Raw genomic sequence first — 61,885 nt, forward strand, 5'->3', positions numbered from 1 at the left:
TGATAAGTGCCAACCTAGTTTTCCTTATGAACTTGGTACTGTATTTGTGGGATCTTGAGGGCATAATATATTGCTTGCTGTGTATTTACTAACAAAATGGTGACTACATTTGAAAATGATTTGATGTGAAGTACTTCAGAAAACCCCGAGTGCATGTAATGTGCTTGATTAATTCATGCTCTACTTTTCTTTCATCCTTCCTAGTAGAGAAAGAAAAGTGATAACGCAGGAGGGGAAAAGATACATTTTAACAAATCACAATCAAATCACCAAGAGTGAAAATCACTGTTCTTGTGATTCACAAGGGAGTATAACAGGGAAATGGTTTGCCAAAATGACAAGCTAAAATGAAAAATGAAAGACTTGAAATGATAAACCACTTTTTATAACCCCAGGCCATGCCACATAGCATTTTACAGTCAATGGAGTATTTTGAAACGTAGTTACTGTTGTGAAGTGGGAAAATCAGCAGCCAATTTATGCACAGCAAGGTTCCAGCAATGGCAGCGAGATAAAGACTAGACCATCTGTTTTAATAATGTTGATTGACAAATAGATATTGACCAAGACATTAGTTCTGGTCTTCTTTGAAATAGTTTCATTTAATCTTTTAAGAGAAGGCAGAACATTTTGGTTTGGCATTTCATCTACAGGATAACAGCCCACAGCCCCGCTCCTTCAGTACACTCTTATCAAATGATCAGCATGCATTTTGTGTCCAAGTCACTAAAATGGCCTTGTAGTGGAAGTATTTAAAGGCATTGAAAAGATTTAACAAAAAAAAAGAAAATGTTTTCACTTGAGCAAACCAAAACTAAATGATAGTAAATAGTCTCTCGCAATTCTATTTCAGTACAACTTCCTTACTCAGAGAGGACAGGATGTAGAACTGAGTATCAGAAAAATTCCAAAATAGCATTAGTGCATTCTGACTGGCTGCATCACCATTTGGAATGGGGGCAGGGGGGACAGGGGCTACTGCGCAGGATCGAAGTAAGTTGCAGAGGGTTGTAAACTTAGTCAGCTCCATCATGGGCACTAGCCTTGGTATTATCCAGGATGTCTTCAAGGAGTGGTGCCTCAAACAGGCAGCGAGCATTATTAAGGATACCCATTACCCAGGACATGCCCGCTTCTCATCGCTACCATCAGGAAGAAGGTACAGAAGCCCGAAGGCAAACAAACACACAGCTATTCAAGAGCAGCTTCTTCCCTTCTGCCATCTGATTTCTGAATGGACATTGAACCCATGAAAACTTCCTCACTACTTTTTAGAATTTCTATTTTTTTTGTTCTACTTATTTAATTTAATATATATATATATATTCACTGCAATTCAGTTTTGTTTCTCTCTATTATTGTACTGCTGCCGCAAAGTTAATAAATTTCACAACCTACGCCAGTAATATTAAGTCTGATTCTGATTTAAGGAGAAGATACATATGGATACGGGGAGAAGACAGGAGATTAGGGCTGAGCTATGCTGAAATGGGGTAGCAGTTTTGATGGGCCAAATATCCTAATTCTACTCCTGTATCTTATTGTCACATGGTAACACTTTACAATGCTGGCAATCAGTTCAATGCCTGCCGCTGTCTGTAAGGAGTTTGCACGTTCTTCTTGTGACCATGTGGGTTTCTCAGGGTGCTCCAGTTTCCTCCTGCTTTCTAAAGACCAACAGATTAGTAGCTCAATTGGTCACATGGGTATCCTGGGGTGGCCAGTGAAGGGCCTGTTACTATGCTGTAACTCCGACGAAAACAAAATAAATACACTAAGTACAAGAGGAAGAAAAAGAATAGCAGAGGGGACTGGATGAAGGTGGGTGGGGATGCTCATGTAGCTGAGGTGGCATGGTAGCATTGGGGTTAGCACAACATTTTACAGTACAAGCCACCTGGGTTCAATTCCCGTTGCTGCCTGAAAGGAGTTTGGGTACATTCTCCCTGTGGTCTTGTGGGTTTCCTCCAGGTGCTCCGGTTTCCTCCCACATTCCAAGGACAAACCGGTTGATAGGTTAATTGGTCATTGTAAATTGTCCCATGATTAGGCTCGGATGAAATTGGGGAATTGCTGTGCAGTGTGGCTTGAAGGACCGGTTAGACCTATTCCCCGCTGCATCTCAGTAAATAAATAGAGTGTAACCACCACCATAGACTCATTGGGCTGAAAGGCATTTCTGCATAAAATAGTCTGTACAATCCCTGACCAGAGAGGAGAGTGCTTCCAAATAAAACTCGATATAAAACTTCTACCACAGGGAATAATTCGGTCAAGTGGGTTATTAGTTCCCTAAGCCACAGCTTTGCAGAATTTTTCATTCACCGAACATGAACACTGGAGAAAGGCCGTCATTTGGTGTCTATTTATAGTTGGCCCATTTAGAAGCCACCTCAGAGGGCAACGGTAATACATTGCTGAGTCTGAACTCACGTCCGGGCTAGACTGGGTACAAATGATAGATTTGCCTCTCTGAATGTAATTGGAGTGCTACGCAGACTTTTATTCCAATTTGGTAGCCTCATGTTTGCTTTTTAATTCTAGATACATTTAATTATTGAATTTAAATTCCCCTGCTGACCTGCTGGGATTTGAACTTGCATCCTTAGATCAATAGTTCAGGACTCTGCCTGCTAGTCAAATAATTTAATCACCTTGCTACAGTACCCAATGGATCACAGATCATTAAAAGCTATTGGGAATGCAGAGCGAGTCTGGGAACTTTAGAAACAAGCACTTTGATAACCTTTATTACCACCAGAGCGACTGTTCCACTAACTTGGGCAGATAAACGCAACACTGAAAGGGCTGACAATTTAATTTCCTATCTTTTTTTTTCGCACTAACATTAACAGCAATTACCAGCCCAGTCTGTCCTTCTGTACCACAACCTGACATCTTTAATGCCAATAACCATTGTTCCAATTGTCTTGTCTTCAGTAAGCCTGTCAAAACTGCTTGCAATGAGATTTCTAACCTTGCTCACCTTCACTGAGTGAGTGCTCAGAGGAAGAATGGGGGATTTTAAAAAAATCAATGCATGAGGAGGCAGGGTGCTGTTGAAGACTGACAAAGGCAAGAAAGCAATTTCTGATGTTCCAAATGCACACGCTCATCTTATAACATGGGGGTCCACGGCACAGAATAAAGACCACTTGGCCAAAATATCTCCACTGGTGCTTAAGCTCATTACGAACCACTTCCCACCAGCAACCCCCACAAATCCCCCATGCAGTTTGCCATCCATTCCTTTAACAAGTGCCTCTCCTGCTTCCCTGTCAACATAACTACTACTCTCCCTTACTCCCTGAGCTAACAAGTTCCACATTATATCTGTCCTCTGGATAGACAGATTCCTCCACAATTCCACTTAGACTCTATATATTTATAATTATACACCACTGCGCAGACAATTGCTCATTTTTAAAAAATTTAATGAGAACATAAGATTCAAGATTGTTTTTGTTCATTTGTCAGCATACATGTAAATAGGAACAAAATGATTGTTACTCCAGATTGATGTAACATTTTAAAAAACAATAAATACACACTTATTTGACACTTCGTTTGGTACAGAATGTACCTAATAAAGTTGTCACTCAGAGTACTGTATGTCTGTGGTCTTCTGCTGCTTTAGTCCAACCACTTCAAGGTTCAACGTGTTGTCCATTCAGATACTGTCAGTGTGACTGTTCTGCCCATTCTCCTTTGACCTCTTACATTGAAAAGGTGTTTTTGCCCACAGAACTATCACTCACTGGACGTTTTTCTGTTTTCCCCATCATTCTCTGTAAACTCTAGACTGCTGTTCATGAAAATCCCAGGAGATCAGCAGTTTCTGAGATACTCAAACCACCCCGTCTGGCACCAACAACCATTCCATGGTCAAAGTCATTTACATCTTATTTCTTCCCCATTCTGATTTGGTCTGACCGACAAATGAATCTCTTACCTTTGAGGAATTGAGTTGCTGCACGTAGTTGGCAGATTATATATTAATGAGGTGCACAAGTGTACCTAAAATAGCCACCCAGAGTGTAAATACCTAAGAATAGTTGATATACATAGACTGATTTATGTACAAAGGCTGGAAGCATTTAACATATTTAGGGCACGAAACAGTTAAATCTGAAAAAATAATTATAATGATGTATTAAACATCTTCTCTGATGTTCCAGATATTTTACTTACATATTGCATAGGTTGCAGAATGCCATTCTGCTGACCCAGAGCTGCAGGCATACAAGGATCAGGGGAAGTCTGAGCAGAATAAATATAGCAGGTAGCAATTTAAAGGGTTAGAATGGGTTTTGCACTGTCTTTTATTATCATATTTTGTCTAATGTATGTATATTTATGCTCTGTTGGTTATCTGAATCTACATGTATGTGTTGTAACTGAAAGTAAGTTGTTCATTTTACCTGGACCTCACTGGACTTGTGCATTTGACAATAAACTCAACTTGACTTACTTAAGTAACCTTGAATAGAAGCAATGAAAGCTCAGATATACCAGCAGAATTTCCTCAAGGACTGGGTTCTCCATTTTCTTCCCACATCCCAAAGATATGTTACTGCATAGATTAATTAGACAAGATAAAGATTAACTTCATGGGTCTCAGGGATCTCTGAGGACCTAACCCGGTCCCAACATATTGATGCAGCTATAAAGAAGGCACGACAGCGGCTATATTTCATTAGGAGTTTGAGGAAATTCGGTTTGTCACCTAAAACACTCCCAAATTTCTACTGATGTACCATGGAGAGCATTCTGGCCGGTTGCATCACTGCCTGGTATTGGGGCGGGCGGGGGGGGGGGGGGGGTTACTGCACAGGATCAAAATAAGCTGCAAAGAGTTGGAAAGTTAGTCAGCTCCATCGTGGGTACTAGCCTCTGTAGTATCCAAGACATCTTCAAGGAGCAGTGCCTCAGAAAAGCAGTGTCCATCATTAAAGACCCCCACCACCCAGGATATGTCCACTTCTCATTGTTACCATCAAGAAGGAGGTACAGAAGCCCAAAGGCACACATTCAGTGATCCAGGAAAAGGTTCTTCCCCTCTGCCATCAGATTTAAGACTGGACATTGAACCCATGAACATGACTTCACTACTTCTTAATTTCTATTTTTGCACAAGTTATTTTATATATATATAAATAATGTCCTTTTTTTATATCTCCTCCTCAACCCCAGTTCTCAGCCTTCTCCCCATAACCTTTGATGTCATATCCAATCAAGAACCTATCAATCTCTGCCTTAAATACACCCAACGACCTGGCCTCCACAGCTGTAAATTCCACAAATTCACCACCCTTTGGCTAAAGAAATGTCTCTGCATCTCTGTTTTGAACGGGTGCCCTCTATGCTGAGGCTGTGCCCTCTTGTCCTAGACTCACCCACCATGGGAAATATCCTTTCCACATCTACTTTGTCTAAGCCTTTCAACATCCAAAAGGTTTCAATGATATCCCCCCCTCATTGGACCAGCAAGCCAATTATCCAGAAGCAGCAAATAAGAATGTTGCAGAATAAATGAGCACTATAGTTAGAAAGATTGACATTGTTCTTGCAGAAGAGTCCAGAGGCTCTGTTGCTGCTGTGTATAAGGATACAGGATATCTGTCCTGGGTTGAACTGGGACAAATTTATAGTATGGATCCAGTCATGGCAGCACATGTAGTAAACCAATACCAAACAGGAACGATTCCACCTAATCAATTATGACTACTGGTTACCAAATTATCAAGTTAAGCCTTAAAGGTAATTACTTCTAGATTGTTATCTGAGCATTGTACAAATTGGCAAAGCATAAATAAGGTTTGATTAATGACTATACGTGGGTGGCAGGGTGGAGATACGTCCCTACCAAAGCACTCCATCCCTCCACTAGTATGCAGGTCACCCTTGGGCAAGGCGTAGCACCTGCTTAGTACCCCCCTCCCCACCCCCTGATCAGGGTCATGTGAAGCCATGGGAGCAGGTGGTGGATGGTTGTATGAGCAGCTGGTGCATATTAAAAGTCCTTGTGAAGACACTGCCAAGAAGAAGGCAATGTCTGCTGTAGAAAAAAAATTGCCAAGACTAATCATGGTCGTGATAAGAACATGATCACCTATGTTACATGTCATGGCACATAAACGAACAAATGACTAACTGAGTGACAGACTGAGCAGAAATTGGTTCTGATTCTTGGTACTAAAACCAGGGAAAGGAAGAGATGTATCATTAAGATGACCGACTCCCAAAACAATGCTGGAAATAGTGTTCTATTTTGCTGCAAAACTGGGGAAATAGATTAGACTTTATATTAAATTAGTTAGGGCAAAAGATTAAAGATGCAAAGATATCATAAATCAGAAAAAGTGTAAGAGAGAAAGCTATGAATATGAGAAATGACAGTGTGAGAATAAGGGGTATAAATTTCTACAAGCAAATCTGTAGATAAGCCTAGAGGTTACAAATATAATTAAAGGACATGCATGAATGTACACAGCATTCCAATGAAAAAAGACTGAACAGTGTACAAATTGATATACAATCAGATAGGAATTCCCAATACATGGCTACAGGGTAATATTGGTCAAGCCTGAATATTGAAGGGAACACAACTTTTAGAAAAGATGTGTTATCTGGGAAAGGATGGATTGGCTCTCCCAATCTTAGTGCAGGTCGAGTACCCCTTATCCAAAATTCCAAAATCCAAAAACCACCAAGATCCAAATTTGTTTTGAGCACTGACATGATGTCGCAAATGCAATTCCACAAGGTGCTGGGAAGGTTCCCAGGTGATGCTCAAGTCTCTGTGCAACATAGACAGTTCTGAGAAGAGACCTCACACACTGTATGTAATGAAAAGAAGCTAATGAAAAACAGAAATACATATCATACATGAAAAACGGTCTCGATCATGTATTGAAAGCATGGATTTGTCAGGGTCAGAGTAAACATATTCCGCTTAATCGGTATGCCAATCATGAAACACGGAAAGATCTGTCATGACAAGATGAAAACTGAAGGAATTTTGTTTTATGCACAAAATTATTAAAAATATTATATGAGACTACCTCCAATACCATTGTAGTTGCTGTGGAATGGGCAGCTGTTTGAAATGCATGGTGGAAATGAAGCCAACCACAGCACTGGAACCAGTAATAGTCACAAGTCAGGGGTGGTCATTCAACTCTGACAGTTTGTGACGGACTCAGCTCAATCATGTCATGGTGTTCTGATTGCGGACTGTTCTCCTGTGAGCTTCACACCAGCTCAACTTAAGCTACATATTTTGAATTTTGTGTTTAGGCTTGGGTCCCATCTCCAAGGTATCTCATTATATCAATGCAAATACTCCAAAATCCAAATAAAATCTGAAATCTGAAACACTGCCAGCCCCATGCATTTCAGATAAGGGATGCTCAACCCGTAGAGAAGAATGGCATGACCTCCGAAAGCTAAGATGAAGAAGTGGTTTCAGCAGAGATAAATAATATAGTCCCTTGTGGAGCAGTGTACACTTCAATCCCAAATAGTAGAATCAATGGGACAGAGTACTAAGGGGGCTTGTGAAAAAGGTACGGCGATAATTGTAGCTGCTCGAATAAATGACTTGTATGAAGGCAACTATACTTGCAAAATTTGTTACCGCACAGGAGTAGGGAACGTTGCCAAATAAAGTTTACTGTGGAAACAGCAAATAAGACTGCATCAATGGAGGAGAATGAACAGTCGACTTTTCGGGCTGAGGTTCCTAACGAAAGGCTTCAACCAGAAATGTCAACTGTTTACTTCCCTCCATAGATGGTGTCTGATTTTCCAACTCCCTCACCACTTTGGTTAAGTTAGGCTTATAGGCACTGAAGTTTAGAAAAATGAGAGATGATCTTCTGATGTATAAGAATGTGAGGAGGCTTGATATGATGGAATTGAAGTACATATTTCCTTGTAGGAAAATCTAATAATCCAGATTTCTTCTTAAAAATAAGGCACTGTTCCTTTAAGATAATTATTTTTTATGTCAGCAGGCCTTTAGAAAATTCTGCTGCAGTCTTTGCATAGCTTAAGGCAGAAGGACATGAGATTCTCAAAGAGCAGAAGGATAAATGGGGATATAGATATGAAGAGTTCAGTTAAAATCAGATCACCTATGATTTTACTAAATGATTTGATTAAGTATCTTATACAGACTTGAGAATGCCATTCCTGTTCTTAACTCAATGACTTTTGTATTTGATACTAAATCAGATCCCTTATAAAACAGACTGCCCTAGCTGCTGTGGTCCGTGGCCGCTAATATGATGAACTGATAAACGAAGCTTTGTGCTTACCCCGGGGTTCGGATCAGAGGACTCAATTTTGGTTCAGAATCCTGTTGTTGTTCGCTTCAATTGCTTGCATGAATTTTATTTATTTACTTTCTCTTTTACAGTGAGTGTTGGTCTTTTACTTTTCTCATTAATTGGATTCTTTCGAGTTTCTTGCTTTGGGGCAACCTATGAAAACCATCAAATCAAAATATTTTGGGTATTCATAGCAAAAGTGATGCAGACTTTGAGACAGTGTTAAGACAGCAGTAAAAATATTACATCACATAAAACAATTCAATTGGTAAATTCAACCAGATCTACAAAATACTTGCATTTTAACATGATATTGTTAAAACACAAAGGAAACTAACAGAAAAAACTACCGGTAGTCTTCTGGAACAAGTTAATCAAAGGTTCCCTCATTTTTATTTGTTCCAATCATGCCCAGGTTATTTAGACTTTGCAACTGTTTAACATTGAACCAAGTAACATAAATTGACAGGGAAAGATTTTGAGACTTGAAACAGAATGCATGATGTGTGCAATTATTTAATACATAATTAATGTCACTATATATGGTAATACAAATGACTTATGGAGTGAATCCTCAAACAAAGCAGATTTAAGTGGAATAAGGCCATGAACGAAAGTAGCTTGCAATAAAATGCTATGATGTTATGAGGTAAAGTTATTAAGATTTTGGCACACAGTGGCATGCATTGAAATTAGGCTAGATCCAGAAAAATATATATAATTTGCATCTTCCAAGAGAAAAGAAATTTAAATGCAAAATTCACCGTCACTGATAAATATTAAACAAATACAACAGTTAGATAATATGCGGTTTAAAATCGGCATCGATTTGTCTAAAGGTTCTGACTTTGCTGCCTAGTGTCAGACAATGACTGATAATGGAACAGTGTTCTCTGACAGTGTGAGATGGAATCAAACTGATGAAATCAAGCAACAGCATCTCCAAAAGTTTATATCTTCATTCCCAAGACTGTCAATCCTTACCTTGACATAGTTGGGACAGTCAGCACCAAACTTTCAAATGGCTAAGCAACAGGATTGATATATTTTTGAGTTCAAGGATACTATAGTCACACTCATTTCCACATGTGCAAATCAACAAAGGGTACAGATATCAGGTTAAATTATCAGATCAACAATACAAAGAGTAAATTTTAATTCCTACAACATCTGTGAAATTTGAATTATTAATCATCTGGAACAGTCATTAATATCTACTAAACCACTGGATTACAATTAAAAATCCATCTGCCTCACTAATGCCACTGCTATCTTTACTTGGTCTGGACTTGGCACTTGGCAATGCTGTTGACCTCAAAATGGTTTAGACACAGGCATCATTGGGTCTGGATAGTAAATCTGGTTTTGTCTGCTTTCCAAAAAAATATACAAGTTAATAAAATGGACCTAATGTTTGAAAACAGGACATTCCAAGTCAGATTTTTGAAACTGAAGTGAAGAACCAAGAGCACAACAAAGTACAATAAAAAGTGGCACACAAGATTTGATTTATAATTTAATATTCAGAAGGATTCAATTTTAACAAAATAATATTTCTACATATTTATTGCTGAGCTATCAAAGATAAAGCGTTGAACTTGTTTCAAGTAATTTGGTTTGAGGTAGTCCTTCAGCTCACTCTTGGTTACCCACACATGGTCTTCTTTCTTTTTCATCTTAAGATCTCCATTTATCAGCAAGGCTTTAAAGAAAAATACTTTGGCTCCAACATTACTAGGAGTTTGTACAGCCTTTGGATATTTGTATTTGTAGAAACCAGACGGAGCATTACCCAGAAAAACAGCTTGCAATTGATTTCCTACAAAATTTGATGGCAGGAGGGATGGATTGGAAAGGGAGAGAGAGAGAGAGAGAAGGAAACAATAAGTGAAATCCTAAAATTAGCAAGAATCTTAATTGAGAGGAAGCAAACTTAAATATGACAGGGAACAATATTTTTTTGGTCAAATTAGAGAAGATACAAGAAGTTTTATTTCCCACTAAAAATTGGTATGATATGAAATGCATCATCTGTAAGGACTATGAAAACAAATTCAATAATGTTCAAAAATATCAAGAGAAATATTATTACTGGTTTACTGGGAAATAACAGGCATAGGCACAATGGATTAATTGGCTTTTTTCTTACAAGACCATAAGATATGGAGGCAGAATTAGGCCATATGGCCCATCGAGCCTGTGCTGCCATTTCATCATGGCTGATCCATTTTCATCTTATGCTTCATCATGCTACTATTCAAACAAGAATATAAAGCCACCCAAAAGAGCTGTTACCAGACACAGTCGACAAGGTGCGTTCTGCAGTCTGCCTCATGGTTTCCCCTGGTTTCCAGTAACTCTGTGGTAGCAACCAGATCTCTTCATCCTCCACTTTTTCTTTTATTAACAACAGCAGCTTTTCATCCAATCGCCTGTTCAACGTTGATCTATCATTCTTCTTGTCAGCTTCTAAGATACGGAGAAATACACATTTTGAAAAATTATTTGATTACCGACACCGTTCAAGAAATGGTTCAGCAATATATATTGGATATTTCACAATCAAAGAATTATTTGCAATAAATAATCACAAACAAATAATTAATAATTCTGGGAACTGAGATTCTCAGAGTCACAGTCATACAGTATGAAAACAGACCCCTCTGCCCAGATCTCTCATTCTATATTATTCTCCCTACACTCCCAGGTTCCTTACAGTTTTCATAGTGAGGGAGGGCGTGGTAGTGGGGATGAGATCCCACTAATTATTAATTGTTCCCAATGGTGTTCGTCTCAAATAGTCTCTGACAACCAAGTCCAGCTCCTTCCTGGCCTTCACATGTGGCTTACCTACTAAGCTCAGCATAATAAGAACATAAGAAATAGGAAGAGGAGGAAGAGGCCATTTGGCCCATCAAACCAGCCCCGCTATTCAATAAGATCATGGCTGATCTGTCCTTAAACTCAGCTCCATCTACCTGCCTTTTCCCCTAACCCTTAATTCCCTTACTATGTAAAAACCTATCTGTTTCTTAAATATATTTAGTGAGGAAGCCTCAACTGTTTCCCTGGGCAAAGAATTCCACAGATTCACCACTCTCTGGGAAAAACAGTTTCTCCTTATCTCCATCCTAAATCTTCTCCCCTGAATCTTGAGACAATGTCCCCTAGTTCTAGTCTCACCTACCAACAGAAACAACTTTCCTACTTCTATCTTATCTATCCCTTTCAAAATTTTGTATGTTTCTATAAGATCCCTTGCAAGTTGGTTGTAGCTGCAAACCAACCTTTTGCAATTCATGAACAAGCACTCCCAAGTCCCTCTGCACAAAAGCATACTGCAATCTTTCACCATTTATAATAACCTGCTCTTCTATTATTCCTTCCAAAGTGGATGATCTCACATTTACCAACATTGTATTCCATCTGCCAGACCTTGGCCCACTCACTTAACCTATCTATATCCCTCTGCAGACTCTCCACATCCTCTGTACAATTTGCTTTTCCACTCAGTTTAGTGTCATCAGCAAATTTTGCTATGCTACACTGAGTCCCCTCTTCCAAATCATCAATGTAAATGGTAAACAGCTGCGGGCACAGCACTGACCCCTGCGGCACCCCACTCACCACTGACTGCCAACTGGAAAAACAACCATTTATACCAACTCTCTGCCTTCTATTGATTAACCAATCCACTATCCATGCCAATACACTTCCTTCGACTCCATGCATCTGTATCTTATTTATAAGTTTCTTGGGCGGCATCTTTTCAAAAACCTTTCTAGAAATCCACCCGTTGCCCTCTATCCACTGGACTCATTATGTCCTCAAAGAACTCCAGTAAGTTTGACAAACAGGACCTGCTCTTTCTGAAACCATGCTGCGTCTGGCTAATGGAACCACTCCTTTCTAAATGCTTCGCTATTTCTTCCTTAATGACAACTTCAAGCATTTATTTCTACTGACAGAAGGGACAGAGGTGGGTTTAAAAATATATAATTCTTCGCCATTTTCCCCCCATTCTCTAACATCTAACCGCTTTGCAGTAATTTTGTAAATTACTCTGCTACTCTCCTCAAGTGGTCATTCAATGCAAATACTTGGAATGGTGTCAACTCAGCTGTTGAGCACAATTGCGAAAGTTGTCTGAATTTGCAGTCTACTTACATTTTCTGGTATAGTTAGGAGCAGGAGCCTACTACCTTTTTGCTTCTTAAAACACTCAGTTATTTACTGGCTCTATTTTTCCACTCAAAAAAAGTTAACACTGCATCCAACCCTTCCTTCCCAACCAGTAAGAGCCATTAGGGCAAGCAGGGCCCTGTGACCAAGCAGTTTTCAAAATGTCCTGAAGGTTTTTGCCTCTCCCAGCATGTTCAGATTCTCACTGTCCACTCAGTAAGGGAATCTTTAACAGTTCCATCATCATTTCAACTATTTTTTTTTCTAACGACTACCTTCAATCAATGCTCTATCTTTGTGACCTCTCTGCTACAGGAAAGAGAATCATCTTTGCTCACCTGCAACATAGCCCTCAAACCAGACCCCTGCCCCAACGAAAACCCCAGTCTCATCCATTTTCCATCAAAATTACACTTTGAATTCTGCCAACATTCTGTCAAGTTTCGTTTCTTCTCTCATATCCAAATTTCTTGTGTACTGGGGTAATCAGCCTGCTTTCACAGTACCGACTGTTGATTACCTGCCATCTTATTTGATTTTGAGCATCACTTTAGCACTCTTACATTTTATGTTTTATATTTTATGTTCCACATTCTTTATCACTTTATCTACCTGTCCTGTTATTCAGATGCTGAAACTATTATAAAAAAGGTCTTTATTGAAATTACACAAAACATTGGAATCCTTTCTCTCTTCCTGCATGGGTACTCTGTAATATTGACATTCTTTTTTCACTTCCATTCAATCATTCAGAACATAAAATTTAAAACATTCTAAGAACGTCAGAGGAATTCTTAAAAACCAAACAGTGATTGTAAATTTTCCTCTGAGCACCATACATTACAAACATAGAATAATTGAGAGTCATTTCTGAAAGAGTCCATAGTAAACAGTATGCGGTCAGTAGAGTCTAGCTGTAAGTGAACATCTCAGTTTTTTCAAGAGCTTTAGGGCAGAACTTTTAACAAGGATATCCAGTCCCTTTACATCTTCATCTCATAGAAACATAGAAAATAGGTGCAGGAGTAGGCCATTCAGCCCTTCGACCCTGCACCGTCATTCAGTATGATCATGGCTGATCATCCAACTCAGAACCCTGTACCTGCTTTCTCTCCAAACCCCCTGATCCCTTTCGTCACAAGGGCCATATCTAACTTCCTCTTAAATATAGCCAATGAACTGGCCTCAACTGTTTACTGTGGCAGAGAATTCCACAGATTCACCACTCTCTGTGTGAAGAAGTTTTTCCTCATCTCAGTCCTAAAAGGCTTCCCCTTTATCCTTAAACTGTGACCCCTCGTTCTGGACTTCCCCAACATCGGAAACAATCTTCCTGCATCTAGCCTGTCCAATCCCTTTAGAATTTTATACGTTTCAATAAGATCCCCCCTCAATCTTCTAAATTCCAGCAAGTATACGCCTAGTCGATCCAGTCTTTCTTCATATGAAAGCCCTGCCATCCCAGGAATCAATCTGGTGAACCTTCTTTGTACTCCCTCTATGGTAAGAATGTCTTTCCTCAGATTAGGGGACCAAAACTGCACACAATAATCTAGGTGCAGTCTCACCAAGGCCTTGTACAACTGCAGTAGAACCTCCCTGCTCCTGTACTTGAATCCTTTTGCTATGAATGCCAACATACTATTTGCCTTTTTCACTGCCTACTGTATCTGCATGCCCACCTTCAATGACTGGTGTACAATGATCCCCAGGTCTCATTGCACCTTCCCCCATCTCACACCAGGAAGGACTGTGGGCCTTTCATTTCATCCTTGAGCATGAAATAAACCTGTCTACTTCCACCACCTTTCTGACTGAACTTGTTTCTGTATTGTACATTTCTCCTTTAGCTCCACTTACTTCCTCCAAATTAACAGTTAAGCCATGGGAACCCACATGGATCAAAACATTACATCTCTTTGTGAAATACATGGAGCAGTCCTTGTTTCTGTCCAACTTGGGCCCTTTCATGACAGAGATAGTGCTACATTCCTGCTCTGATACACAACTCAAATATTTCATCATTTTTAGCTGTCAATTCCTAGCTTGTTCTCAATTTCACATGGTACTTCTTTGAATTTTCTTTCTCAACTTTTCTACCTCCATCTCAGAGAATAGCGACCAATATCCAATACAAGCCTATGAAGTCCCACAGCCATATTAACAACACCTTCTCCCTTCCTGCAAAAAAATGTTTCATTCTCGTTTTTCTGACACTAACCCAATTTGTTCTAATAACCACACCTCCACCTGTGTTTTCAAGATGCCTTCTATTCTCCTTAACCACAGTCTGTCTTCCACAACAGTTGATAGAACTTTCAACCAACCACACTGCAATTTCATACAATTCTCTTGCTACCTCCACTTCCTTCAAGAAAAACTTGGGTTCCCCTTGTTCTCACCTTAGAACCATAGAACACTGCAGCACAGAAACAGGCCTTCTGACCCTTTTTGGCTGTGCCAAACCATTTTTCTGCCTAGTCCCACTGTCTTGCACCTAGACCATATCCCTCCATACACCTCTCATCTATGTACCTGTCCAAGTTTTTCTTAAATGTTAAAAGTGAGCCCACATTTACCACTTCATCTGGCAGCTCATTCCACACTCACACCACTCTGTGTGAAGAAACCCCCCCGAATGTTCCCTTTAAACTTTTCCCCCTTCACCATGTCCTCTGGTTATTTTCTCCCCTGGCCTCAGTGGAAAAAGCCTGCTTGCATTCACTCTATCTATACCCATCATAATTTTATATACCTCTATCAAATCTCCTCTCATTCTTCTACACTCCCTTCTACCCCATCTGCCTCCATGTTCAATGGATCAACCTCTACCACCTTCACTTTCTCTCCTTTACCCTTCACTAGCCTGCAGGTCACGCCTGGGCAAGGTGTAGCACCCCATTCAGGATCACATGAAGTCATGGGAACAGATGCTGGATGGTCATATGAGTAGCTAGTGCACATCCTGGTTATGCAACCACTGACACCAGGCAGACAATTTCTGAAGAGCATTGATAATGGCTGGGGTCAACCTTCTTGTAAAGACACTGCCCAGAAGGCAATAGCAAACCACTTCTGTAGACTTTGCCAAGAAGAAATCATGATTACAGACCATAATCATCCACATCAAGATGACACAGCACATAATGATATCGGTGATAACTCCTAAGGGAATTCCTCCTCTCAAAATAGATTCTGGTTCACTCTTTCATTTCCAATCACGTCTTTCTATTCAGCTATAAGAGATGACATGTTCTGCATAGACATCCACAAAAGGATCTCAACACTGGGGAAAACAAAAAGATAACTGCTTTATTGAACATCTATATCCAGTCCACAAAGGTGATTCTGAACTTCAAATTACCTGGCACACTAATTCTCCTTCCTTTTGATCTGCCCCTGACTTCTTGTATTAGCCCAACACAACTCAAGCACCTCTGATTGATCACAGAACAGCACTCAGGACTTAACACTGTTTAACTATTTTAGATAATCACTTTGAATTTTGTTCTAACTAGCCCTTTCTGATGAAAGGCCAACCCAAAATGTGTTAATTCTCTTTTCCTTTCCCCATAGACGTTACCCGACTTGATACGTGCTTTCAGAATTCTCTACGCTCATTTCAGATTTCGGCAGCTTCGAATCCCAGTTTCAGTACAGTTTTATTCCACTTTGCCTCTCCTCCTCCATTTACATTCATAGCTTTCTAATTTAATCAGCTTCAGATTGAACAGTTATTATTAACAAGTTCTTCTTTTTATTATCATCTCAGCCAGCATCTCTATCCTTTCTCCTAGTCTCTATTCTATCACAGACATTGCTTTAGTTCTCTCCATCCAGAATCACCCCACCTTTTCTCCGCAGATTCTGCCTCATCTGCTGAGCATTTCGAGCCTTTTGTTTTTATGCATGTCATTTAATATGTGTAATATTACCTGAAACTGAGTTCCCAGATCCACAAAATTACCTTTAGTTGCTCCAGCTAAAACTACATACCAATAAAAACTTTATGAAATTTTAGAACACTGTAATCCTTTCCCCCAAACTGATTAATGTAAAAGATCAGTGAGGCAGCAGTTTAAAATATACCAATCTCAACAAGATGCAACTCCTTTGTGAATGCAAGGAGTCACATTGTGCTGAATCCCAGTTAGACTGCTATTGTACATAAGTGCAATTGTGAAGAAAGCATAGCAGTGCCCCCTTTTCCTTAGGAGTCTGTGGAGATTCAGCATGTCATCAAAAACCTTAACAAACTTCTGCAGATGTGTAGTGGAGAGTGTATTGACTGGCTGCATCACAGCCTGGTATGGAAACAATGCCTTTAAACTGAAAATCCTACAAAAGGTAGTGGGTCTGACCCAGTAAATCACAGGGCAAGCCCTCCCCACCATTGAGCTACATGAAATGCTGTCATAGGAAAGCAGCAACCATCAGCAAAGATCGCCACCACCCAGGTCACGCTCTCCTCTCGCTGCTACTATCAAGTATAAGGTAAAAGAGCTTCAGGACTCACATGACCAGGTTCAAGCACAGTTACTACCCTCAACCATCAGATTCTTGAATAAAAGGAGATAACTCTGTACACTCAAACACACAAAATCATTGAAATGTTGCTATAACCAATCATCTCACTTTAAGGACTCTATCTCACACTCTCATTATTTATTGCAATTTATTTATATTTGCATTTGCAGTTTGACATCTTCTGCACTCTGATCTTTCAATGATCCGGTTATAATGACTATCCTATAGATTTGCCGAGTATGCCTGCAAGGGTTGTACATGGTGACATATATGTATTTTGATAATAAAATTTACTTTGAACTTTGAAAATTCAGACTGCCAAAACAAGTAGAGTGCCGGTCTGCCATCTTTTTAAGTACAGAAATAGTGAGGTATGGGTTCAAAGCCAAATACTAAACCGTGCAGAAAAATAATGCCCTGAATCTTTCTACTTTATTCTGAGATATCCTGAAAAGGCTACAACCAGAACTAAAGGGGAACTATATTCTCTCTGCAAAGAGGAGATAAAAGTAATCCACATGGGTCTAAGGGTACAATTGTAAAAAATCTGTCAGAACAGCAGCTCTTTGAGGAAAGATTAATTTGTGCTGTGAAACAAATCTGAATATACAAATAAGCTTTAAAAGAGATTCCAGTCAGGATAATGACATTCTAAACCATATTTAATGAATTGAAAATGTTAAGAGAGCCAAAACATATTAAAGACATAAAAATGAAACACAAAAAAATTCCAAGAATAGATTCCCATGTGCTGGATGTTCTACTCACCTATTATAAAAAAGGTAAAAGCAGGTAATGAAACCAGTGTCAAGAGAAGTAGTCACCTTAACACTACCTATAATTAAACTAATGGAATATTCACAGTAAGTTTATTATCCAAGTACATACATGTCACCATGTACAACCTGAGATTTGTTTTCTTGTGGGCATACTCAGTAAATCCAAGAAACATAATAGAATCAAAGTGCAAAAGACAACAAACTTGTGCAAATACAAAATAATAAATAAATAAATAAATACATACATAGATAGATAGATAAGCAAGCAAGCAATAAATATCGAGAACATGAGATGAAGAGTGCTTGAAAGTTAGAGTCCACAGGGTGTGGGAACAGTTCAGAGACAGGACAAGTGAAGTTAAGTGAAGTTATCACCACTGGTTCAAGAGCCTGATGGTTGAGAGGTAATAACTGCTCCTAAACCCGGTGGCGTGGGTCCTGAGATTCTTGTACCTTCCTCCTGATGGTAGCAGCAAGAGGAGAGCATGGTCTGAGTGGTGGAGGTCCTTGATAATATATGCTTCTTTCCTGCGACAGCACTCCATGCAGTTGTGTTCAATGGTGGGGAGGGCTTTACTCATGATGGTCTGGACCCAATTCACTACTTTCTGTAGAATTTTCCTTTCAACACACTGGTGTTTTCATACCAGGACATCATGCAGCCAGTCAATATACTCTCCAACACACATCTATAGAAATGTGTCAAAGTTTTAGATCTCATGCCAATTCTACACAAATCTCTAAGGAACTGAAGGGGCTGCCATACTTTCTTCATAATAGCCCAGGACAGATCCTCTGAAATGATAATACCGAGGAATTTAAAGTTGCTGAACCTCCCCACCTCTGATTCCAAAATAAGGACTGGCTCATGAATCTCTGGTTTCTCCCTCCTGAAGTTAATAATTAGTTCCTTGGTCTTGCTGACACTGAGTGAGAAGTTGTTGTTGTAGCACCACTCAACCACATTTTCTATTTTCTATAGTGATTCATCACCACCTTAGATTCTGTCAATGGCAGTGGTGTCTTCAGCAGACTTAAATATGGCATTGGAGCTGGTTCAGCCTCACAGTCGTAAGTATAAAGTGAGTACAGCAGGAAGCTAAGCACACAACCTTCTGGTGTACCTCTGCTGATGGAGATGTTGTTGCCAATCTGAATGACTGGGGTCTGCAAGTGAGGAAATCTAGAAATTTCATGTATTCAATTATTAATGAATACCATGAAACGTTTTAATTATTACTAGCCTGAAAAAAATCTTTAAAGAAGTTTAGGAGAATTTAGATTCTCCAAATTTGGTTGCACTTCCATAAAGTCAACTCATTTGTAACCCAGGAGCCCCTGAATTAAGGAAATCAAGGGTTGGTGTAAGAAAGCTATATAAAAATAATATAGTCATGATCTTATTAAATGGCAGAGAAGGCAGATTGGGTCAAATAGCTTACTTCTGCATCCATTTCTTATGGTTTATGAAAAGCTTTGAATCATATTGGTGTTAGGAACCACAGTATCTGAGCAGCCCATCATAACACTAATGGTACGAAGCAGTGAAAGACAAAGACCTTGTACTCTATCAGCAGGTTTGAACTGTCTGAACTTCTGCTCCCACATATCCTCCAGATCCTGGCCAGTCACAATGTCATGGCCAACATCATCCTCTTCATCTGAATCATAATCATATGCCTGCCTTCTTTGAATCCTTTCTTCATCTTCAAAGAGTCGAAGCTCATGATCAGAATAGAGGCTTTTCTCCAGCTCCATCTATAAAATATAAATAAGATCATTTGCATTTTGAGAAAGCAGAAATAAACTAAATGCACCATCGTATCAGAGTCATACAACACAGAAACAAGCTTTTCTGACCACCATATCCACTGCAACCATCAAGCACCCATTTTTACTAAACCTATATTACTTATTTACTGTCCATTAGGCCACAGGCATTTAAGACAGCAATGAAGGACCTCCATCCCTCTTTGTCTTATATCGTCACACACAGACATAGAAAGATTCTTCATTGCTGTTTCCATTACAATTTTTGCTGACAAGTCAGGGTTGTTAGCCCTGAGGTGAACCCCCAAACCTGGAGGACCAGTGAGCCACTCTTGATCTGGCCTCTACCATTTGACCTGTTTTGCATGGGTGACCCTACCAACAGCCAAAGTACAAGGCCCTGACTCCAGCTAGCATAGCTCTCTGGGTCATTGAGGGATGCAAGCCTCAAACCCTACGACAAGGTTGGGGTCCTCTTGGAGGTAAACCTATACTAATCGCATATTATTCAAATAGTTTGTAAAGCTGCTTTTATTTTAAAAATTAGTTTTGGAAAAAACCTTTAAATGTCTTTTGAATAACATGGGATTAGTATAGGTTTAGTAAAAATGAGTGCTTGATGGTAGATGCAGATAATCCCATGTTATTCTTTTCACATCTCCATCAACTCCCCGAAGATTCTACCAGTCACCTGCAGCAGGCATAGGAAACAAAGCCTCTAAATCTACTGCCACAAATAAAAGATTAGACTAGGACTCTTGCCATTTCAATCTCAAAGTTCAAAATCCAGAGTCTGCACATTTCCAGCTACTGCAATCACTTATCATAAGAAATAATTATTTTAGGCTTTGACACGATGAATTATGTTACATGTACTAGCTGCTCTCCCACATTGATGTTCTTCAGATATGCAGCTAAATACATATATCATTTGTAAGCTAGATATACAAGTGACTACAGATACAGAAACTGGAGCTACTAACAAAATCTGGAGGAACTTCATGGGTCAGGCAATCTCTGTTGAGGACAATATAACAGTCAATGGCTCAGGTCAAGACTCTTCACTGGACTTAATAACCCTTCAGGGAGCATAATTGGGGTTACAGTCAGATCCACCATAATTTTTATGGAGAGAGTGCAACAATAAGACTTTATAGAGCACTGTCAGGCCACAATTGGAGTACTGTGAGCAGTTTAGGGTCTCGTATCTCAAACAAATGTTCTGACACTGGAAAGGGTCCAGAGGTTTATGATAATGATCCCAAGAATGAAGGGATGAACAAATGGGAAACACTTGAAGGCTCTGGGCCTGTACTTGATGGAAGTATGGGGGGGGGGGGGGGGAAGGTTTGAGATTCTCATTGAAATCTACTGAATATTGAAAGGCCTAGATAGACTGGATGTGGAGAGAATAATGGCAGAATCTAGGACCAAAGGGCACAGCCTCAGAATACAAGTATGTCCTTTAGAACAGAGATGAGGAAGAATTTCTTTAACAAGTGGGTGGTGAACCAGTGGAATTCATTGGCACAGGTGACTGTGGAGATCAATTCATTAGGTACATTTAAAGCAAAGGTTGATAGACTCTTGATTAGTTAGGGTGTCAAAGATTACAGGGAGAAGGCAGAAGAATAGGGTTGAGACACATAACAACTGAATGAGTTGAATGGCCTTATTCAGCTCCTATGTATTATAGCCTTATTAAGTGGCAGACCAGGATCAAGGAACTGAGTGACCTTTCCCCAATTCATAATACCTGGTGGAAAAGAACATACGGATGAAGGGCCTTAACAAATCATTATCTGTCCATTCCCTTCCACGGATGCCACCTGACCTGTTGAGCTCCTTCAGCATTTTGCTAGCTGCTCATTGTCAAGACGCACCATTGCAACCTATCTCAGTTAATGTGATGTCCACATACACAAGCCAGAGATTACAGGACCACAAACATTACCAATTACTTTTCACTCCTTGCTCATCCAAGATACAGTTGTCAATAAGAGTATCCAGATTTCTACTCCGCATGAGATCAATAGAGATAGGGATGATGCAGCACGGTCTTATAACGTGCTTAGAACAATTTCTTTGTAAACATTTTGTCTTGACTGATCACTACACACTATGTTGGTGATGCTCAGATCACTTTGTCACTTGCTAGTGACTAAGCATTATGAATGAATATTTTTCCACCACAGGATACACTATACTATATATACCCAGTGCCCACTTTATTAGGTACACCAGTACATTCATGTAAATATCTAATCAATTAATCATATGACAGCAACTCAACGCATAAAAGCACGCAGACATGGTCAAGAGGTTCAGTTTTTGCTCAGACCAAACATCAGAATGAGGGAAGAAATGGGATCAAAGTGACTCAGACTGTGTTAAGATTGTTGGTGCCCAACAAGGTGGTTTGAGTTTCTCAGAAACTGCTGATCTCCTGAGATTTTCACACACAGTCTCTAGAGTTTACAGAGAATGGTGGGAAAAATAAAAAAACATCTAGTGAGTGGCAGTTCTGTGAGAGAAAACACCTTGTTAATGTAATAGGTCAGAGGTGAATGGCTAGACTGGTTCCTGCTGACAGGAAGGCGACAGTAACTCAAATGACCACACATAACAACAGCGATGTGCCGAACAGCATCTCTGCATACACAACACACTGAATTTTGAAGAGGGCTACAGCAACACTAGACCACAAACATACATTCAGTGGCCCCTTTATTAGGTACTAGGGGTACCTAATAAAGTGGCAACTGAGTGTAAGTACATTAATGATTATGTGAAGTGCATATACAGTATCCACTGGAATTTTTACTCTTTGTAAATTTTTTTTGCTATTGTGATAACAATCTTACATTATTTATAGATTACTGGAAAGAAAGTAGGAACGTTGATCTCACAATAAAATAGTATCCTGCAGCAACATTCGTATCAAATATTGAACACAAAATTAATCCCACAACCAAGATCATTAAGAGAGACCATCTGGTTAAGCTTCATATTGTCTCTTCTATCACTTAACTTCACCTGCCTTCTAAACTAAAGACCTATTGCAATGTGTTGAATGGGGGGGGGGGGGGGGAAAGAGATCTTACATCTATATTATTTCTTTCTTGACCTCAGGACAATCTGAAGAGTAATTTACAGCCAAGTAACTTCTGCAATGCTGTAGAAATTGGGGTGGCGGGGTGGAGATACATCCCTACCAAAGGATGTGTAAGGCAATCCTTCCCTCCATTAGCCTGCAGGTCACCTTAGGCAATGTGTAGCACCTGCACCTGCCTACCCCCTAATCAGGGTCACATGAAGCCACGGGAACAGGTAGTGGTGTAAACTTAAATTCGCTGGACCTATAACCACACTACAAACAGTTCTTTACTTTACCCTTTACACCAGTTTATTTGTTCGAACTCAGCCAGCGAGAGGCGCTGAGCCAAACACCCGAAGGACAGAGTTGCTCTCCCCCAGGGGCTCATATCGGACCTCTATTAGCAGGTTACGTACAGCGACATTTATACAGTTCAAAGGGACCATCATTATCCATATATGGAGTTGTTTTCCGGTTCTTAATACAAAGCTTGTGCAACTGCAAGGTACAGAGTGTCAAGGAAAGGAGTAATCAGCCTGAGTTTTTATCAGATGCACACACATCTGTTACTTTACGGTAGTGGTCTCCAACCTTTTTAAGCCCAAGATTCCGTACCTCGGCCTTAGTGAAAGATAAGATCTACCTACTAAATCATTTAGAGAAACAACACCTCAGATTGTACTTCCAACTGGAGGCCTTTTATTTGGGCTAATTGTACTTGAGTTACATAAAAATGCTTTTGTCAAACTTTCAAATTAATTTAACCAAGAAAACACTGCAACTAGCATATCAAACAGGCCATAGCTGTCTTTCTTTAAGAATATTACAATACTTTATACCTTTAATTATAAGTTTCATTATTTAATTTTATTTCAACATGAAAAATTAATGAATAAAAATTGACTGTTGCACTCAGTGTGATGACTGGGGCTGAATACTTTCTGGTAGTTCCCTGAAATTTGGCTCATAACTACAGACAGCCAGTCTGAGGCAGTCTGTGAGTTGTCTGTCAGTAAGACAGCTCCTGTACTTAGATTTAATAATTTTCATCTGTGAAAATGCAATTTCACACAGATAAGTTGACCCGGAGTAGGCACTGACTTTTAGTACATGTGTGGTGAGATGAGGAAGCTTCTCCCTGCTGACAAGCCCTCAAAGGTCACCACCCCTTGATCTTGCTTTAAGCTCGATGTCATTTTGCAAATCAATTACCATTTCAGTATCACTTGACACACCAAATACTTGCTGGAATTTGGCTGCTATCTGTTCTATATCGATCGGCAGAAATGGGTTTGAAGTAAATGCAGCAATATCTTTCATGACGTTTAACTCCCCAAAATGCCAAACAAACTCTATTGCCAGTTTGTCTAGGTAAGCACAGTACTGCTTAGGGTGAAAAGCATTTTTTTTCCTTGATGGCCTGTAACATTTTCTCCAAGTTGGGAAAGTGGGTCACCTCCCGTTCTTTGAATTTGAAATCCAAATACCGAGCTTGGCCTTAAATGCATTTACTGCACTTATCATGTGGGGCAGGTGTTGGTCTTTTCCCATGAACTCGTTGTTCAGTGCATTTAATTTAGCCATTAGGTCTGTCAGAAACCCTAACTCCAATAGCCACACATCATCTGACAGTTCCTCGTGCTCCTCGTTTCTTGTCGACAGAAAAGTCTTTATCTCAGGCAGCAAGTCAACAAATCGTTGCAGCTCTTTGCAACACCAAACATCAGCATGAAGAATTATGTCTCCATAAGTGGCATTGAGCTCATCCAATAACGCCATGAATAAGCGGTGCTGAAGCGCTTTTGCTTGAATCAAGTTTTATCAGTTTGACCACCAGTGTCATTACATGAGGAAAGCCCACGACCTTCCCAGCCAAGGCCTGCTGATGAATCACACAGTGATAATCCAGGAAGTCGGGAAAATTAGGATAATTAAGGCATAGTGCTATAAAACCAATGCGCAAACGGCGCATTGCTGGGGCCCCATCAGTAGTAATTGCCACCAGTTTATGAATGGGGATATCATGTTCACGGACATATTTTTTAAATTCCTTGTGAATATCCTCACCTCTCGTTCTCTCCTTTAAGTGCAGAAGAGTGAGGAAGTCCTCCTTTGTTGTAAAATCCTGTAAAGCCATTCCGACAAATACAACAAGCTGAGCTGTTTGCATTGCATCCTGGAATTCATCAAACTGTAGTGAAAAATATTCACAGAGTGACAAGTCCTTTAATACTTGTCGATCCACGTCCTCTGACAGTGACTCTACCCTCCTTGTCACTGTAGCAGGGCCAAGCGGTATATTACGTATTGCGGTTTGGATGTCCTTTTTGTTTTTAAAGTCATTAAAAACAGTCTCTGCAGTAATGGCCATTGCTTCCTTGAATAAATCGCCATCTGTAAAAGGCTTCTTGTGTTTAACCAAAAGATGACTTACACGAAATGATGCTTCAACAGCAGGCAACACGAGTGAATCTGCAGATGCTGGAAATAAATAAAAACACAAAATGCTGGCAGAACTCAGCAGGCCAGACAGCGTCTACCTCCTCCCATAGATGCTGTCTGGCCTGCTGAGTTCTGCCAGCATTTTGTGTTTTTCTTCAACAGCAGCCTTATTTTGAGCAGCATGTTTTGTGAAAAATGATTGCTGGGCCTTCAACCTGGAACGGAAGTAAAACCCTGCAACCCCAGAAACAACCTCTCTTTACAAACAGCTTTCCATAGCGGGAGTATTGCTATATTAGCATTATCCTAATTAGTATTACTTATTTTTATAATGCTCACATTACAACAGTATTTATGTATTTATTTTTCTTCTTTTTCAGAATCCACTGGGACAGTCTCAAAGATCAATCAGTCGATCGTGATCAACTGGTTGGTGACCACTACTTTACAGAATCAGACAGTTCCGTCCTTGATTAAAACAGAGAAGTGTTTAGCAATTTCACAACCTCACAGCTGCAGAAGTACAATTAATCGCACGAAGCAAGAACAAAGGATGCAACTTACCGTGATAGAGTACAAAGTCCTTGAAGGACATTAACCCCTGCATCCCCAATATCCTCAAAAACTTCATCAGTGGATGATCACATACACAGCTGGTGCATATCACAAGCCTTGGTTATGTGAGCACTGACGCCAGGGAGACAATCTCTGAAGAGTACTGATAATGGCTGGGGTCAGCCATCTTGTAAAGACACTGTTGCCCAGAAGGCAGCAATGGCAAACCACTTCAATTGAACAATTTCCCAAGAACAATCATGGTCATGAGACCAGGATTGCCCACGTCATATGACACGGCACATAATGAAGATGATGATGAAGATGGTGAAGATAATGAAGATGGTAGGAAATCCACAAACTTGTACAGAGCAAAACTCCTTCAACATTAGTGACTATGACAAGATAATCAGTTATACCATTGAATACTGGTTCAACTGATAAATGTACCATGTAAAAATAAGAAAAACTGAAATAGAATTAGATATAATAATCACAATATTTTTGTTTGATATTCTCACTACCTTCATCTTTCACTTCTAGATACAAACACCCTTTCTAAAACTGCCAACTCATCTTCCCAATACGTACTCCTTCTGCATTCACAAAGGCAGTGTCCATCAAAAATTCCCACTATTATGGACTGCCATTGGGCAGAAGATACAAAATCCTGAAGCTACGTGCCACTTAGTTCAAGAATAAGGATGTCCCTTCAACTATTCAGTTTTGAATCAACCGCTAATATCACAACCACCACACTTTAGCAATGCAATGACTACTTTGCACTAAAATATTATTTATTCTAATTGCATTCTTTGTAAAAATTGTGTAAAAATTTATGTTTCTCTTGTGAATGTTCTTTATATAACGTTCAAATAAGTTTTTCATTGGACCTATACAAATATGCATTTGACACTAAACTAAGCAATGATATCATTCATCTGCCCTCTACAGCCCTATTGTTATTTCCTCTCTTCTTTATTTCTGCCTGCACTTTCTTAAACACGAAGCATGGAGCAGCCAGAGCAGGCCACCACCTCAACCTCAGTAGAACGGAGTAAACGTCACAGAAGCTGCAAACACCAAGCCACAGCCTCTGCACAGCGCAATAAAAGTCGCCGAGCAGCAAGCAGAACTGGCCCGACCCTCTCCTCCGGTCCCAACACCCTGCCTCTGCAATCTTGCAGTCTTACTATCTCTTTCATCTAAATGGTTCTGAAATCCTACTTTGATAGATCGTAGATCTTATCAACTTCCAGAGTTTTTTGCCATTCAGTGATGTGATACTCAATTTGAAATCTGATGTCAACAGTACTTTCTTCCCTGATCCCCATGGGAAAATTATGCACCCCTAAAAAAGTTAAAAGTATATGCTCAAAGATTAATGATTCACCCTCCATAGCTCTCTGGTTGAAAATTCTAAAGATTTACAACCTTCTAAGAAATCCCCCCCCCCCACATATTATTCTTACATTACTGACCCCTTATCCTGAGACTGTGCCCCAATTCAACTCCTCCACCCATGGGAAACATCTACATAGTATCTATCCAGCAAAATCCTTTCCGAATCTTTCTCCCCAATGAAATTACCTCCCCTTCTGAACTCCAGAGAGTTTGTATCCATTCTGCTCAATTGTTTTACTCACAGAACAACCCATTCATCCCACAGTTTCTAACCATTTCTAAAGTGTATCATGCTTTAAAGGGTCTGTAGTTGTTGAGTGCCATCGAGTCATCATCGACTCATGGCGACTCTACAGTTGTCCTTAGGGTTCTTGTAGCCAGATAGAAGAGTAGATTGCCAGGCCTTTCTTCCACACTGACATTGCTGCTGTCCAGTTTGGGACCCAGATGGATTTGAAATAAGGACTATACGCCTCCAGAGCTGATGCCACGACACCACTGAGTGGCCCAATAAAGGGTATCTACAAGGCAGGAATGCTCTATGCTCACTTGTGCAAATACAGCTCCAAAAACTCTTGAGCAGCTCAACTTAAGAATATTTGTACCACCAAGGCATGGAAGGCTTGGGATCATTTTAATGGAAACGGGATTAATATAGATGGATGAGCTCCAGGGCCTGTATCTGTGCTACATGACTCTGTAATCATTCAGAACAAAGCAGCCAACTACCCATAATCCCATCAGACACCCTAAATCTCCGTGACAGCTCATAGTACCTGTGTACCATCAGCAAAAAACACTCCAAATACTTGATCGTACTACTCTGACAGTGTGTTATACCATCATGGACAAGAGCAACAGCATTGCTCCAGGCAGGTGGGGAATGTGCCAATGTGCCAGATCACACACCATCCTGACATGAAATTTATCGCCATCCCATTGACTTTGGTTCTAAATGCTGCAAGTCTGTCCCAATGAATATGGGAATGCTGATGGGAGTAAGAAAGGAGTTGCACAGTCTCTTTTGAACTACAGGTGTCCCCCGTTCTTTGAACGTTTGCTTTACAACACCTTGTTGTTACAAAAGACCTACATTAGTTACCTGTTTTCGCTAACAGGTGTTTTCACTGTTATGAAAAAAGGCAGCGCGCGCGCCGAGCTCCTCCCCCGGAACTGCATTCTAGCTGGCATTGCTTAAAACACGTGCCTGTGAGCATCTGTGCTTTATGTCGACTTATTTTGTGCATCCGTTAGCAAGATGAGTTCTAAACTATTGGAAAAGCCTAAAAGAACGTGCAAGGGTGTTACACTTAGCGTAAAATTAGACATAGTTAAGTGTTTCGATCGTGGTGAACAAAGTAAGGACATAGTAAGGAGTGAAGGTAGGACCGATTAGAGATAAAAGTGGGAAGATGTGCTTGGAGGCTGTGGAAGTGAGCGAGGTCCTCAATGAATACTTCTCTTTGGTATTCACGGGAATGGTATCGGAGGATTGGAGGGAGGCGAATGTTGTCCCCTTGTTCAAAAAAGGTAGTAGGGATAGTCCAGGTAATTATAGACCAGTGAGCCTTACGTTTGTGGTGGGAAAGCTGATGGAAAAGATTCTTAGAGATAGGATCTATGGGCATTTAGAGAATCATGGTCTGATCAGGGACAGTCAGCGTGGCTTTGTGAAGGGAAGATTATGTCTAACAAGCCTAATAGAGTTCTTTGAGGAGGTGACCAGGCATATAGATGAGGGTAGTGCAGTGGATGTGATCTACATGGATTTTAGTAAGGCATTTGACAAGGTTCCACATCATAGGCTTATTCAGAAAATCAGAAGGCATGGGATCCAGGGAAGTTTGGCCAGGTGGATTCAGAATTGGCTTGCCTGCAGAAGGCAGAGGGTAGTGGTGGAGGGAGTACATTCAGATTGGAGGGTTGTGACTAGTGGTGTCCCACAAGGATCTGTTCTGGGACCTCTACTTTTTGTGATTTTTATTAACGACCTGGATGTGGGGGTAGAATGATGGGTTGGCAAGTTTGCAGACTACACAAAGGATGGTGGTGTTGTAGATAGTGTAGAGGATTGTCGAAGATTGCAGAGAGACATTGATAGGATGCAGAGGTGGGCTGAGAAATGGCAGATGGAGTTCAACCTGGAGAAGTGTGAGGTGGTACACTTTGGAAGGACAAACTCCAAGGCAGAGTACAAAGTAAATGGCAGGATACTTGGTAGTGTGGAGGAGCAGAGGGATCTGGGGGTACACGTCCACAGATCCCTGAAAGTTGCCTCACAGGTAGATAGGGTAGTTAAGAAAGGTTATGGGGTGTTAGCTTTCATAAGTCGAGGGATAGAGTTTAAGAGACGTGATGTAATGATGCAGCTCTATAAAACTCTAGTTAGGCCACACTTGGAGTACTGTGTCCAGTTCTGGTCGCCTCACTATAGGAAGGATATGGAAGCATTGGAAAGGGTACAGAGGAGATTTACCAGGATGCTGCCTGGTTTAGAGAGTATGGATTATGATCAGAGATTAAGGGAGCTAGGGCTTTACTCTTTGGAGAGGAGGATGAGAGGAGACATGATAGAGGTGTACAAGATATTAAGAGGAATAGACAGAGTGGACAGCCAGTGCCCCTTCCCTAGGGCACCACTGTTCAGTACAAGAGGACATGGCTTTAAGGTAAGGGGAGGGAAGTTCAAGGGGGATATTAGAGGAAGGTTTTTCACTCAGAGAGTGGTTGGTGCGTGGAATGCACTGCCTGAGTCAGTGGTGGAGGCAGATACACTAGTGAAGTTTAAGAGACTACTTTAAGAGACTACTAGACAGGTATATGGAGGAATTTAAGGTGGGGGGTTATATGGGAGGCAGTGTTTGAGGGTCGGCACAACATTGTGGGCCGAAGGGCCTGTAATGTGCTGTACTGTTCTATGTTATATAACGAGTTTGGCTAAAGAGGCTGGGTTTGTGAAAGTTGACAAAGATAACGTTGAAGAGGTTCTGACATCCCATAACCAAGAACTGACAGATGAAGAACTGATGAAGAGGAAAGGATAACAATTGAAACTGAACGCAGTAGCCAACGGCCCAAAAGTGAAGTCGTCCAGGAACTGAACGTGAAGCAATTGCGTGAGATTTTTGCTGCGATTGACAACACTGCAATGATTGCAGAAGAATATGACTTCAATTTTGAAAGGGTACATAGGTTTAGGGCATATTTGCAGGATGATTTGAGTGTTTACAAAGAACTGTATGATAGAAAAATGCGCGAGGCTAAGCAGTCAAGCATACTGTCAATTTTTCAAGCCTTCCACATCAGCCGACAAACCTCAACCTTTGACATCAAGGCAGGCAGACATAGAAGAAGATAACCTGCCAGCCTTGATGGAAACAGACGACGATGAGATGACACCCCAGTCTCCCACCATCCCAACCTCCGACTACTCAGCCTAACATACCATCATCAGTGTGCGCAGCCTTCCCGATTCCGGTAAGTGAAACAACACTGGGCATACATTATTTCTACCTTATATAGGTTGTGTATTTTTATGTGTTATTTGGTACGGTTTGGCAGCTTCACAGCTGAAAGGTTACTGGAAAGAGTGCTTCTTGCAAGAGCGCTTGTGCCGAGTGTTTCTGCCGAGAGCGCTTGCGTGAGATTTTTGCTACGGTGGACAGTGCTGCAATGATTGCAGATAAGTATTCCTACTTCATATAGACTGTGTGTTCATCAGATCATTCCTGCTTTTACTATATATTACTATTATTTTAGGTTTTATGTGTTATTTGGCATGATTTAGTAGGTTATATTTTGGGTCTGCAAATGTTCACAAATTTTCCCCATATAAATAAATGGTAATTGCTTCTTCACTTTACAACATTCCGGCTTACAAACCATTTCATAGGAATGCTCTGCCTTTGAATAGCCGGGGGAAACCTGTATTTATTTATATATAGAGTCATTGACCAATATGGCACATAAACAGGCCTTTCAGCTTATCCAGTCCATGCCAACTGTTATTCCCATGTTCCAGATGCAGCCCTCCGATTCTTCAACCATGTACTCACCCATGAGATTCCTTCTTCTCCAGCCTTAATCATCACTTGGCTTCACTTATCACTTTCCAGCTAGCCTCCTACCCCTGCCCCCACCTTTTTATTCTGGCATTTTTCCCCTTCCTTCTCAGTCCTGAAGAAGGGATTCAGCCCGAAACATGGACTGTTTATTCATTTTCCATAGATGCTGCCTGACCTGCTGAGTTCCTCCTGCATTATGTTTGTGTTGCACAAGTTTCTCTGCCCACTCTGTAAATCACCCCGTACAATTTTATAAGTCCCAATCAGATCAACTTGCAAACTTCTCATTTCTTGTTTTTAACTGACATGTGGCTGTTGTGTTTTACTATTTATTGTTATGTTTATTATTTAGTGTTGCGTTTGTTATGTTATGATTGCACTGCTCCTGGGAAACGCTGTCTCATTCTGCCCTGCAGAGCTGATGTATGGTTAAAATGACAATAAAGTTTTTGAATCTTGAAATAACCAAGAGTAGTTATGTAATGAAGTCAGCCTGAAATTGTTTTCATAATTTTCATCTGGACTTTTACTAAAGAAAGCCTTTACACCTTTCTATAAGTGGAACCTCCAAATGGTAATATGGATTACTTAACTGAAATATTAACTATTTCTGTTCACACAGATACCGAGTGATCTGATACAGTATTTTAACTTGAATATTTTACGTCAACAAATTTCATGATATACCTCAGCGATACTAAATCTAATTCTGAAGGTAAGCAGCAGTTCAAGAATGCCATTCACCACCAACTTCTCAAGTGTAATTAGGAATGGGCTGCAATTGCTAGTCTCTACATCCTCACGCAGATCCCCCAAAAGTTTTGTTTTAATATACAACTTTTGGGATAAACTTGTGGAAAACAGTGCCCAGAGAGTTTCCTCAATCCAACGGAAAAGCGCCGAGTCTATACCCGTACCTTCACCTGTGCGCACCATTGCCAAAAGCCGCGCGTTCCCGCGCACAGGATTGCCAAAGGTCGCGCGTTCCCGCGCCCGCGCCCACCTGCTCCAGCAGCCGCGCGAACGCGCTTTCCATCTGGTTCCTCTCCCGCGACACCACGGCCGGCCGCTGCAGACACACGGCGCCGCAGAGTTGCCAGCCGTTGGCCCCCGGCTGCAGAGCGCGGCTGCCCTCGGGGGAACGCGCCGCCAATCCCCGCACCGCGGGGCCAAGCCGGGGGCCGGCGAGGCTTCCGAGCACGGGGAGCCGGCGAAGCGCAGCCATCTCGGCTCTCCGATTGCGAGACGTGTGGTAGTGGGAGGGGGGGGGGAGGGAATGGAAGCAGCATATAAACGCTTATCGTTCCTCCGCCCTTCTCTCATTGTATCGCATTGCGGCACTTACTAATCCAAACTCAAACACTTTAATGATGTCTGACAAACACCAAACGAGAACGATTCTGCTTCATTTCTGAAACTATTATTAACTCTTCCCCCCCCCCCCCCCATGAACGTTGGAATAGTCTGTACTGAGCGGGACCAACAGAGGCGGGGGCGTCATTTTTTAGCAAATACTTTTAACACAGCTACCTCAGAAAGGAAGAATCGTATTAAAATCTTACTATTGAAATTATCAATGTATTTACAACTGAGGTGTTACTGTTGAGAATAAAAGGTGTATCTTTATAAGGACATTGTCGTGCTACATCCTTTCCCCACCCACTTCGATCGGGGTCATGAGGGGGTCATTGGGCCTGGCGATGGGAGAAGCCTTCGTCTGAGGCACGGGCGGCAGGTTTGAAAATGTGGGGGACGCGGAGCCTGGTCTGGGGTCTGGGCCGTGGCTTGCTGCCGAGGACAGGTGGCTGGTAAGTACTTCTCTGGCAGTTCGGTGAACTAGAAGCAAGGTGCTGTTGGGGGAGGGGGAGGAAGAGGAGCAACCACCCGAGCACCTTGGCCCAACATACATCCTGCATGTAACATCATCTATTCAAGTTCAGGTTTATTATCACAGGTGTCCAGACCCCCGGGTATCAGTGCCCTGAAAATCAGAGCAATGCATTACAAGCACGACAAACTTAAGTTAATGTAGTACTGCATATCACAATAACACTAAGTTTGTAAAAACAAGATGCTGGAAATCCAGAGCACCAAGCACAAAATACTGAAGGAACTCAGCAAGTCAGCATCATATACGGATAGGAATAAACAGTCAATCCTCTTCAGGACTCAGATTGTGAAATCTTGCTGTGCAACTCAAGTCTTTTCTTCCTGAGACCAGACTTCAAAAGTTCTTTGGAGACACATAAGACCACAGATGTGGGAAATCTGGAGCAATGCTCAAGGTACTAGTGAAATTCATCAGTGAATCATGGAGTGAAAGGGACAGTCGACAATTGGGGTCGAGACACTTCGTCTGCACCGGAAAGAAAGGGGAAGATAACTCGTATTAAAATGTTGGAGTAGGAAGGGCTGGAGCAGGAACTGGCTGAGATTCTAGGTGAACCAGGAGGTTTGACGTGAAGTGTGGGAGACTGGGAATGATATCAAAAGGTGGCTAGCCCTTTGTCACTTCCAGCAAACACCTCCCAGCTTCCAACATCATTCCCACTCTCCCCCTTCCCTCATCTACCTAACACATCCTTCCCCCCTCAACTGAATCCACCTATCCTGCCAATTCTTGCACTAACTCTTCCACGTCATCATCTTATACTGGTTACCTTCCCGTATTTCCAGATGAAGGATCTCGACCCGAAACGTTGAATGTCCATGACCCTCCATAGATGCTGCCTGACTTACTGAGTTCCTCCAGTATTTCTGTGTGTCTCTTCAAATGTTCTTTATAAATTGTGTATTTTTATTTGGGATGCCGTACAGATGCTGTGTGACCTGAGGCAATGGAAGGTGATATTGAAGTATATATCTTTCTTTTCTCCCAAATTTACCAGCTAAGTTTATTTGGCCTGTTGTTCACTGATTGTTCATTATGATTAAATTCATGATGAAAATGCACTGTAGCTCACACTATATCTGTGGAGGGAGAAACAGAATTAATGTTTGAGGTTGTGTCAGATTTAAATTCCACCTGTCAACCCTCCGCCCATCTTCGATATGGGCTGTTTTCCTCTCTCCGTTAGCACAGTCAAATCTGTCTGTCATATATAAAAGCACTGCTATTGAAATTAATTATGCTTCTTTGTATTATAACCCCTTAGCTTCCTGCATTAACTACTTTGTCTGGACTTGATGCTCACTGCTGTTTGTAAGGAGTTTGTAAATTCTCGCCGTGACCGTATGAGTTAGGGTTAGTAAGTAGTGGGCATGCTGTGTTAGCACCAGAAATATGGCAACACAGATGCTGTGGGAATATGGAGTGACAAACAATCTGGTTGAGCAGCATCTATGGAGGAGAGGAAAGGAATTGTCAGCAACCTTTAAATTATAGAGAAGCAGAGGAGAGGATAAGAGGAAGACAGTTTACAAAGATGTTGACAGGACTTGACCTGAGTTACAGGGAAAGGTTGAATAGGTCAGGACTTTATTCCCTAGGATGTTGGAAAATGAGGAGAGATTTGATAAAGGGATACAATATTACAAGGGGTATAGATAGGGTTTGGGTGGCGGAGTAGAGATGTGCTACTCCCCTCCACTGGCCTGCAGATCACCCGTGGTTTTAGCTCCTGCTTAGCCACCCACTCCCCCCACCCCGATCAGTGCCATGGGAGCAGGTGGTGGATGGTCTTATAAGCAGCTGGTGCATATCACAAGCCCTGATAATGCGACCACTAACGCCAGGCAGACAATCTCTGAAGAATATTGTTATAGACGATGAGATAAAGAAATCTTTATTTGCAAAAAGAACTTTAATTCAAAATAGGCTTATTCCTTTTACAATGGATAATAAACTTTTACATAATTGGTTCCAAAAGGGGATTAAATATATAGGTGATTGTTTTGAAAGAGGTATATTGATGTCATTTGATTAATTAAAAATAAATATAAAATATCAAACAACACTCTTTTCTGTTATTTTCAATTAAAGGCTTATTTACGAGAAAAGCTGGGTCAAACAATGTTGATGCCAAAACCTAGTGAAATAGAAATATTAATTCAAAAAGGAAAAATTAAAAAATTTACATCCTGTATGTACAATTTGATTCAAAAACAGACAATTAAATCAGGAATTCATAAATCAAGACAAAAATGGGAATCTGATTTGAATATTAAAATTGATGGAAAAAGCTGGTCAAGATTATGTTCTGATAGTATGATAAATACAATAAATGTTCGACTTAGATTAGTACAATATAATTTTTTACATCAATTATATATAACACCACAGAAAATAGATAGATTGAATTCAAATATGTCTGACCAATGTTTTCGATGTAATCAAGAAATTGGTACTTTTTTACATTCTACTTGGTCTTGTTTTAAAATTCAATCATTTTGGATAAATCTAAGACTTTTATTGGAACAAATTACTGGAGTACAACTCCCACATAGTCCAATATTATTTTTATTAGGAGACATTGAAGGGACAATACCAAAACTTAAATTGAATAAGTATCAGAAAAAATTTATAAAAATTGCATTGGCAGTAGCCAAAAAAGTTATCGCAGTTACTTGGAAATCTGATTTATATTTAACTATGGATCGTTGGAATAATGAAATACATAGTTGTATTCCACTTGAAAAAATTACATACAATCTAAGAAATTAATATGATATATTTTTGAAAATTTGGCTCCCATACCTACAAAAGATAGGATTAAATACATAGGTCCTTTGAAGATAAAATTATAAAGTAATTGGGGAAAGTAAAAATTAAAATTAAAATTATTTTGAACTCCATGGAGCATGTGGGGATCCTCTGATATGCAGGCAATCTTTCTCTTTCTTTTTTTTTCTTTCTTTAGACAAGGGTTAAGGGGGGGAGGGTTAATATTATTTTTTCTCTCTCTTACTATTTTATCATTACATTTATTCTTTGTAATTTTCTAAAAATTTAATAAATAAATAAAAAGAATATTGTTAATGGCTGGGGTCACCCATCTTGTAAAGACACTGCCCAGAAGGCAATGGCAAACCACTTCTGTAGAATTTGCGCAGAACAGTCATGATCATCGTAATGACGATGGATAGGGTAAATACAAGCAAGCTCTTTTCACTGAGGCTGGGTGAAATTAGAAGTAGAGGTCATGGGTTAAGGGTGAAACGTGAAATGTTTGAGGGGATCATGAGGGGGAACTTCTTCACTCAGAGGGTGGTGAGAGTATAGAATGAGCTGCCAGTGGAAGCGGTGGATTTGATTTCAACTTAAAAAGAAATTTGAATATGTACATGAATGAAACAGGTTTGAAGGGCTATGTTCCAGATGCTAGTGGATGGGACTTGGCAGAATAATAGTTTGATGCGTACCAGATGGGCAGAAGGACCTGTTTCTGTGCTGTAGCACTCTATAACTCTAACAAAGGGAATATCTGTGATAGAATGGGACCAGAGTTTAATTGGGGATAGGTTATAGAAATTAAAGATTAAAGGTAAGCTTTATTTGTCACGTGTACATTGAAACATTGAAAAACATACAGTGAAAACAAGTCAGCGAGGATTGTGCTGTGGGCACCCCACAAGTGTCACCATGTTTCTGGTGCCAACATAGCATGCCCACTAGTTACTAACCCTAACCGGTATGGTCCTGAGGAGAATTTACAAACTCCTTACAGGCAGCAGTGAGAATCAAGTCCAGGCAAAAAGGCTAATGGGGGAAGTTAAGGGGTAATAATGCAAAGAAGCATAATGAATTTCAATAGCAGTGCTTTTATATACGTCAGGCAGATTTGACTGCTAATGGAGAGAGAAAAATAACCCATATCAAAAATGGGTGGAGGGTTCACAGGTAGAATTTAAACCTGATAAGTATGAGGTAATGCATTTTAGGAAGTCCTGTTAGGAGTAGGGCATAGAGCACTACAGAATATTGATGACCAAAGGGACCATGTCCGTAGTTTCTTGGAAGTTTCAAGAGAGGGTGGCGATTATGGTCTATGGCATGCTCAACTCTCATAGAACTGTTCATAGAGCATGGAAACAGGCCTTTTAATCCATCTCATCCATGTGTTACCCAGTGAGCTAATTCCATTTACCTGTGTTTGACCCACTTCCCTCTAAACTTCTAGCTATCTAAATCAGGTTACCCCTTAATCTCCCACATCTCGGGAAATAAAGTCCTAGTCTACACAATATCTCCATTTCCCCCCACCCAAAAGTACAAGCAACATCATGATAAATCTTTTCTGTGATATTTCCAGTTTATTAAATGCTTTTTTTATAACAAGGTGACCAAAACTGTATATAGTGTTCCAAGTACTGCTTCGCCAATGTCTACAACGTACCTTCAACACTCTTATGCTCAATCACTACTCAAAGTTGTAGCAAAACTTTAAATTGGCTCCCTGGTACTACTAACAGGAACAGCATCCTTCTCTCTATCCAATCACCTGTTGCAACTTTACTAAAAATCCTGTTTAGACTTGGAATACTGTGTGTGGTTCTGGTCACCTCACTTTTTGGAAGGATATGCTTGCACTGGACACTACAGAGGAGCTTCAGCACGATATTGTCTGGACTTCCATCATGGGGAGAGATTACACGGGTTGGGTTTGTTTTCTGGGGACTGAACGAGTCTGATTGATGTAGCTAAGGGGGAGTGATAAGGTAGATAATCAGATTTTTTTTGCCATGGTACATTAATTGATTTGATAACCTGGTACATAGTTCTTTCTTACTCTTTGCAGTAAATTTCATTTTGTTCATAAAAGAAAAACTTAGATCTTACTGGCCTGTGTTTTCTTTTGCTCTGTCAAATAACATTTCCAACCATGAATGTTTCCAACTCTATACCTTAGATTTAGTCTGCTACAAATACCTACAAAATTGTCTTTCTGTGACTGAAGTCGTCTTTGCATCCCCTAGTGTTTTCTTCAATTGTCTGAAGAAGTACTGAAAGCCATAAAAATCAAAAGTCTTAGAATTTGTTGTACAAAGTTCTGCATCTCCTTTATGCAGAGTTTCTGTCCTGGATTCATTTCAGTCAATTACTTCTAAACAAGATAATGTTGAATGACCAGTTAATCTGTTTTTAGTTAGCAGCTGAAGAAGAATGGTTGCCGGAGCATGGAGACCTCTAGTAATTGAACCATGAGATTTTTATCAGCAGCCTAAATCTACTTATGAGGTACATTGCATAAAATGCCTTATTCATAAAGCAGTATCTCTGAAAAAAACTGCAATTTTCAGTTCTGCTTTATATATAGTAAGCATAAGCAGATGGTCTTCATTTACTTAATCCAATGTAGTGCCAGTGATATCAGAAATTCATCACTGTGGGAAGGTGATCACAACTTTCAAATATTAAAGTAAATTCAGTTCATGTTCTATGTCTCCTGTGTGGAGTTTTATTTGTGTTTGTGCTAAACTGGTCATGTTTTCTTCTCCTAGTTCTCACGTTTGTTCATTGGAGGCCCAGTGCCGATATTTACAAACAAGTTTACAGAGGCAGCAAGAAGCAACAGAAAAGGGGAAAGCCTCTACAGAACTAACACAATCTAGACAGTCAGCAGCAGACTACAGGTATTCCATCTCTTTCCCAGCTGCATTATTTTAAGTTAGTGTTTTCTTGAAGGTAGCCAAGTGCCTATTTTTGATCTAAATGGTATAATTTTACTAGTCACCATCAAGAAATAGTAACTTTTTAAAAATTAACAATTCATTTCCTCTGCTTTCAAACAGAATTTTAATAAGGGCCATTGCAAAATAATCTGGTCTTGCAAGTGGAGCAAGGCAGTTGGTTTATATAGTTTAGAGGGATTTTTATTTTGCTTGCCAAATCTGGCTTTGAATTGGGCATAAGGTACCTTGTTTATTTCTGTCTACTAACAGTACAAAGCTTTACCAAGTATCCTACTATGTTAACGCTAATGTGATCTATCTAACGTGTATTGTAGTAAAAGGTTAAAGAAAATTTATTCTTCAAGTATATTATGTCAACATATTAAGTTGGTGCTGGATCCCAGGAGAGAGTATTTGTGGAATGCCTATTAGATAGTTTTTTTAGAGCAGCTTGTGGCTGAGCCAACTAGGGGAAAGGCTATTCTGGATTGGAAATTTTGTAATGAACTGGATTTGTTTGGGGAACTTAAGGTAAAGGAACCCTTAGGGGACATGTGATCACAATATGATAGTTAAAGTTGGCTGTGGAGTGTTACAGAGGCTTGATAAAGGAGCTGGCCAAAGTTGAATGGAAGAGGACACTAGCAGGGATAATGGATAATCAGCAATGGCTGGAGTTTCCAGGAGAAATTTGGAAGGTGCAGGATAGATACATCCCAAAGATGAAGTACTCCAAAGGCAGGATCACGCAACCGTCAGAGATATAAAGAATAAAAGAGAGGCGAGAGTAGATATCAGACCACTGGAAAATGAAACTGCAGAGGTACTAATGGTGGGCAAACTAAATAAATAGTTTGCATCAGTCTTCAATGTGGAAGACTCTAGCAGTATGCCGGAAGTTCAATAGTGTCGGGGCAGAAGTGGGTGCACTTGCTATAATTAGGGAGAAAGAACTTGGGAAGCTGAAAGTTCTGAAGGTAGGTTAGTCTCCTGAACCAAATGGACTACGTCACAGGATTCTGAAAAAGGTAGCTGAAGAGTTTGTGGAGGCATTAGTAATGATCTTTCAAGAATCATTAGATTCTGGCATGGTTCTGGAGGACTGGAAAATTACAAATATCATTCTGCTGTTCAAGAAGGAAGGGAAGCAGAAGAAAGGAAATTAAATGACAGTTCACCTGACCTCAGTATTTGGGAAGATATTGGGAGTCAATTGTTAAGGGTGAGGTCTCAGGATACTTGGAGGCACATGATAAAATAGGTTAAAATCAGCATGTTTTCCTTAATGGAAAATCTTTCCTGACAAATCTGTTGAAATTCTTTGAAGAATTAACAAGCAGGATAGATGAAGAATTGGATGTTGTGTACTTGGATTTTCAGAAGGCCTCTGACAAGGTGCTGCATATGAGGCTGCTTAACAAGATAAGAGCCCTTGGTAAATTACAAGAAAGATACTAGTTTATATAGAGGATTGGCTGATAAGCAGGAAGCAAAGAGTGGGAATAAAAGAAGCTTTTATTGGTTGGCTGCCGCTTACTAGTGGTGTTCTGTAAGGGTCGGTTTTGGGCAAAGAAGATGCCTTTGGATTACAGTCTACCAAAGTGTTTGGTCATACACTTTGATAGAAGGAACTAAAGTGAAGACTATTTTCTAAACAGGCAGAAAATTCAAAAGTCTGATTTGCAAAGGGACCGGGGAGTTCTTGTGCAGGATTCCCTAAAGGTTAACTTGCAGGATGAGTCGGTGGTGAAGAAGGCAAATGCAATATTAGCGTTGATTTTGGGAGGATGAGAATATAAAAGCAAGGATGTAATGCTGAGGCTTTATAAGGCACTGGTGAGACCTTATTTGGAGTATTGTGAGCAGCTTTGGGCCACATCTAAGAACGTGCTGACATTGGAGAGGATTCAGAGGAGATTTACAGGAGTGATTCTGGGAAGGAAAAGATTATCATATGAGTAGTGTTTGATGGCTCTGGGCCTATACTTGCTGGAATTTAGCAGAATGAGGAGATCTCAATAAAACCTATTGAATGTTGAAAGGCCTAGATAGAGTGGATATGGAGAAGATATTTTCTACAGTGGGGGGAGTCTAGACCAGAGGGCATAGCCTCAAAATAGAGGGACATCCATTTAGAATAGAGATGAGAAATTTCTTTAGCCAGAGGGTGTAGAATCTGTGGAATTCTTTGCCACAGGCGGCTGTGGAGGCTAGCTGATTGGGTGTATTTAAGTCGGAGGTTGAGAGGTTCTTTATTAATCATGGTGTGAAAAGTTACAGGGAGAAGGCAGGAGAATGGGGTTGAGAGGGGAAATGAATCAGCCATGGTAAAATGCCAGAGTAAACTCGATGGGCTAGATGTCCTAATTCTGCTCCTATCACTTATGTCTTATGGTCATATACGGGTGCTACAGTAGTGTAGTGGTTAGCATGACACTATTACAGCTCAGGATGTGGGACTTTAATCCCGGTGGCCTCTGTAAGGAACCTCTACATCCTCCCCATGGAATGCGTGGGTTTTCTCTGGCTGCTCCTGTTTCCTCCCACAATCCAAAGACATACTGGTTAGAAGGTCAATTGGAGACTATACATTGTCTCGTGATTAGATTAGGGTTAAATTGAGGGATGTTGGGGGTTGCTGGGCGGTGCGACTCATAGGGGCCTATTCTGCGCTGTATCTCTAAATAAAATAAATATAATATACCACCCTGGGATTCATTTTCTTGTGAGCATACTCAGTAAATCCCAGAAACATAATAGAATCAATGAAAGACCGCACCCAATAGGACAGACAAAAAACTGATGTGCAAAAGACAACAAAGAGAAAAAGAAATAATGATAGATAAATATCATGAGATGAAGAGTCGTTGAAAGTAGGTTGTGGAAGCAGTTCAGTGATCAGGTGAGTGAAGTTATCCCCATTGGTTCAGAGCCTGATGGTTGAAGGGTAATGAGTGTACTTCATCCTGTGGTGTGAGTTCTGAGGTTCCTGTACCTTCTTCCTCATGGCAGCTGCAAGAAGAGGACATGGCCTGGGTGGTGCCACCACAGTTGACTTCAGTTTTCAATTGACACAATTGAAATTTGGTGGGGGGGGGGGGGGGGGGTTGAGTCGTCACCACAATTGACTTCAGTATGCTTAGAGAGCATAAAAATTAACCAAGTTCATCACTACTGACCCTTGCTTGGAAGTGACCACTTGATTTTTTTCACAGCATCGTGGTCAACTGGGATAGGGTAGCCTTCTATGTCTGCCTGGATAGAGCTGGTTTTAAATCTCTTCCAAGAAACTTTGTAGGGGGAATTCTTTCCACTTGCCTTTCCATGTTATTGATCACTCTGTGCTTGTAATTACTTATGACAAATCATAAATACAGGAGTTCAGTATAGTTGTGCAATATTAATTAATCAATTAATAATATTGGGCAGGAATATAATGAACCAAATGACTTTTGTTTATTTACAGGTAATTTATGGGGTTGGGGAGGAAGATTTGAGTTAATGTTTTGCTTGTTTATCAATTATTTATGTTGTGAAATGAATACTATTTCTGTTATGTATAGTATCCTACCTCCAATGCCAGGACAGGAGAGCTCTTTGCATTGGGAAGGCAAAAAATATGAAGATTTGCACATAGTGCATGTCAAGGCAACATTTAATAAGTAAGTGGTGATAATTTATCCATAAAGCAAGATTTTCTAAGCTAAGCTGCATACTTACTTGTAGCCTGTTATGCCACTGGCACTTAGGGCAGCAATGAAGATCCTCCGTCTCTATTTGTCCATACCATTAGACACAGGTATAGAAGAAATTTTCATTGCGTTTCCGTAACAATTTTTTTCCTTTTAACTAGTCAGGGTTGTTAGCCCTGAGCTGAACCCCCAAATCTGGAAGACCTGTTGACCACTCTTAGTTTGGCCTCTACCCTTTCACTTGTTTGGTATGGGTGACCCTGCCAAGAGCCAAAGCACAAGGCCCTGACTCCAGGCAACATAGCTCTCCAGGTCATTGAGGCACACAAGCCTCCAAACCAGGACGAGGTTGTGGTCCTCTTGAAGGAAGCTACATACTGGTCACAGCATTATTATTCCCTTTGCTGCCCGAGGTTACAAGGAAGAAAACATTAGCTGTGATTCCTCTTCCTCTGTTTTGATTCTTGCTTGTAAGCGTGCATCTGAGAATTATTAATTTGGGACAGAACTGGCTTGGTGGTAGTTGGTATCACAGTCAAAGCTTTAGATGACATATTGCCCAATGTGAAACATGTTTAGCTGTATAAGACTCCTTGAAGGTTATTGGCAAACAACGTGCCCTCAGGAGCAAAATTGGTTGGGCAAACTGGTGAGACGAGTAGAAATGGTTGTACAGCACTAAAACCTTCAAAGTAGTGTAAGGGGTCTATTGTATCTCAAACAACAACTTCCATTTAAATAGAACTTTTAACATACCTGGAACTGCCCAAACAAAATTAACATTGACCCACACTAGAGTGAACAACTAAATTCAATCAATAATTAATTCAAGCCACTTGATGCAGAATACAATGTATATCAAAATTCTAGTTTCTCCGTGCGTTCTTTCACTCTTCCTATCCCGCTCTCTTCATTACATTAACTGACGTAGTCTTTCTGCCTCTGATACCTTCATCTGCATGAGTATAATCCACACTCTGCTATTCCAGTTCTCTTCATTTGCCCTCCCATTAACCTGCCTTTAGGATCGTCGGCTGATTCAAAAATTTCCTTTCCACATTCTGTCCTCTCCCATCCACTGCTTCTGACCTTGTGAACTTAGATTGTGTTCAGGTGCTCTAATATTTCAAGTTTAAAGTTCCTGAGTTTATGTTTAAGTTATTTCATGGACTCAGTTCACTCCATCTCTGCAAATGACTCCAACCCTAAATAATTTTACAAATTTTTATTCTTCTGATTCTTTTATTTCACGTTGTCATGTTTTATCTTCTCCTAATAATCTCTCCCACTGCTTTGGGCCTAATTTTTGAATTCTGCCTTTTCAATTAACTTTCTTTTCAGATACCTCTTGAAAGTCATTTTAAACTAGCCTTTCCATACTACAATTCTTTCTTTGTTCTACTTTTCATTTTTTTTTACTGCATTTTCTTGAAACATATAGGTTTTTTTGCTACAGATACTGAGAAAAGCAACACACATAAAATGCTGGAGGAACTTAGCAAATCAGGAAGCATTTCTTTCATAGGTGCTGCCTGACTTGCATGAGTTCTACCGGTATTTGTGTGTGTGTAGGACTCCTTTTTTTCTCTTGAAGTTTCTATGCAAATGTAAATTGTAATTTTTTTTGACAATATCAGTATTTGAATATGCTCTCATTGGCAGAATGGTTCTATGTATCAGTTGATTGCTAAGTTTTTGACTTCCACTTTTTAGCACCATCCTCTCTTACTGGTCAACACTTTCTTCTGCTGACTGAAATGATAATCATAGCATCTCAGGTAGCAGAACCACTGAACTATCCCTAGTCTGATACCAGTTAGAGATCTTAACCAGGGAGGTCCTATGGTGATTTTCACAGGAAATAAGAAAAGCACATCAGAGCGATCTGAGGTCAGGGTCTCTTGCAGCCCAGATAGAGAGGAGCAATGTTTTAGTCTTTGTGAAAATAGCTATAATTGACATGGGTTTGTGCATCAGCAATAAGCATTCTTTATCTAATTTAAGATAACTTTGTAGTAATTAAGTAATCTACAGATTTCTATTGATTATTTTCTCAACTTTTTCTCTCTCTCTGAAACGCCATTATATTTTTCATAGCACGCATATTCAAGTTACTACCCACGATGGGCAGAGCATGGTGCGGACTTCATGTGGTACCGAAGGGTTTAAGAATGCAAAGAAGGGAACCCCCATTGCTGCTCAGACGGCCGGCATTTCAGCAGCAGCGGTAAAGCAGTACTTTTTCTCCCCAATATAGATAGTTAACTTGCTCGTACATAGTGAATCTGAGAATCAGTTGACACTTTTGACACTTTTTAATAAAATCCATGAATCCCTAAATCCAGAGTTCACCAAATTTCCTTTAGAGACTTGATTACACAGCGGTTCTTTTTGTTGAAGACTCCAATCAATCTGAGCAGATATAATATATTTGCATTCTGCTGGCTGTATGGGTTCAACATGAAATAACTTTGGGCAGTGTCATTTAATTAATAGTAAACATGGTCTCACAGGATCGAGCATACTGATTTAGAGAGGCTACAAAGGTGATTGGTATGAGAAATAAAAATCCCATGTTATTGTAGTACAAATTGCCAAGTGATTTTTTTTTTTGGCACTGATTCATTGTTAATGTAGGAGAGAGAGAGTTGATGTGTCCTGGGAGTGCTTGACTGAACATTGTGGAGGGAACCACTCTGCATTGAACACATTCTCTGTCTCATTGGGGACCATTTGATGCTGATACTGGCTCCATTTCTAAGAATTAATGTCCCTTGCCATGAAGCACACATAAATTCATCAATAACATTTGCCCTTTCCCTAGTGAGAATCTGTAAATATTCTAACAATATCCTCTTCAGACTGGCAGACAGTAGTCCTCATTCAGTTTCCCGATTGATGTCAGGCTGGATCTCAACAATAATTAGTGGTATCGGCCAAGGTATTCATGCATTATACATTTGCATCATTGTTTTTATCTACAGGGAAATATTAAACTATTGATTAGAAACATTGCTGAGAATTTTTTCATTTTTGTGTTTTAAGAAATAGAAGGCCTGAGTCTTTCATAATCTATCTATAAAAAGCACAATATACCAATTCCCTACTTACTGGACCTGTGTTAGCTTAAGCCTTGAGGTAAATTTTCAAGAACATATAGCCAAACACTTTTGTCTGAATTGCAGATGTTGGAAAAAGAGTTAAGCAATGCAAAACTCTTGGGGTAACCCACCTGCTAACTCAGCATAAAGATCAGGTTTCTGGTCATGGGCACTATAATGGTGATGCCATTATAGACTTTAAAAATATAATTGCAATCGAAGCATAAGTTACTTTATGGTTTGTACCAGAGGCCTAATGTACATTCCTTGAGTATGCATTTTAAACTGTGTCTTTGGCATCAATGATGATTTCTAGTGGTAGGGTGTTACTCAATTCAGAATTCTAGCATTTCTTGATCTGTTTTAAACTTTTTTCCCGCACATAGAGGGAGGGCTAAATCATTTTCCCCTAGTCATTCTGTGTTATGCTTTTTTTTAGGTAATTTGATTTTTTTTCATTTTCTATTATAACAAGTTCTTTTCAGAACCCCTAACTAGGGGATGAGCAATCTCCTAGAAATTCTACAACTCTGAATTGGGGAATATATTCCGAAGAATCAGTCTGTGTAAGATATCATCTGTCCCTAACTAAAATCAACTGGAGGATGCTAGTCTGTGGATAGTGGCAACTACTTTTACAATGCAAGCTTTTACCAGATCTGGATTTTGAAACCTTGAACAAAATGAATTGTTCAGGGATACTGGCAGCCTTAAGTGCACATGCAACCCAAAGGCCAATGTTGTATTCATCAAGGGCCATATTAAAATACCATAGTGTAATTGGGATAAGCTTTCATTTGTAGATTTACATCTAAAAGGTGTAATTTATTGTTTACTTAGATATTAGAGAGTGGAAATGCAGATCTTCTCAAGGTTATGACAGGGTCCCGTCCTAAGGACTGTTTGTATACCAAACAGATTGCAAATCAGAAATGCGGTCTCCCAGCAATGTATTTAAATTAAAATATAGGGCTAACAAAAGCAATGTAAAGTCGAAAGTTCTAAGTAAATTTTATTATCTGAACACATACTGAATATGTCACCACATACAACCTTGAGATTCATTTTCCTGCAGGCATACTCAGCAAATCTGTAGAATAGTAACTATAACAGGATCAATGAAAGACCAAATTGAGTGCAGAAGACAACAAACTATGCAATTTAAATATAAATAAATAGCAATAAATAACGAGAACATGAGGTAACAAAATAAAGAGTCTTTAAAGTGGGATCACTGGTTGTGGGAACATCTCAATGGATGGGCAAGTGAGTGTAGTTATGCCCTTTTGTTTAACAGCCTGATGGTTGAGGGGTAGTAACTATTCTTGAACCTGGTGGTGCGAGTCCTGAGGCCCTTGTACTTTCTGCCTGATCGCTGCAGCAAGAAGAGAGCATGGCATGGGTGGTGAGGATATCTGATGATAGATGTTCCTTTCCTACAACAGTATTTCAATGTAGATGTCCTCAATGGTTGGGAGGGCTTTACCCTAAGCAATGACATTGACACAAATCTAGTTCCTGCTTGGCAGAAGATTCCCATGGCCCCTCATCTACTAGCATGTCCATCACCTGACTACTTAAACACTCATTAATATGTGTGGACTGTTAATAAGCCAGGCATTCCTGACCAGGGAGGACCTGTAGATCACATGGCCGATCAGTTTGTGTTAACTTGTCCTCTACTCCACCTCATATGCAGGAGCTACTTTCAAGCAGCAAGTTTACTTGAGGGTTCAGCCTGAATGATTTGTAAAATTCAAAATAATTGACAAATGAAACAGTGTTCTACCCACAATTAACACTAAGGCTGTATCTTGAGAAGGTTGCTCAGTATCTTGTTCCTTTTCATACGTGGTCCTGGTCCCTGGACATGGTGTACAGAGATGTCCTTTGGATGCCCTTTTGTATCTGGCTAATAGGATCACAGCTATCAGCCACTAAACAGTTCAGGTGTCATGTCATTCTATTCTGTATCTGCCAGCTACATCTTGTGCCCATATGTTAACTTCCTTTCACTCATTTCCAGTTCTCTCCACTCTTATCAATCTTGTCTGATGTATTTCAAGATGGGATGTGTATTCATCCTCTTAAAATCTAAGACAGCTATATTTGCATTTATGGCTAGGAGATGCTCCTCACAGAAGACTAACACCCTTGCAAAGTTGTGATGCTACTATAAATAACTATTCTGATAATCAAACCCTACATAATTTAACTATGCTTGTTGATGAACGAAGCTGCAAGGAAATTTGAACCTAGCTGCAGATGACCAGACATTCGTAATAAAAAATTGACAGATGGGAAGGAATTAAAAACTCAACTGTAAGGTGATATTTCACATTCATCTTAACCATCCAAATCCACTGCAACTTGAATTACAATTCTAAACATCTCTTGGAGCAATTATGTTGATCGAATGGAAACATGAGATGAGTCTGCATTTCAATTAGAAGTTTATTTAGAAATGAGTACTATTCTTACCTGCATATTTTTGGTCATCATATTTCTGTTAAATTTATGTGAATTCTTCAAAGTGACAGTGAGTTTCATTTACCAGATTGATCAATTGAAACAAAACCTGATTGTATACCCTCATTTATTTAATTTTGTTGTGTTGCTGCAACAGTATCTGTATGCAAAATGAGCTGCTTAACTCCAATAGCCCACATTTTAGATCATAAGATATAGGAGCAGAATTAGGCCATTTGGTCCATCGAGTCTGCTCCATCATGGCTGATTCATTTTTCTTCTCAGCTACATTCTCTAAACTTCTCTCCATATCCCATCATGCCCTGACTGATCAAGAATTTATCAACCTCTGCTTTAAATATACATAAAGATTTGGCCTCCACAGCTGCCTGTAGTAACAAATTACATATTTTCTGAGAAGACATTCAATATTTTGTACAAAAAATACAACAAAAATAATATTCCCATAAATTAATTTTGCTATTTTCAGTTTCAATCAGTTTATAAAATCACTGCATCTGTGCTTGTTTTCTTGCACTGACTGAACTGTATTCTATTAGTCAACTTGATCAACCTCAGTCATTGTGATTTTACAATACTCATGAAGTGAAATTGTCTTGCAGAAGATAGAAAATAAATCCTGTATGTACCTCTTTATAGACACACAGATTAGCAGAGACATAGATATATAGAAAATGTTGTTAAGAATTGTTCATGCATTTCAAAAATAGTATAATTACCATATTGCATAGTAAAGAATATCTTCAGTAGGTGGTGCTATCACCATGAAATAGTGCAGAAAAGTACACATACTAAACACAATAAGGAATATTAACTCAAAATGAGTCATGTGCTTTTACAATTTTCATATTTGTAATGAACATCTTGGAATGATAATGTTCATTTCAGTGAGCATTCAGTCCATGATATTCAGTAGAAGAGCCATCTTTTTTTCAGTATTTAATTTTACAATTAAGTAACTTAAAGATTTGTCGGTCAGTCAGCAGATTTGTTATTGTCAAGCTATGCAGTTGCCTATTTGCCAGTCATAAGTCATTCTTCATGGACAGTCATTGATAATATTATCCTCAAAGGTAGCAGGGCAGGTAAATGAGGTGGTGAGAATGCCAAGCAACACACACAAAATGCTGGAGGAATTCAGCAGGCCAGGCAGCATCTATGGAAAAGAATCCAGTCAACCCTTCGGTCTGAAATGCTGACTGTACTCTTTTGCTGCCTGGCCTGCTGAGTTCCTCCAGCATTTTGTGTGTGTTGCTTGGATTTCCAGCATCTGCAGATTTTCTCTTGTTTGTGGTGAGAAAGACACAGAGGCTGTTTTCCTTTATTAGCCAAAGCTTGTAAGAGCAGGTTATGCTTGAAATGATGCAACATTGCTTGGGCCACAGCTTTAATATGATGGACAATTCTCATTGCCACATTACAGAACAGAAGTGATTGCACTTCAGGAAGTTGCCAGGAATGAAAAGTTGTAGCAATGAGGAGAATTTATAGAACTAACAATTGCATGACCAGTCAGAAAGAAAAGGTGACAATTAGGCCACTGTGTCTATTCTGGTTGGAGAGGCGCTGATCTCACCTTCCACCGCTAGGTTCAGAGCCCTGCAGGTCAGTGCTCCAGAGTTCATATCTGAGTCTTTATTAATCACTCTGGCAGCTGGTAATAGTGGTTAAGGTGGAATAGGGGAAGCTGGAGGGAGACAAATGAGATGTCTAAAATTTGAAAGAAATATAAGAATAAGTAGTAAGGATCTATTTCCTTTAGCAAAGGAGTCAAAATTCAGCGATACATTGACTCTCATTGTAATTGGTGAAAAGAATAGATGGGGATAAGGAAATTATCTTTCACTCAGAGATAATAGAGGTCTGGAACTCACTGGCTGCCAGAGTGATTAGGCAGAAATCCTCATCACATTGTAAAAAAAGACTTGAATACATACCTGACAGCATTGACCTGCAGGCTTCCAAACTTAGTGCTGCAAGGTGACATTAGATTAGGTAACTGGTTTCCAAACTACATTGACAGAATGGCAAAGGCCCCAGCTCGTGAACTTTTTTGAAAGAAAAGTATCTTAAATAAAAACTAGATTATCTTCTATCCTTGCTGTCTCATTTTTCGTAAATCTCTTTTTAAGATATCTGAGAAATGCTCCAGTAAAACAAATTCTACTCAGTCTTAAATGAAAACAAGAAAATTCTGACAGCACTTAGCAGATCAGGCAACATCTGTGAAAATAGAAACTAAGCTAACATTTCAGATCAATACACACCAAATGCTGCAGGAACTCAGCAAGTCAGGCAGCATCAATGTAGGGAAATAAACAGACTAAGTTTCAGGACTGGAAAGGATGGGGGCAGAAGCTGCCTGACCTGTTGAGTTCTTCCAGTTTATTTTATGTGTTGCTCAGGAGTTGCATTATCTGTAGTTTTTTGTGTGTATTTCAATGATGTTTCATTGATAGTACATTGCAAGAAGTTCCATTCAACTAAAAAAAAGTGATGTCATGATTTGTCCCTTTTTTGTACTGGCTTCACAATTATCCCCCACACAAAAATGAAACAAAGCTGTGCTTTATCAATTAAAACTTGTACCTTGATTTGACATCTAAGTTACTCAGTAATATGACATCCTCTGATTTGTTTTGTGAAACTTAGAATGATCGCTGATAATTTCAGTCTTTTGTTTTAAAGTCTTCGTTCCCCTTTGCTACATTTCCTGTCATGTTTGTATCCAATTTAATAATCAAAATTTGTCAAAATTATAGTTGGTTATTGTTTACAACATTATTTGGAATATTCATCAAAATCATGCTAATAACTGAAAAAGTTTCATCTTAGTCAAAAGTAATCATTATGAAGAGAGATTTTTGTTTACTCACCTAATGCTGATTAAACTATAAATATTATGGGTGGACTTTGGCTGTAAGAGGACATAATCCTCATTATTTGAATTATTCATTGGACATTGTGTAGCATAACACTCTCATGATAAGGTCAGTGTGTCACCAGAAATGCCATGAGAAATACCTGTGTTGATCCGCCATTCTGTTGCCTATCTAATTATTTCTTCATTAGTCATTCATGGGATGTGACTGTTGCTGCCACGTCAAGAATATATTGCCAACCCTTATTACCTCTGAACAGAGGTACTTGGTATCCCATTTCAGAGGCCATTTAACAATCAAGCACATTACTATGGGTCTGTGATATATAAACTTTAAATACAAACAAGCCAGATTTTGAACTATTATTGATCAATTCCTTCCCAGAATACGTTTGGGGGAGAGAGATATTGAAAATTAGTGTTTTAAGATGTTTTTAATATAAAGCTCCAAGACACTAGGTAATGAACCAATACCAAGGATCACTATACTGGATGTTCAATACACTGAGTCGCAGCAAAGGAGGATGAGAGTTAGCTTGTTAGAGGTGTACAAGATGATAAGACACATTGGTCAAGTGGTATGCCAGAGACATTTCCCCAGAGCTGAAATAGCAAATACGAGAGGGAGTAATGTTATGGGTAGGCACATGGATCTAAAATTTTCACAAACTATTATAGACGTATGGTGGAAAGTGTATCAACTGGCTGCATCACAGCCTGTTATGTAAACACCAATATCCTTGAACAGGAAATCCAACAAAAAGTAGTGGATACAGCTCTGTTGATCACAGGTAAAGCCTTTCCCACCATTGACCACATCTATATGGAGCGATATCGCAGGAAAGCAGCATTCATCATCAGAGACCCCACCACCCATGTCATGCTCTCTTCTTGCTGCTGCCATTGGGAAAAAGGTACAGGAGCCTCAACTCACACCACCAGTTTCAGGAACAGATATTAAACCGCAGCCATCGGCCTCTTGAACCAAAGGAGATAACTTCACTCAATTTCACTTGCCCCATCATTGAACTGTTTCCACAACCTATGGACTCACTTTCAAGGACTCTTCATCTCATGTTCTTAATATTTATTTATTATTATTATTATTTATTTTTGTATTTGCACAGCTTGTTATTTTGCACACTGGTTGAACTCTCAAGCTGGTGTGGTCTTTCATTAATTCTATCATGGGTATTATTCTATTAAGGATTTATTGAGAAGGGCTGCAAGAAAATCAATCTCGAGGTTGTATATGGTGACATATATGTACTTTGATAATAAATTTTACTTTGAACTTTTGATTAAAAATAAAGGGCTGTATGGAAAGGAAAATTTGGTTGATCTTGGAAGGTCAGCATGATATCATGGGCCAAAGGGCCTGCACTGTGCTGTATTGTTTGGTGTTCTGAATGTTCATTATTCTGTCATGGGTCCTTCAATCACTGAGAGAAAACTAAAAAGATTTAAAATGGGAAGTTGCAAGCAGTAGCTTTTTCCAGGCTCTGGAGGAAACTAATCAAATAATTGTATATGGAAAGTATACACTGACAAGTTGAATTAATCAAGATTAAATATAACTCATTATTAGTTATCATTTTTTTTTGTTTATTTACAGTGTAATTAGTGCACCACAGGTCTATTATTTAGTCATGAAGTCAAACTTCTTGACACGCTTTTGAGGTATCCATGTTCAAGATGTAAGCTCCAGCAACAGAAACAGATTACACTGGCACAAAACATCCAACACCACGGCCACCATGTTTTCTTTTGTTGGGTCTGACAGTATTCTGTTAAAACTTCCTCCTTGAACTGCCAAACTTAATGAAGCACTGTTTCTGAACCACAAAACATATATCCTGCCACAGATCTCACTGATATTCTTTAAGGTTTATGTTTGTTGATCTCTTTAAGTAGACATTTTAGATGCAAAGAGTTTTGCTTCCTTGGTTCCCTCCAGCCAGTGTGTAAATTCTCTGATGGTGAAAGTTTCCCATCAAAGATGATCAGTACTTTGGATAATTTCCACTGATATAATTCACTATTGCCAGAACGGCGTCAGTATATTTTCAGAGAAATGAATACGACACCTCCTGTTGACAGTATCATGGCATCTTTAATCAACAGCTATGCCAAGAGTGAAGAGACACTGACAATGGATATTAGAAAACATAGAAAACCTAAAGCACAATACAGGCCCTTCAACCCACAATGTTGTGTCAAACATGTCCCTACCTTAGAAATTACTAGGGTTAGCCATAGCCCTCTATTTTTCTAAGCTCCATGTACCTATCCAAATACTCTTAAAGGACCCTATCGTATCTGCCTCCACCGCCATTGCCGGCAGCCCATTCCACGCACTCACCACTCTCCGCGTAAAAAAACTTAACCCGGACATCTCTTCTGTACCTACTCCCAAGCACCTTAAACCTGTGCCCTCTTGTGGCAACCATTTCAGCCCTAGGAAGAAGCCTCTGACTATCCACACGATTAATGCCTCTCATCAACTTATACACCTCTATCAGGTCACCTCTCATCCTCCGTCGCTCCAAAGAGAAAAGGCCAAGTTCACTCAACCTGTCTTCATAAGGCATGCTCCCCAGTCCAGGCAACATCCTTGTAAATCTCCTCTGCACCCTTTCTGTGGTTTCCACATCCTTGTAGTGAGACGACCAGAATTGAGCACAGTGCTCCAAGTGGGGTCTGACCAGGGTCCTATATAGCTGCAACATTATCTCTCGGCTCCTAGTGTATTATAAGAAGGAAAATTAGAGGGGAAGCAAAAACAAATGGAAATAACAATTATGTCAGCAGATTTTAAAAATATACTATCATTGATGAGAGTGCAGAGAGGAAAAGGAATTCGCTTTTTAAAAAATAACATTCTTTTTAGAATAAATAAAATTTGGTAATTTTTGTTTTGTGGACAGAAAGCAATTGATCGGGGAATAAACTTTGTTCGTGTGATGGTGAAAGGTTTGGGACCTGGCAGGATGGTGAGTTACAGCATTTCAATTGCTGATGTTTCCATAATACCTTTTCTATCACCTGTTTATTATTGCCTTTTTGTCTCCTGAAGCAGTTCCAAGGCGAAAGAAAACGTTTATCAAATGCATTTTTGAGATCTCAGTACATACTTGCTTAACCACCAATTGTTTGTAATTTGAATAATATATCTTTGAATGTTTAATGTATTAATATGTCCATAAGTGTTTATTGTATGATGCACTATTACACAAAATAATTCAGATAAACAATTGTACACCAACAGTTAGATTGTTTAGAAGCCTATACCTACTTAGAAAACTATTGAGTTTTAAAAACTTTGAAACAATTTACTTCAAACTAAGATGGAGCAGAAACCTGCCTCAATCATTTAAAAAAAAGAAATAGTGCATTACATCTGAATTTTCCAGCAGTGAAAATAATAGTCGTTACACTAACCATTACAGTACCATTCCACCCTATTTTCTTTAAGACGTTCCTTAACACCACCATCCCTATTAGATTTTTTAATGGCTTTGTGTCAAATTTTGCTTGATAATACTGCTTGGCCCAAGTTACTAGCAATGGGCTTTCCATAATATGGTTAGTTGTATTACGGTGGGGGAGGGAAGGGTGAGGGTGATGTTTGGCTAGAAGGAAATTGAGGACCATCCATATTTGTGATAAGACTAGAATCAGATGCAAGTCAGGTCAGCAGATTCTTTTTATTTTAATTCAGCAATATTTTTATATCAGATCTCTTCCATGTTCTAGTCTGGTAATATCAGTACTGCTCCACAACATTGAGAAAAGCTATCAACTTCTGGGCAAATATTCCCATCAGTAGTTTAAGAATTAGTTCAGCTTGACTATGTTCTATTTTTTTAAGTTCTGAAATCACTCAACGACGACAGTGATGTTGCATCTGGGAAACAAGGGGTGATAAAGGGGAAAGAACAAAAAATATACTTCCGTAAAATGTATAAATCTGAAATAATAACTTTACCTAAACCAAGTATTAGTTCTGTGCCTTTGAAGCCCACTTTCCCTTTTCACTCTATTACAGTTAGAGTACCATTTCTCAAGAAAAAAATACTAATTAGATAGGAAGACTGAGAAATCATTCTTGCGGTTTACCAATATTAGCTTTGTGTTCTAAATACATTAACGTGCCGTGGGTGGTGTGAGTGCTTAAGAAAGCATAAAACAGGAAGTGCATTCGTCAGAACAAGCTGATTCCCTCCGCTACCTCCGTGCTTTGGAAAGTAAAATAAGTCTTTACACCCTAGAGATGGCTTCTCAGAACACTGCACATAAACATTATTCATTATTATACCCCAGACTGTCCAGAGATTAATTCTTAGCAAATTAACTTACAAAACATTTATTTGGTACACCAGACCTGATGCTGCATCTACTGATGGCATTAGTCTATTTGCTGTAAGATCTCACTGTTGTTAGTCTCCATGTGGACATTTTCTTCCAACTGGCTTTAGTCCTTAAGAGCTTAATTTCTTCAGACTTGTTTGAATGGCCAATTAGTGGAATAACCACTGTATACAGTACTGTGCAAAATTCTTATACACATATATATAGCCAGAGTGCCCAAGACTTTAGTACAGTACTGTAATAATTCTATGTATTGCACTGTACTGCTGCCACAAAAAAAATCATGACATATGTGAATGATGATAAACCTGATTCTGATATGGGTCTCTATTGTGGACTGAGAGTGGGAAGAGGACAGCAAGAGGGGAATCGTAGTTGGGAAAAGGTGAGGGAGTGGGAAGCACCAAAGAGACATTCTGTAAAGATCAATAAACCAGTTGTTTGGAATCAAATTACCTTGCCTGGTGTCTCAGCACTGAGTCTGCCTTGCAACCACACCGTCCCCTGCCCCTGAACCTCTTTCTCTGCCACCTGTCCCACACACCCGCAGCGGCACTTCACCCTTGCAGTTCCCAACATCCTTTGATCCCACCAGATTCACAAACTCGCTCTCCGCTCCACTTTGGCAAATGCAGTACTGTGCAAAGGTCTTAGGCACCCTAGCTATGTATGTTTGTCTAAGACTTATGCATGGTGCTGTACCTTTGTAGAGCTATAGAAATATTGGTACCAGGAGAATATTTATTTAGCCCATTGCCCTTATTTATGCTTTTGTACTCTCATTCCAGTTCCTTTTGTAATAATTTTCTCCAAGTGTTTCTTTAATTCCCTGTCAGTTTATCTACCTATCACAACTACTGAGTGCATTAAAGCCAGATAAAAGAGAAAATTGAAGAGGTGTCCTATTTAAAAGTGTACATGCAGGACTGATAAATGGACAACCTTGTTTTTTTTTAGAAAGAGTTTGGTCTCTGCATTTTATAGGGACATAAAATGAAAGGATACATAGGCACATACACATGATGTGAGGTTTTATTCACCTTATTCCTCCTGCTTGTTCTGTCAAATCCCTCTTGACAATGATAAAGCTTTGTAATATTCCGCTCTTATTTTCTTGAAAGAATGTGAAGCTTCAGGCCAAATGATGGTGGAGAAAAAATAGGAAGAAACACAGAATGTGGCACTTGAGAACAAATGTACATGCACTGGATGAGATTTTAATAGCTCACCAATTATAGGCCCCTTATCAAGAATGTGTGAAGCATGACGTCTAACTTGGGCATTATTCAATGGCTCAAGTATTCTGACCTCCATAAATGATTTTTATATGCATTGTAAATAACTTACCACTGAGGTCTCCAGTTAAGAAGAGGATTTTTTGATTGATCCTTTCTCATGTTGTTGAGTGCATTATTTCTTGGCTATTTCTAATTTGTCTGATTTGTAGTGAAACTGATGATCTGGCACCCTCAAGCCTTTAGTAATGTGGGTCTATCATATTCCACACTTCTGGATACTCCTCTTGTAAATGACACCAACAGGCTTAATTCACCTTTATTAGGATTTGGGGTTCCCAGCCTGGGGTCCACGGACCCCTTGGTTAATGGTAGGGGTCCATGGCATAAAAAATGTCAGGAACCCCTGATTTAGATGTTAGGCACTAGAATGATGAACTTTCCAAGGACAATTGCAACTTTCTTTACAGTGAACAGAGCTAACAATCCCACACCAGTGGATCCGTAACCTTGTCTCACAGTGCTGGAGAACTAAAGGACCAACAGGACAAGGAATTGACATTGCAATTAGAATTGGTTTATTATTGTCACATGTACAGTGAATACCATTCATACAGATCAAGCCATTGTGCAATGAATTGAGGTAGAACAAAGTTAAGCAGTAACATAAATAATGGTGATTGAAGGAAAGTTTAGGAAGCATGTCAGGTTTTTTTTACACAGTGCATGGAATGGTGGTAGAGGCAGATATATTAGGGACATTAAAGAGACTGTTAGATACATGAATGAAGGGAAAACAAAGGGCAATGCGGGAGGGAAGCAATAGATTGATGGATTCGGTTAAAAGGTTGCACAACAACCTGGACCGAAGCATCAGTGCTATGCTGTATTGTTCTATGAACCGAATGAGCTAAAAGGGAGTGTATGACCTGGGACCCTGGTGAGGTTAAAGCAAGTTTAAAGGAAGCATATGAAATGTGTCCCAGTAAGCCAGATGATGTACCATCAGGATTTCCATCCAATAGGATAGTAGATCATTGGAATTTTACTGTGGCTTTTACACTTGTTTGCTGATAGTTCACATCTAATTCATCAGTGCTGCTTGTAAAGCAGTTATGATCATTGTCTTTGTGTTTATTCTCTTTCAACTGCTGTAATCTGGTTCTTAGTGATACTCCTCTGGCATACTTGCCCCTCTCTGTTTTTTTGTTTCTCTCATGAAGGTTGTTTCTCCATCCACTAGGGTACACTTATGCTGTTGGCATTCAACCATCAGCCCATCATCTTATGTGAGTATTCACCAGCAGGCACTGACGTTAAGTGAAAATATGCTGTTCCTTTATAGAACATAGAACGTTACAGCACGGTGCAGGTCCTTTGGCCACGATGTTGTGCCAACCTTTTAACCTACTCTAAGATCAATCTAACCTTTATTCTGAGATAGCTCTCCTCATATATGTGGCTATCTGAGAGTTTCTTCAGTGTCTCTCATCTCTCTCTCTCTATCACTATTCCTGGCAAGGTGTTCTAAGCACCCAACCGCTCCCTGTACAAAGCTTACCTCAGACATCTCCTCTATACTTTCCTCCAATCAACTTAAAATTATTCATGGTGGGCTGCTAAATTAATGATGTTTTCAAATGATAATTGTAAGCATTTTCAAGCAGAAGTGACTGGATAGTGCTGGGCACATGAATCTAGGTGGATTTTCAATAATTTTTTTATCACCTCAAGTGAATTCTTCATTTTGAACTTTCAATCAGCTAAACACTGCTGTTGGCAGGATAAGTTTACAGAGTTTCTGATTAAAAATATGTTCAATGCTTTTAAATACATTTAAGGATATGGCTATAAGAAAATTAAGTTGCTATTTTTCTATTGCAGTCTGCTATAAAAGGACTAAGTATGGGGGGCCTCCAGGTGGTTTCAATTACGGACAACACTCCAATCCCCCACAACGGCTGCCGACCGCGGAAAGCACGCAGGATGTAAACCTTTGAAATGTGCGACTAAGGAGGAATCAGAAGGACCAGTCATTTGTTCTAGAATGTCGTCTTTTCAACCCACAGCAACATGAAACATTTGAACTCTAATTATCAGAGGCTTGTCAGAAGAATGAGTGTAACAGCTAAATTGGACTGTGCTGGGTAAATGATGAGGAAATATTCTAATTCTGCATGTTCCCATTGAAGGGGCTGATTAGAAAGTGTTCATTTTCACAGCTCCAAGACTCTTCGTCCAAATGAGCGGAGATGGCTACAAGAACTGTCATAAAATAAATTTTAAAAATACAGCGACTCTTGCCTCAAAAGCTTCTTTTCTTGCAAGTTAGTTTTTCTTATTCACACTATAAAACTATTAGCTTCACTTTTTTTAAAGTTGATGTGGTAGCCTGGTAATTGTAGGGAAGAATTAGAAATAGATTAAAATCAGATGCATGCTCATCACCTTGGCCGTGTTCCCCACTCTAATCTTTTAATGTCCAATGTGTTCCCAGTGCAGTTTGGATAGTATGATGAACTAATTCAGCTCAGAGCTGCAGCATTTAGACTTATTTTGGGTTGTAGTATGAATGAGTTATTATTCATCAAAATTTGTTAATATTAATTAAAGCTCTACTTTCCTTTCAGCAGGGGGCTGCTGAATGCAAAGGTTCATTCAATCCCAAGAAATTGTCATTTACATCCACAACCTTCATGAATATATTAAAGATATTAATGAACACTTCCTCCAGTTCCTAAATCGCTGTCAGACAACAATTTCAGTTGCAGATTAGTTGCAATGATATTTGAAATGAAATGAAGGACAGCAGGATTGGTGCCTAACTTCTAACCTTGCATGATTTTTGATTGCAAGTTGACACAATTGCCACTTAGCATGCCTTAGCCACACACTAATTAAGCTGCTGAGGGGTCTGTGTACAGCCCACTTACTAGGGTTATGTCAGTAGGGATCTAAAAAGAATGAAAACTATTACTACTGTAATAATATTCCAGAATTATCTGCCTGGTATATATGTTGTGTGCTTGACTAGAATAGCGGTTTAATCATAACCATCTTTTTTATTAGACTCTCCTGAGAGTTACTTTATTAGCTGTACTGTTTCTTCAAGGAACGATTTGAATAATTGCGAGTCCTCCCAGTTTGACAGTAGTCTGATAAAGTGGGAAACAGGAAAATTGGCACTTGAGTACATAAAAAAACACCACCTCCCTCCCCTATTCCATCTTGAAACTTTTCCATGAAATGTTTTATGATTACACCTCTTCAGAGAGTACATTCTAAAGTTATTTAGGTATTTTGAACAAGTTTCACTACAATCATTCTTTCTGATTTAATTAAGCTCTGTTCACTTAACGTTATGTTTGCATATTTAATGCTCACTTTGGAAAAGCTTGATGAAAAACAACAGTGGCCTAATAGGAGCAACACACACAAAATGCTGGAGAAACTCAGCAAGTCAGGCAGCATCCATGAAGGGAATAAGCAGTCAACATTTTAGACAAAGATCATTCTTCAGGGCTGAACAGATGAAGGGTCTTAGGCTGAAACGTAAACAGTTTACTCCCCTCCACAGATACCAACTGACTTGCTGAGGTCCTCCAGCATTTTGTATGTGGCGCTCTGCAGAATCTCTTTGCATTTATGGCCTGGTAGAAGAGCAGCTTCACTGCCCTTTATATTTGATATTCCGAAGTCCCTCAGAATATATATTTGTATATAAGTATAAATGAACTAATAATTTAAAGAATAATGTACTTGGACCACAAAATCAGTCATAGAATTGCACAGCAGAGAAACAAGCACCTTGACCAACCATGTCCATGCTAACCTATTTGTCCACATTAGTTTTCTTCTACGCCTTTGCCTTTTAAAGTGCCTGTCTAAATAACTCAAGCTAAGATTACATCTAACTCCACCACTTCTGTTGTTAATGTTTTCCAAGTATCAACCACCTTCTGTACATGAAAAAAATTACTTAATCAGAATCAAGTTTAATATCACTGGCATATGTCATGAAATTTGTTGTCTTTACAGCAACCATATAATGCAATACGTAATAATAGAGAAAAAATGTGAATTACAGTGAAGTATAATTATATTAACTAGTTAAATAAGTAGTGCAAAAATAAAAATAAATATTGAAGTAGTGTTCATGGGTTCAATGCCCATTCAGAAATCAGATGGCAGAGGGAAAGAAGCTGTTAGTGAATTGTTTTATGCATGCCTTCAGGCTCCTGTACCTTCTCCCTATTGGAACTTAACCCGCACATCCCCTTTCAAACATATTCCTTTCATGTTAAACCTATACCCTCTTGTTTTTGGTACCCTATCATGGGAAAACGAATTGACTCTCCACTCTATGATTCTTATAACTGTATAAACCTCAGACTCCTTCACTGCAGAGAAAACAAGCCTATTTACCTGTGTTACCATTTTCAGGGAACTGTGGACTTGAAGCTAAAGGTCTCTCTGTTCATCAATGTTCCTTAGAGCCTTACCATTAACTGCATATGACCTACCCCTATCTGACTTCCCAAAATGCATCACCTTGTACTTATCAGAATTAAATCCTTCTGCTGACACACCATAAACTGATCTACATCCTGCTGTGAACACGGAAAACCTTCCTTGCTATCCACAGCACTAACTTTCATGTCCAATGCAACCATACCAATCAAACCTCCGACAATCACTAAGAATTTTCCATGTTGTGCATTCTCTTTTTAATTAGAATACTTATTCAGCTTTTGTTTGGCACTTTAGTGCCTGGTGCATGAAATTGCAGAGAAGGTTTTAGCTTTATCTTTCCACTAAAGAATGTGCTTGATGTAGCAAAGCTTTTCATCCACTTGTAGCTGTTCCATGAACATGTACTTAACGTACGATATGCAGTGTCACTAGCTTTCCTTTTTATCTTCACCATGTTCTTCATATTTCTATTGTATTCAGTTTTTTAAAATACAAAATAGGACCTTATTCATTGGCGCATAGGAGAATGAGGGGTGATCTTATAGAGGTGTGTAAAATCATAAGGAGCATGGATAAGGATGAAGGCGCCCTTTCTTTCTCCAAGAGCTAAATAGAGGCTATAAGTTTAAAGAGAGGAGAAAGAATTAACAAGAGCTACTCTCTACTCATTATGCCACTGGCATTTTGGGTAGCAATGAAGGTCCTCCATCTCTGGTAGTGTCGAGGGTTTCTTCATCATGTCAGTATCTCGGTTTTCACTGCAATCAGTCATGCAAGTTCCAGGTGGAGACTCGGGAATACCATTGCACTCAGATGTAGAAGGATTCTTCATTGCTGCTTCCGTAACAATTTTGCTTTACCAGTCGGGGTTGATAGCC

The 61,885-nt window shown here is 39.6% G+C and overlaps 2 protein-coding genes across 3 annotated transcripts; one reads left to right on the forward strand and one right to left on the reverse strand.

Annotated features, from left to right (window-relative positions):
- Positions 1 to 8,831: 8,831 nt before the first annotated feature.
- mrpl46 (mitochondrial ribosomal protein L46) lies at positions 8,832 to 32,401 on the reverse strand. Its single transcript, XM_073033213.1, has 4 exons — positions 32,157 to 32,401; positions 19,381 to 19,579; positions 10,629 to 10,802; positions 8,832 to 10,152 (listed from the first exon to the last, which is right to left on the reverse strand). Exons 1-4 carry the CDS (start codon positions 32,376 to 32,378, stop codon positions 9,890 to 9,892), a joined length of 858 nt encoding a protein of 285 aa, XP_072889314.1. The 5' UTR covers positions 32,379 to 32,401; the 3' UTR covers positions 8,832 to 9,889.
- A 394-nt stretch (positions 32,402 to 32,795) lies between these two features.
- mrps11 (mitochondrial ribosomal protein S11) lies at positions 32,796 to 58,831 on the forward strand. 2 transcript variants are annotated; one of them, XM_073033214.1, is made up of 6 exons: positions 32,804 to 32,961; positions 38,594 to 38,725; positions 42,328 to 42,426; positions 44,554 to 44,683; positions 53,856 to 53,921; positions 58,419 to 58,831. In XM_073033214.1, exons 1-6 carry the CDS (start codon positions 32,897 to 32,899, stop codon positions 58,524 to 58,526), a joined length of 600 nt encoding a protein of 199 aa, XP_072889315.1. In that variant the 5' UTR covers positions 32,804 to 32,896; the 3' UTR covers positions 58,527 to 58,831. The 2 variants fall into 2 exon arrangements, with proteins under 2 accessions (XP_072889316.1, XP_072889315.1); XM_073033215.1 differs by lacking the exon at positions 53,856 to 53,921 and having other exon boundaries at positions 32,796 to 32,961.
- Positions 58,832 to 61,885: the final 3,054 nt, after the last annotated feature.

This window comes from Hemitrygon akajei, chromosome 30 (assembly GCF_048418815.1).
Source record: "Hemitrygon akajei chromosome 30, sHemAka1.3, whole genome shotgun sequence".
In the NCBI taxonomy this organism is placed as follows: domain Eukaryota; kingdom Metazoa; phylum Chordata; class Chondrichthyes; order Myliobatiformes; family Dasyatidae; genus Hemitrygon; species Hemitrygon akajei.

Excerpts from the sequence above, each read along its gene's own strand:
- mrpl46 (XM_073033213.1), bottom strand. The coding sequence starts at position 32,378 with ATGGCTGCGCTTCGCCGGCTCCCCGTGCTCGGAAGCCTCGCCGGCCCC. Across the intron at positions 19,580-32,156 it reads TCGCGCGGCTGCTGGAGCAG|ATGGAGCTGGAGAAAAGCCT; the intron begins GTGGGCGCGGGC and ends TATATTTTATAG. Across the intron at positions 10,153-10,628 it reads CACCTTGTCGACTGTGTCTG|GAAATCAATTGCAAGCTGTT; the intron begins GTAACAGCTCTT and ends CAAATTTTGTAG.
- mrps11 (XM_073033214.1), top strand. The coding sequence starts at position 32,897 with ATGTGGGGGACGCGGAGCCTGGTCTGGGGTCTGGGCCGTGGCTTGCTG. Across the intron at positions 42,427-44,553 it reads GTCAAGGCAACATTTAATAA|CACGCATATTCAAGTTACTA; the intron begins GTAAGTGGTGAT and ends TATTTTTCATAG. Across the intron at positions 53,922-58,418 it reads GTTTGGGACCTGGCAGGATG|TCTGCTATAAAAGGACTAAG; the intron begins GTGAGTTACAGC and ends TTTCTATTGCAG.